Consider the following 72,089-nt stretch of genomic DNA (forward strand, 5'->3'; position numbering starts at 1 on the left):
TTAGTCGGCAAATGCAGTTGGCTCATATTTTGAGTCAATGGGTTGGAATATAACCATACCTCTCCCCCTGCTCCAGGGACATGGCAGGGGTGGCAGCATCTCTCTCTCTCTCTCTCTGTGTGTGTGTGTGTGTGTGAGAGAGAGAGAGAGAGAGAGAGAGAGAGAGAGAGAGAGAGAGAGAGAGAGATTGTGTATGGTGCTAGGATGAAGGAAATGTATAAGAAAATACCTGCTCCTGCTACTCCATGATTTAACTTTTTTCTAGAACTGGACTTCTTTTGCCCTCAGAACAGTATTTCAACGTCCCAGAAGGACATCTGCTTGCTTGCTAGAGGGAAGAGTAGTAGAAAACACATCCTGTTTCACCTTCTATTGATGGCTCTTTATTCTCTTTCAAAACTCAGAAACAGAAACTGAAATACCTTCAGGAATCAGGGCAGTTCTTACTCTGTAAGGCCCAGTGCTCTATGGTGTCTGATTCATTCTTCTCTCTCTGAACTCTGGGTTTTAAAACCTTTTTCACATGCCTGATGGAGAGTAGTTATAGCCTCACCCAGCTTTGCTGCTGAGTAACCTCCCAGCTTTGCCAGCTTCTGTCAGATGCTCATCACTGTTCTGTGTGAAGGAACCCATCTTTGTTGGAGCCAGTTTTTAGAGGAGGATTTGATGTGTAGACATTTAAATAGGAATAAACCACACCATGTCTAAATGTCCTTATGCTTGGAAAATAGAAAGACTAGATTAGATACTAATAATAATTGATGGTAATGAAGTTGTTACTCTGTTTCAGGAAATTGGCAAAGTAATTTACATGGATTATTTTATTAAACCTTGTAACCAGCCTATAAAGCAAGGAAGTTGATTGCCCCAATTTACAGGCAAGATAAATGGGGCATGGAGAGGTTAAGGAATATGCTCAAAATGATCTCTTAAATGCCTTGTAGTTCCTAAATGCAATGGTTTTTAATTAAGTACCACAATATAAATAAATCTAACAGGGACAGATTAAATGAGTGAAAATAATATAAAAGCATATTTTATTTCTTAACCTCAGGTCATTTTTTGAAAGTGAAAGTTCATAGGCAAAAAAAAAAAAAAAAAAAAAAAAAAAGGCCAAAGACATCTCAATGATAATATTTATTAAATTTAAATGCTTATCATTTAAAAAATAGTAACAATGACTGATTAAATAATGTTATATTTAAAATAGTGAGTCAGGCATCCAGAAAACAAAACAAAACACAAAATATCTCCAAGTAGGAAATGTGGAGTTTGTGGTTCAACAAGAAAGAAATACTGAGAGAGAGAGAGAGGAGAGAGAGGAGAGAGAGAGAGAGAGAGAGAGAGAGAGAGAGAGAGAGAGAGAGAGAGGAATTATTAAAGTTGGATTTCTGAAGTTTGGAAGACATAAGTTTTTCCCCATATGTGTGTACTTTAATGTTATCCTACAGTGTTAATCATGTTATGTTGAGAGTAGATTATGATGACCCATTCATGATACTCCATTCATGATATCATTTGAATTTAAGAATATTCAACTCTGGGGAAATGTTCAGTTAAGCAGTCTTTATTTTCATACGGTATAATAAAAAACTCCCCATTACTGGAGGAAAGGATACAGATCAGCAAAGCTTATACATCAGTAGTGAAGCGTCCTTCACAGTTTCACTGCAATGCGCCCCGTTAGTGGATTTGGTGAAAAAAACCCACAAAAACAAATTTCCTTTTGCATGTAATAACCAGAGTAAAAGAGCTTGTTCTCACCATCTAAGGATGAAAATTATTACCATTATAGGAAGGTAACAATCATTAAATAAATTAAAAACATCTTTAAAGTTTTTCCATATACATATATAATATATATTTTTTAAATTGCCACTCACTGTACAAGCATTAAATTCTCAACTAAAACATTTACAGAAACTAAATGGAAAGCTGAGAGGAAGGCTTGGTTTTTAGAAAAGGGAGACCATTTAGTTACTTACAAACTACATTAAAATACAATTCTCAAGGGGAAAAAAGGCTACACAGAGAAGTCAGACCTACCCAAGATTTATTATTTAATCTCATATTTAATCTTACATATCAGGTGTGCATAGCTGTTCTTTAACCCAACAAGATGTCAACATCCAGGCATTAGTTCCTTCTTAGCACAGAGAACAGTGAAAGCAGAAAGACTAAACTGAATAATGTGATTATATAAAACTTTTGTCAAACTGATAATGGTATTATACAAATATGATTGTCAATAAAAATATTAAATGGGCAAGAAGAGGTTGGTTTTTTTCCCCAGAAATATTAAGGTAAAAATCTTATCTTATTGATTAAATGATCACCAGTTAATATGTAGCTAGGTAAATGTAAAAATGCATCTGGAATATTGTAATTCTGTGATCTGGGGAACACAATCTTCCAGTTTAATTCTATTACCCCCAAATCCTGAAATTGTATAATATTATTTACACAGATTATGATTTAAAAAAAATACATTGAAAATACTATATTGACACTGGCAGCTCCTGAATTTGAATTCAAGAGAGTGATTTATGAAAAAAAAAATCATTTTTAAGTGAGTATTTGTGCCTGTGTATCTCACATCTAGAAGTGGGGGTGGTTGGGAGTTGGGAGAGAGAGACAGGCAGGGACCAGACAGAGACAAGCAGAAATTGGGAGTGAGAGGAGGGGTAGAGGGGTAGAGAGAGACAGATGCATGCTTAGGAAATGGCATTATACCTTTAATTTCTCTTTTCACCTCTCCTGCTTTTATATCTGGAAATTTATAAAAAAAAATCTATGTAGTAGTTACACAAACACTAGTACCTAACCAATTGTGAAATAATCACTTAATTTTCAAACTATTTCAAGTAAATTTTTATTAATTAAAGTATCAACTCATTTATTTCAACCCCCACTACTGGAAAGTAATCTTCCTGTATTCTTTGGGATTGAAACGTTTCCCGTTGATACCATAATATGTCCTCAATGTAATAGTAAAATGATGGTTACGTGGTCACCCAAAAATAGCTACTAGTCAAAAACTATTTTGATTGCCAAGAGACTATACAAACTCTTTCACTATGCTGCAATTTGTCATATAAATTGGCCATTTTAGGGCTTCATTAGTAGTAAGTAGGCACTAATTCCAATTAAGAAAGGCAATAAAGAAACATCTGGATAGAAGAAGACCGAGACATAATACTGGGAGTTACTAGAGGTTTGGTTGAAGTACTTCTAGAAAAAAACTAATTAAAAACTTCATCAACTCTACCAATGAAACAGAAGTTTTCTTTATTGAAAAATGGTGTGACAGGGATATGGTGGCCACATGCTGGCTTGCTTCTATATATAATTTTGCGTTCAATTTTTTGATAAAAATTTTTAAATGGGAATTTCATCACCTAAGCTCATTTTAAATCTTTAAATGTTATGCTACCAGAACAAATTAACTGTGAGAAACATATTAACTCAAGCAACAGGACTTAATTTATTATTTAGAACTGGCATGTCTCCCTCACAAAGTTAACACACGTGGGCACCAACCTCTGTGACTTCCCAAAGTATCAGAGAGCTGCTTCTCATGGTACTCTTCTTTAAACGGGTTTCCAGTAAGATAGAAGCATCACTTATGCAGGGAATTCCACCCTCCCAGCATGGAGGCAGAGAATGCTTTGCATCTGGTTTATGAACAGAGATATTTGCAGTGTTTTAAGATCTCATGGTCATTCATTAAATGAAATAGCTAATATTATAAACCTGACTTTTCAGTACCAGAAGGGCTTTGCAGCTCAGCTAGGCAGCCTCTTCATTTTAGACACTAAAGACACATGGCTAACACAGTGTCTTTTACAAAGTAGATGCTTAGTAAACACTGATTAAACGATGAACCACCATAGACAGCTATAGTCAGAGACACAACAAAACTCCTTGTCTTCTAATACTTCACAGCCTCTGAAATAGCTTAGTTGCCTCTCATCAGGTGAGATTGAACTACGATGAGCATTAATTTAGCCACAGATAAAACATCAACAACAATCCATGGTGTGTAACCATTCCTAAATGTTTTCACATTTGTAAATATAGCCAGTGAAAGATTTTTGAGACAATAGACAAGGGCAAAAGTGTAAAGGGGAATGTTTTTGACAAATGGAAATGGGGGGGGGGGAAAGTGTTTATATATTTGACACCCTTTCTTGATGGATAATTTTTAGTGACTTTTGCTAAAGAATAACTTCCACTTCTGAGTCAAAAGCCCCATGTGAAAAAGTGCCTGGACCTGAATAGGGCCAAAGAATGATGATGAATGTGTGATTGCAATTAAGTTGTTCACTTAAGGAAATCTTCAATATCCCATAAGTTTTTGAGCCTCAGTATCTATTGATTCCTTTATAGGAATAAAAGCATAGCAAGAGAACTAAAAAATTTAATGACTTCAGGAAGGATTTTTGAATTCATTTTAAAAGAACAAATGAAAGCACTTGGGAAAAAAGGGTATAGAAGAGGAATTACATCTGGGTTTTGGAAAATTAGGCTGCTGCTTTCCTTTTCTGGGAGGCAATGAAATGAAAACAACTGTATTTCCAATTAAATGGCTGGGCCAATGGGTAACTCTCTGCATATGCTTTTGGATCAGTCTATCCTTTTTTGGTAAAGTTCTCATAATTGAATGGTGCTTGCCAGAACATTAAAAAAAAAAACACACAAAGAATTCTGTATAGACTGAATTAAAAAACCATGTTAGGCGAACCTTCCCACAGAGGGCATAGGCACCTGGCAGCGCGCACGCACACACACACACACACACACACACACACACACACACACACGTATACACTAACACTCAGCACACACACAACTCATCACATAGTGCCATGTGCAGAAAAGCACAGGTAAACAAGAGTCTTAAAAATCCTTACCATAAACATCAAAGATGACTGGATTATTTAGGACTTACTGAGTTGCTCAGGAATGTAAGGCGATAAGCCTACTTCAAAATACGAAATTATTTTATTCTCTATGAGTAGAGATAAATGATAAGCTATCATTGTTTTTCCAATCTAGTTTCAAAGCCCCGTAATAAAAATAAATCACCATTTCCTCTAACATTTCTAAAAACAGTTTGAAATATCAATTTTCTTATGTGATTAAAAAATAAGAAATAGATGTCCATATTTACTAAATTTTTGCTTTTAGTTACACTCAGAAACAAATACAGTCCAGTTCTCCTGGGTGGAAATTGTCGGTCTATTTGCTCATTCTCCTTTGACTATTAATAAATCTTTTAGAATTAAATGAGTTGGCAGTGCAAAAAAAAAAAAAAAGTCCGTGAAAAATAAACTGATTGAATTTAAGCATTTTCAAATGAGTTCTTTGCCAGGTTATCTGCAAGCACAAGACTCCACTGTCATGTTAGGATACACTTTAAGTACCACGTTCTTATTTTCATCAAAGAATAAGATGCTGAGCGAGGACATCTTTTCCGGCACACAACAAGGCTCAGGGATTCCGGGAACGACCCCCACGGCTCGCACTATGCTCTGGATGGTAGCATGGTTTGAAGGCTTCAAAGACTAGAAAATAAACGAGAGAAGAACACACAAGTTAAATAAAACTGTTTTTCCACTCCCCTCTCATCCCTAAAATACATACATTATGAATTTCTTTTTGACAATTTAATATAGCCCTAGCATCATTACTCATTCAGCCAATCTCCGCCACCATGACCAAAGTGCTTATCATTGATTAAGTGCCTGCTGTGTATCAGGCATGTTATATGCAGTATCTCTATTCCCACAACAAAACTAACATTTCTTACATTTTACAGGTAAAGAAATAGACTCAAGAAGCTTAACTGACTTGCCTAAAGTCAAGTAGATAGTAAGTGGTAGAGTGAGGATTTGAATCCAGTTATCTAAGCAAGAATCATTTAATTAAAAAAAAACCACTTAGTCCCCAAATGGAATTAATATATACTAGGATGTTTTCAATAATAGGCTTGCAACAAAAACCACTTGTTCTAAATCTTATGCTAATCTTAAAGATCCCCAAAAGCACCCTATTTAATATTGATGCATTATTGCTACTACTATAGTGATATTTAGACTTTGTTGTTAAAATAAAATAACTGTGTCAGGGGACATTGATTTATTTGCCACCAGGATTAATGAGATGTAAATTACTGCACTATGGACTTGTTCACCTCTCCTTAGAAGCATAAGCTGGGGTTAAGAAGACCACACCATTGGCCACTGGGGGTCACTGTTGCTCCATGGGTTCACACTTCCATGTGGTAGGGTTAATGTTTTAAGAGTGGGTCATATCCTAGGGGAATAATTTAGGGGACCTATGGTTTTTCCCATGGATTTCAGAAGTTTTACCAAAGAAGCCTGGGTAAAATCTATTCCTGAGAAAATGCCAAGTTAGACCATTATCATCCATGTGAAACATGTGGTTTTGTTTAGAGAGTGCCATACAGCTCTGCTTAGTACTGGGAGGCAGTCACTTTTCCAAGCCCTGGGTGTTTAAGTACTGCCAGAGTGGTGGGAACTTCATGAGAAATGCCACGCTTTTCAACGTTAGTTCTCCCCAATGTCTTTTTTTTATGCAGGTGAATCCAGTATGGTGTTAAGCACATTTTGAAACAGAAATTTGGTAACTTGCCAGAGATCACTTGTGAATTCAGGGGTAGGATTTAGGCCAAAACTCTGGCTTCCTAATTTCAGGCTTTTGAACCATGTTTCTCAGGGCTGAGAGGCACCTATGGCCCCAAAGAATTGGTATTTTTCAATTTCATGCTCCTAAAACTCCCAGTATGGGAAACTGGAAAAAGTTAAAAGGTTAAGGAAATATACAGGTCTAGAGAAAAATAAATCATATAGAAAGATGACATACCATATATTTTCTAAAGTAATTCTTTTGTCAAAGAAAGACATCTGATTGGTCTCATGCCATCTTTCAATTTTAATGAAAACAATTACCCATATGTTAGACTTCAACTTTATTGTGAATAGGCATACATTTTTAGAAAAATTAGTCTTGATGGGCAACTGTTTCTTACTCTCTCTTTCTAGATATTTTAAGTATATGTTAAAAAGAAGGCTACCTTTCAATTAATTAGCTTTGCACAGAAAGGTATTTCCTCTTTAAAGAGAGGAAGTTCATGTTGTTCTATTTGGCATGTCATGCGCTCTCCAACATCAATAAAATCTGTGTAACTGACATAAGCTGCAGTGGGTATGGTACAATAGAGGTCAATAGGCCACTGTATTTCACCGGTATTGGTAATTCCCCAAGAAAATGTTTGCAGTCATTTACTTTTCTCTATTGCTCTATTACCCATCAAGTAATCCAAACAGCTTATGATAATGCCTCTGAAGAGTTTTTTAATGGATAGGTTTTCCCAACACTATTCTGTGATTATTAAGTGTTTTAATGGGTTTTATAATATTTACATTTCATAGGAAGTGGATCTACTTAAGTAGATGAGGCCTTGTGGGATGTTATTCCTTGGTGCCTGGGACTGGGCATGCTCAGGCTGAATAAATACTTACCAAGTGAATGAAAAACTTATAAGAAATAGCATACCCTCCATTTTATCTATTTCTATGGAAATAATCCCCAACAACAAAAACAAAAGGTTCAAATGACCCGGAGTAGATATGGAAAATATTCACGGGTGTTCCCTAGGAACATTCCTATCCTTTTAAAAACTAACTCACAAAAGATAGATTCAGAAACAGTGAGCAGTCTTTGGTGGGCTCACAGAATTCAGCACTAACCTATGATCCTAGGCTTATCAGGAACCACTCAATTTTCCTGGGAGTTTACTTTTTTTTTTTTTTCCCCTCTCACTGTGGAATCCTCTTATCAAGCTTCCATTGGAATGATTATGTCACCCCAAAAAGATCTATCAATAATTTGCTCATCTGAAGCATATGGCCATTCTATCATTTTTGTTTTTTAGTTCTGATCATATTTCTCATAATTCCTTATGTAGTTGAGGAAATACATCAATCCCAAATGCAAATCAGTGTTATTTCCCTCCCCAATCTCCCTCCCCCCTCTTTTAACTTGATTTTAGAGAGAGGAAGGGAGAGAGAAAGAGAAGCTTTAATATGAGAGAGAAACATCAACTGGTTGCCTCCAATACAGGATTGAACTGGCAATGTGGGTGTGTGCCCTGACTGGGAACTGATCCTGCCACTTTTTGGTGCACAGGCTGATACTCCAACCAGCTGATACATACCAGCCAGGCTCCAGTCTTCCTATTTAATGAGAATGAAATATGACTTCATCAATTTAGGTGATTCTTTTTTTTTCTTCCTTAGGTAACTCAGTACATCAAAAGTTAGGATTTTTAGAATTCATAATTATGAGCAGTGATTGGAATTGGAAAACTCAGAAAATCAGTTGATGGTGTGTCATTTTGAATTCATTAAATGTGAATTTCTTTCTTTTTTTTTTTATATAGTGTATAGGCTGTTTGGTTCAAAGTAGTTAAATTCCTTGCTGCCTAATTCTGTGTCTTTGCTATTCCTAGCTTTTGTACCATTCCATGCAAAAATAGCTTCATTCCTCTAATCCTTGTTGGTTCTCTGGGATCTCTGTCAGCAACAACAGTTCAATCATTTTCATCTGAGATCTCTGTTTTCCATCTTTGGGAAGGTGGTGAGAAGAGAAGCAAAGGCACACGGCTTGGCTTTAGCTACGCGGGTATTTTTCATCTCATGGCAGAATTCCAGGGGCCTCTCCCTGGAAGAACAGGTTGGCTGTAGGGGCTAGAAATCAGAAAAAATCCAAACTGCCATGCCTGTGAATGAAATCTGCAGCGGTCAGGCCCGCTCGCACCTGCCAAGCTGTGTATGATGTCCTGGAGTTGAATTTGATTATAAATGCATTAGCAGGGAGAGTATGTCATCAGCTACGAGCCTTCATTCCTGACCCGAGCCATGGGGCTTTGCTCCACACTCTTCCAGTCCAGCCCACATGGGTGTGATAGCCCAGAAACTATCTAATTGGAATCAGCGAAAGGGCAAAGCCTGGAATTTGGGAAAGGCAGAGCACAGCTGTTCTGAATTACAGAACAGGTTGTCGACTTTTGCAGACACAGAGCCCCGCTGCAGAGAGCAGGCTTTCGCTCGCTCGGGAGGCCACAGAGAAGGAGGGCCAGCAGAGGAGTCTGGCCTGGGAGGACTTTTCTCTGGGGCAAAATGTATATCTGAAGTCTGAAAGTTTTTTGGCGCTTCAGTCATTCCACATGTGTTTGCACTGATCTGGTCAGAGGCCTCATTTTCCTCTGTTGCTCGGACTATATTTCTATTTAAACAGCTCACTCTGGTGACTGTGTTGGACACTGTGCTGATAACAACGATGCTGATTAATTACCCCTAATGGGGCAGCTTCACATTGCTTTATGTTTCCCATCCTTTCGGTGACTGTACCGCTTGAAAGCCACAAAGCCTTAAAGGGAGCCACCAGAACACATTACAAGTTCAGCAGATCTGCGCTAGGTGATGAGAGACTGAGAACTCCATGTAACAGCCAAACTTCCACTCTCCACTTGGCAGAGGCAGGCTGGAGCTCAAGGAGAAAACTCCACACTTATCCCTGTTATGTCTCCCTGGAGTTCTGATGCCATTCCAAGTTTTGACAAATATTATGATGGGTTCAGTTGCTGCAATCGATGCTCTCCTGATTCTATTATTCTCCAAAGAAACATTACTTGGAAGAGCTCACGGGCTGTTGAACCCACAGAGAGGATCCTATTTTAGGCTTTGTGGTGTTTAAAAAGGGACTAGAAACATTTACAAAACTTTCCCTTGTCTTACATCTTTTACTCTCTTGATCCCTTTCCCTGTGGGGTCTTTCTTCAGCCCCTACAAGTAATTTTCTGTTCCTCTCAGTCTCAGCAGTGGCCATTAATAATAATATCAGTAGCAAATATTCAGAAAGTGCCTACTATGTGCAAGGTGCTCTAGCATTTCTTTTTTTCATGGTGTTTATTATGTAGATACCATTATTATCATTGTTATTATTGTTTATTATTGTATCCATTTCTCAAATGAGAAAACTAACATTCTAACACATCTGGTAAGAGGGGGAAACCAAGGATTTGACTTTCAAATTTACTTCTCACTCAGAGCATGACTTCTGGGCCATCAGCATTAGCAACATCTTACAAGCTTGTTAGAAATGCAGAATCTTGGGCTCTACCCCAGAGCCACTGGCACAGGTCCTGCATGTTAACATGATCCCCAGGTGAGCTTCAGGCACATGAAGGTTAGAAAGCCCAGCAATGACCAAGCATGCACATTTAATCATTCTGCTGTACTAACATACTTCTCTCCTTAAACATGGCCCTGCTGTGCTTAACTTGGCCCTCATAAGTGTTTAAATTATTATCCTTCCATTCACTGAGAACCATGGTAGACTTCTGCTGAAGCAATAGCAAAGTGTTTGAACAGTTAAAAGCAGGCAGAGCCAAGAAGAAATGGGGTAATTTAGGGGGATGGAGACCAGGCCAGGTCTCCAGAGTTAGGGGTTGAAAAGTTAACCGACTCCACATTATCATGGCTCCCTAGGCCCTGAAACCCAGAGTCAGGAGGGCAGAGGAAAACTCCTTCTCCAGGCTACCTGAGAAGTCATATCTATGAGAGTGAGAGCAGTTATTTTGAGGCCCACTTAGAATTAGTCACCCTGGTTTTAGAGACAGATCTTGAATTCATTTCGTCTCTCAACACCACAGAGCAAAGCACTCTGTAGAATATTCAGTGCTGCCTGCTACATTTGGGACTTTCATTGTGTGTTTTAAATACTTTTCCAATTCCAACAACTTTAGTTTGATCAGTGAAATGTCCTTTATGAATATTAGGGAAGATAAGGCTTTTCTATACTTGTAAAGATATATAATATTTACTTTGTGTTTGGGTTTACAAAATATGGAACCTGAAAAAACAATTTCTTTGGGAAAGTCTTAGAAGATGTAGTAAGCTTGTCCTTCTGACACATTCTATCTTAAAAATGGAATTTCAATCAAGTTCCTGACCCTGAGGCTGACATGGCTTCGTTCAGTCTGTGGGCCTTTTTCTTTGAGTGAATGTAGGTTTAGCATCTCAATGATCACAGGACTGGAATATGAACATGCTACTTCAAGAGTCTATAAACAGAAGTTGGTTATTCTTTGAGGTAAAGGATTTTTTTTTTCTGCATTCTTATCCCACAGTGAAAGTTGATTCACTTCAAGTTTTGAAAAACAAACACAACATCTCTATTCTTCTTCTGAATTCTATTCCTGGAACCACTTTCCATTGTAAAACAGAAATTCAAATTGTGATAAGCTGAGAATGGAAGTGCAGCAATAAGCTTACCTGAAGGCCAGAGGGCATCACTGTTTTTTTACTGGCTATAAATTCAAAAAGAACAATCACATGAACTTGTGTGCAAGATGGGGGCCGGGTGGGGCTGGAGAGGCTTCTGAAAATATATTTGTCAGAATACTGAAGACTGATATGAAGAACTATAGTCCCCAATGATTTATAAGCAGACACAGTTAAACTCTAATTGGTTGAAATGAGTCTTGGGAGAAGATCCCAGAGTCACTGTATCTTATTCTTCCTTTCTTTTTGATGTGTATTAGGGAAGCAAATGCAATAACCATCTGGTGGATTTCATGAGGTGAGTTTACCTGGCCCAACCCTGATCCTGACCCCCATGGGGACAATTCATCTCAGAAGAGACTATTTATCAAAAAATATTCTGCATCAGGACATCAACCCAGTTAGTCCTTCCCTATGTTCCCATGACAGCCACTCATTCTCGAATACCCTTTCCAAGATCAGCCTTCTACCATTTGGGATTTGTTAACTGTAGGCAGGTATAGATTCTCATAGCTGAATAGGCCATGTAGCTGAATATACAGTGTTTGGAAGCAACATACACACACACACACAAAAAAATACATACTTTACACATATTTTTTCTCATATTCTTCTTTGTACCAATACTGACTTCTTATTACTTTAACAACCATTAAAGAAAACCAAAGCATAACCAAATTACCTATTATACTTTAGAATGCAATAAATAAGCACCCTGGTGGATATGTAAATGAAAACACACGACTTAGTTGGTGTGTCTTGCTGACTCTATGGAAACAGGAAGAACAGGACAAAGAACAATGGCTACCTTTGGCATGGGGAACTGGCATGCTCCCGAGCAATAATAGGCATCAAAGGACTTGGGGGAGATAATCCATTCACTCCAGCCAATATCCGCAAAGTCCACCTTAAGGTATCGCCTGGCACAATTCCGAGGTTCAATCCATTGCTTTCTTCTTGCCTTCTTCAGCGTCTGTTCATCAAACTGGAGTGTCTGGCTCTTCTGGTGAGGCCCCTTTCTCTGTTTCTTCTTGTTCTTACTCTTCTCAGGGGGCTGAGTCTGAAGGGTCTTGTATGGCTTTCTCTCCTCCCAGACCCCATCCTCCTTATACTGATATTCTGCCCCAGGAAGCTCATTGTTCTGCAGAGGGAGCAGGACCCCAGTAGAACGCTTCTTCCTCCGTTTCAGAGAAAGGGCAGCCCTGATATGGCTATCCAGTTTGGGCACCGCTCTGGCAGAAAAGCTTCGGTGACCTTGTAAGCTTGATACCACACTCTCCGGCTCAGAAATGGCAGCATCATTGGCATACACCAAGATATAAGGGTCAGGAAAGGATAACATCTCCTTTGGAGGCTGGTGACCTTTGGATGTTATGTTAAATCCTAAGAGGAACTCCTCACTCTCCTTAGCCTTCCTCAAGAGTTGAGTGATGTCTTTAGACAGCCAAGACACAAGGTCTCGATGAGGCCTGCCCACATCTGCCGAAAGATGGCCCAGGAGTTGACTTTGGTCTCTGTTGGATTTGAGGATCCATGCAGTGATATCGACCTGAATATGTTTCCTCTGGGCATGATGTGAGCACTCTCTTGATCCTGGACAACTCAGGCTGATGTTAATCAGCTCTCCAATATAGAAATACAGTATGGCAGATAAAATGTTTTCAGACTTGGTTAGAGAAGTTAAGTTAAAAATATGCAGTCCCTTGCTTTCAAGGTTTCCTAGGAAGGAAAAAAGAAAAAGAGAGTAAACAGGAGCAAACAGGACCCTTACCTCACACCAAGTATAAAAATTCAGTCAAAATGAATGAATGACCTAATTATAAGAGCTATAATCATGAAATTCTTAGACGAAGACAAAGGGGTAAAATCTTCATGGATTTGGAGATGGATTCTTAGATATGACACTGAAAGGCCAAGAACCAAAAGGGGGGAAAAATTGATAAAATGATAAAATAAACTAGACTTCATCAAAATTAAACACTTTTGTGTGTCATAGGACATTATCAAGAAAGTCTGTACGATCTAAAGAACAGAGAAAATGTTTTCAAATCATATAACTGATTAAGTCTAGTAAATCTAGTATCAGAATATATAAATTACAACTCAACAACAAAATGTCAAATAAGAAGGAGCCAGGGAAGCAATGAGAAGTGGCAGTTCATCCCAAGTAAACCCTCTGAACCTGTTCCCAAAGCCCCCTTTTCTCTGACTTCTTAGTGATCCAAAGCAGCCCCACCGAATCCCTCTCCTGTTACCTAATTCCCCTTCCTTGTTTCACTGTCCCCAACTTTAATAAATGACCTCTAAAATTCACCTGGACTCCTTTTGTGATTTTTTTTTCCTGCTCAAAGTCAAGAACCCACACAATATTGGTCCATCCTAGAAAGATCTGCTAAGGACCAGGTCCCCTTTCCAGTAACACTGGACCATCCAGAAGGCAAGCACCCTGTCTTACCTATTTTAGACTTCGGACCTCTGCAACTGTGAAAAAATACATTTATGTTGTTTTAAATTTAAAAAAATTCAAACAGAACAATAAAAATGGACAAAGGGATTGGATAGACATTTCTATTCAGAAGATCTACAGGTGGGCCAACAAGCACATGAAAAGATGCTCAACATCAGTAGTAGTTACTAGAAAAATGTAAATCAAACCCACAATGTGGTACCATTTGACACATGCTAGGCTGGTTATAATAATGAAAAACAAAATAACAAGTGTTAGCAAGGATGTGGAGAAGCTGGAATTTGTTTACATTGCTGGTTGGAATGTAAAATGCTTCACCTGCTAGGGAAAATGGTTTGGCAGACCTTCAAAAACTTAATCATACAAATATCATGTACCCTCATGATTCCTCTTCTAGGTATATAGCCAAAATAATTGAAAACAGGTACTTAAACAAATACACGTACATGCATGTTTATAATAGGAGAATGGCAAGGACAGAAACAGCTCAATTGTTTCTGATGAATATATCCATACAATGGAATATTATTTAGCCATATAAAGGAATGATTCTTGCTACCATGTAGATAAACATTGAAAACATTATGCTAAATAAAAGAAGCCAGAAATAAAAGGTGGTATCTGGTTCTATTTATATGAAATATGCAGAATGGGTAAGTCCATAAGACAGAATGCAGATTGGTGTTTGTTAGAGGCTGGAGGTGTGGAAGAATGGGGAGAAATTGCTTAATGGGTGTAGGATTTTGCTTTGGAATAATAGCAACATTTGGAATTTAGATAGACTTGGTAGTTGCACAACTTTGTGAAAGTATCAAATGCCATTGAATTGTGTTTTATCAACTATCTTTTTTTATACTTAATCAACTTGGTTTAATATCATCATTATTATTATAACTAGGGGCCCAGTGCATGAATTTGTACAACTTGAAAGGAACTGTGGGATGCAAGGTTGCAGTGGGCACAGGCATGGGTCTCAGCCCACCCTCTGCACCCCGCCTCGCCCTTCCTGCCACAGCTCCTGGTCCCCTGTCTGCTGGCAGCCCCCCTCCCACTGCTCCCACTGCCGCTGATCCTGCTGCCACTGCTTCCACGTGATGATGGCGCCTACCCCACTGGCACCTGCTGATGTTGCAGATAAATTGGGGCTGGCGCCAGCAGCAGGTGCGAGCAGCAGCTCTGATGCAGGCAGCAAGTGCAAGTACCAGGTGGGACTGCAACATGCGTGAGCAAGTAATTTTGAGTAATTACCAGAGGCTCGCCATGATGACAGCTACCAGTGCCCTGCCTTGGTCTGGTGGCCGCCCCTGCTCACCTGCTTCACCATCTTGCTGCAGCCCATGTGCCCTCTGGTGGTTAGTGTACATCATAGCAACTGGTTGTTTGGTTTGGTTGTTCCACCCTTCAATCTATTTGTATATTAGCCTTTTATTATATAGGATGATATTGCCTCTGCCCTCCCTCAGTGGAGACATTTGCCATGATCATTTCTCCTTTAAAATATTTATTTGTTTATTTATTTATTTATTTATTTATTTATTAAACTCATCACTCACTACCCTCCCCTTTGACAATCACCACCTTATTCTCTATATCAATGGGTCCGTTTCAGATTTGTTTTGGTTTTATAGATTCCATATATATAAGCGAAATCATATGGTATTTATCTTTTTCTGTCTGACTTATTTCATAGCATAATACTGTCCAGGTCCATCCATGTTGTTGTAAATGGCAAGATATCATTCTCTTTTATTGCTAAGTGAGCTTCTATTGTGTCTATTTCACCATTAATTATGAGGCTACCAAAAATTCTTCCTATAAGTTTGGCACAGTATTGTAATAACAAAGTATTGTCATTATCTGAGGCAGTCTCATTACAAGCAGTGGTGGAATGAGACTCACCTTAATTCAAGTGCTGGTGAGACACTTTAGACAAGCTGGCGTGCTCATTTATAAAACGAAGACAGTGCCTACCCCTCCTGTCATTAGAATTAAATGAGATGTGTGTAAAGCAGCTTACAAAAAGTCTAATAAGTGTTTCTTAAATATAATTTATTGTTGTTATTAGTGCTGGTTTAACTGTATTATGGGGATATCTTCTACCTGCCTCAAACAATTTAGTCTGCAGGATATCAGCAGGTAAGCAAGACCATATATATTTCAATATTTAGATAATATATCTGAAAAAATAAGCTAAACATTCAAAAGTGTAATAAAGAATTAATGCTGCTTAGGGTTTGTCTGAAGATTGACATTCCATGATGATTAAACTGGCCAATTGCATTTCCAGTTCTTCAAATCCAAAAATGAGAGCATGTAACAGAATAGGACATTGATTAGTGTGGACAGAAGTTGCTTCCTTCTCTTAAGACAGTCTAGAGGTTAGACTCAAGAATCCAGTCCTGGGATGGGTCACAGAGCCCCTCCTCTGTGCACTTGTTTCATATACATATTTGTTTCAGAAACATACACGCAACCATGAAATTATGTTCTTGATCAAAAACATATTTCAGTAAAAACAAAATATTTTTATAAAGACGTGGGAGCTTAAAATGAGTTCACTGAGTCCCCAAGCACAAGGGAAGTGCAATGAGAAATCTATTTTACTCATTTTTAACCTTGTGTGAAGGAAGAGAGAGGAAACTGCCATCTGTGCACATGTGCACACGCCATGACACGAGGATAATATTTTACAGACCTCCATGGCACCGGGGTTGTTCAGAGACTCTGGTCTTAATTCAGACCAGTCACTATAGCATATAGTTTTATCCAAACTTTGTGTAGCAGATGGGCATTTAAAGTGGAAGGAAGAGAATTCAGGCTAAGAATATTGCAATTGAATGGTTGCCAAACAAACACCAGGACAGGGAAGAAATGAACTCTAGGGGGGTATGGGTGGTAGTGTCTTCATGGGTAAATTAATGGTGATCTTTCCCCCCACATTTTGCTTCAAAATGTTTTCTCCTTTCAAACATGTTTCCAGACACCTCGTGACCGGCTGCTAACCCGCCTCCACCCCTGTGTCTAATCTTCAGTATTTTCCCATAAATGTCTCCAAAATCGGAGACATGGCCTCTTCTGATGGTTTTCATTTTAATGTAGAACATTGCTTTGAAGTTAAAGCCCTATAGCCCGGGCCCAACTCCACCTAGCCCAATATCTGTCATCAGGCAAATAACCTGAGCTCTTGAAGTCTCAGTTTGCTCACCTGTAAAATGAGTAGAGTAGTATCAACTGCAGAGTTGTGAGAAGAAATTGAGAGACTGCAGGTATAGCACATAGCACGTAGAAAAAAATGCAACTAGTGTTAGCTAGCCAGAACTGCACTGCCTAGTATCAGTGATTAGCTACTTAAATTCAAATTGAGAGGTTTGTAAGTATAAAATACAGACTGGATTCAGAAGACTTAGTACAAATTGAATGTAAAATATCACATGAATCTATTTCATATTGATTAGATGTTGAAATGATATTTGGATAGGATATACTGAGTTCAATATTGTGATTATATTCATTTATAATAAGACTAGAGGCCTGGTGCATGACATTCATGCACTTGGCAGGGGGTGAGGGTGGGGGTGGAGTTCCCTCAGCCAGTCCTGCACCCTTTAGCAGTCTGGGAGCCCTTGGAGGATAACCGACTGATGGTTTAGGCTGCACCAGACATCCTTAGTACCGCCGTGGAGTTGGTAGAGGCTCCCACTACTGCTGCTGTGCTCGCCAGCCATCAGCCTGGTTTGTGGCTGAGCAGCACTCCCCTTGTGGGAGCACACTGACCACGAAGGGGCAGCTCCTGCATTGCGCATCTGCCCCCTGGTGGTCAGTGCTCTTCATAGCGACTGGTCTTTCCACTGTTCAGTTGATTTGCCTATTACCCTTTTATTATCTATACTAGAGGCCCTATGCATGAACTTCATGCAATGGGCTCAGCCCCCACCATGGCTGCTTTGGCCCCCACAATTGCAGCTTCATCTAGAAGGACATCTGGTCTAATTTGCATATTATGCTTTTATTATTATCATAATAATAAAGAGCTAATATGTTAATGGTCGGGATGCTGTAATGTGTAACAGAAGAAGGCAGTCACAGGTGGCTGCCTTCACATGCATGGCGGGGTGTGGCTCTGGAGACAGGGCAGAAGCAGGGAGGTGCCCTGAGGAGGCAGGACCATCCTGTGCTGGGAAGGGTGGGCATGAAAGCCCTCCCCTCGCCAGTGCTTCACCACCCATTGCTTGCACTCAGAGCGGCCCATCGCCCATCTGCCAGGGGAAGGAGCACAGCCCAGCAGGTGGAAGGCTTCTATGCTCTCCTCTGGCACCATGATGGGATGGAGCTGTGGTGTTGCTCTGGAGATGGGGCGGAAGTGGGAAGGTGCCCGGAGAAGGCGGGACCAGCCCAAGGCGACTCAAAGGACTGAGCACAGTGCTTAAAGCGGCCAGAGAAGGCCAGAGGGGTTGGGGGCTGGGCCAGGTGTGCTGGAGCTCTGTGTGGAGAGCTTCAGGTGTCAAGGCAGGTGGCAGGTGGGTGGGTAGAGCCACGTGATTTTGTGTGCTGGGCTCCTAGTTGATATATAAAAGCCAAGCAACTGGAACACCGGGGCAACTAGGACAACCAGTTGCTATGATGCACACTGTGGCCAGCCAATAGGCTCAATCAAGGGGAAGCTCCTCCCTTAGGCTGGCCCCAGCTGAATTGGGGGTGGGGCCAGCTGGCCAACTGCCTGTGGCTCCTCCTTCCAGCAAACCTTGCCTGACTGGCCCCCTGATCAGGGGTGGGGCCAGCTGGCTAACCTTTCCTTCCACCCACCAGCCTGGCCCAATTAGCCCCCATGTGGGGGGTGCCGTTGGACCCCAACCCATTCATGAATTTGTGCACTGGACCTCTATCATTTATTTGTGCACTGGGCCTCTAGCATATAAATTATATATATTAATTTAATTTAACTTAATATTTTTTTTTGTCTTCCTCCCTTTTCTGGCACAGAGCTCCTAAAACCCTTAGAATTTCCTCAATGTTGAGAACCATAAGGTATCTTTGGTTATATGAATGAGGTGACTTTAGGAGGTTAGTAAAGCTCTAGTTTGGTTTCCAGGGGAACTAATCCAGTGGTTAAAGGATTAGAACTTCTAGTCCTACTCCCTGACCTATATGGGGAGGAGAAAGTTATCACCAGTGGCTGATGATTTCATTAATCATGCCTATATAATGAAACCTCCATAAACCCTCCCAAAAATAGGGTTTGGAGAGCTTCCAGATTGGTGAACACGTGAATATTTGGAGAGAAGAGGTTATAAAAGCCTACAATTATGTAGCCAGTTGGTCAGAAATATAGGTAACAACCTGGAGTTGCAGTTAGTGTCTGAAGTGGAGGGTGGTCTTGTGGGACAGAGCCCTTTCTGTGGAATCTGATGCTGTCTCCAGGTATACAGCATCAGAACTGAGTTGATTTCTCAGAGGCCCTGCTTATTGGTGTGGGGAACCCTTCCCTCTTCAGAATTGGGTGCAGAACATTTTAAATATATTATTAAAATTAATTTCTCCTGTTGCTTTTCATATTTTTAAATGTGGCCACTACAATTTTAAAATTACATATGTGGCTTGCATTTGTGGCTTAAATTAAATTTCCTCTGGACAGTGGTTGTCTAGAATAACCACCAGTTTTAGTAGTCATGTAGTCAAAGGAAAAAAAAAAAGGTCATATTTTTTCCTCCAAAGGCAGTGAAAAATTGGGATTTTGCCAACCCTAAATATGTAAACCAAAAAGTAAATTGGACAAAAAATTCCCTTCTTGGAATGCAACATACTTTCCTTATCAAAGACTTATTAGATAAAGATAATATTGGTGAATACTTTTTAATTTTTCTTCCAGTAACACCTAATTGGTTCCATCTGCAACCGAAAGTCTAAAGCCAACAAACCGTTCTAAAATGAAGTTAAATGGGTCATTTAGCAATAGTGCTTTCATGGCATAGAGATTATATACCCAGCTTTGTGTTATCTGTGTATTACACACAAACAGACACTACAATCAACAATAGGAACCAAAGCAAAAAAAAAAAAATGTTTTCCTTAAAAATATGAATTTTGTACTACTGGGTGCTGGGACCTGGGCTGGGTCTCAGGGCTGCACAAATGCCAGCTGCTAACCACATTGTGAATTGATAAGCAATATGCAGGTAGCTATGCCATGATGATGTTACTTGCTGTAAAAGGAGTTAACTAAGCTATTAGAGCACAGAGGAAGGATCAATGAACTTTGCCCATTAAGGAGAAGAGGAATTTTGCTCATACCCAGGGAAGAGGTAATTCTGAACCAGACTTTTAAGAATGAAGGAAAAAGGGAGTGTTGGGGCAGGGAATGGGAGAAGCACATTCTAACAGTATGCAATGCTGGACATCTGGGAGCTCATGCATAAGCAATATTTCCAATGTTTTGAATAGGAACTTATAAAAATATTCTGTATTACCTAGTTACCAGAAGTCATAACAGATATCTAAGCTGCCTACATTCAGAAAAGGAATGGTCAGTAAACATTTAGCTCCTAAAAGAAGGTGTCCTATGTCCAGCACTTGAAGCCTTTGCTCCCACCATTTCCACCCAAGATAGGGGGCTCACTATCTCTGCCTGTTCTATCCCCTCCTATCCCCTCCTCCCCACTTTTAAAACAAGAAGCTTGAAATCTCAACCATTCCACAAAACAGTCCTTGATTTTTTCTAACCCACATTTTATTTTTGCTTTCTCTAACTTTTAAGCACTTAAGTTCTGTGCAAGTCAATGTTCTTTCCCTCAAAACAACCCAACAAATACTTAGTATTTACAATGGACAAAAACATTACCGTGAGAGTTGTATAGATTTGAGCACGTGAGTATGAAGGTATAAATAAGAGTGAGATCATACATCCCTGCCAGGAAAAAATAGCAATTATATCTATTCAATTATTCTCATTCTTTTTTTATTTTTTAGATATAATGTCATTTTAACTTTTCAAATTAGTATTTTCCAATGCTCAGTAAGTACAGTTTTGCCATAGGCTCCTCTCTTCCCCATGAGTTATTGCATAGATATCTATGTTCAAACAGTGAATTAAAAATGCTTCAGTGTTCACTTTTTCTATTTTTCTGATTATATCTATTTGGAATTACTGAATCTAAAACCTGAGGAATAATTTTTGATTAGTAAGAACAAAGTGACATGTTAATAATATAAACAAATTTTTTTAAATCAGGTTATAAAATAATAGCTTGTGCATTTTTAAGCTGTTTATAGTCTTTGGATACTAGGAAACATTAACTGTACACCACACCAATCCAATGATATCTAGAGTTACATACTTAATTCTGGGTGCTTTCATTTTAACTAGGTTATTATAGAAGAGACTAACTAGGCAAGTTATCAAGATATTGAAGAGTCTAGAAATGTCTGTACAAGTTTGAGTTGCCAAAATAGAAAACCATGAACTAGAGGAAAGAAAGATTTCACAATGACATGAGAATAGTTTGCAATACTTGAGGAGTTTCCTGCCAAGAGATCAGGGTTCCCCTTTCTAGTGTCAATGATGAGATGAGATATAATGGTGATAGTTGAATGGAGGAAAAATCTAAACCAATACAAGTCATGGTTTTCTAAGTGTCTAGCCTGATATTGAGACCTTTCTGTGGGACTCGGAGATAGAAGGTCATAATTCAGGACTATTACAGGAAGATCTTATGGTAAGGAGGGTGTGAGAGGTGAACCCCACAGATTCCTTGCAAGGAACTACAACAGGCTTGATTTCCAGTTCCTCCCAAATAAATATTTTTTACGCCAAAATATAACTAACTACCAATAGGTGGTGCTGTTTTCTCAGTTTGCTGGCATGGACACAAGCTTGGATTTTCCGTGTTGGGGATACATCTACTGCAATCTATTTAGCCATTTACCATGGCATTACAATCCTATTTTGAATGTTCTATAGTTGTAATATCTTTGAATTGAAAGGGGGTTTAAAAGTCAGGCGAGTTTTTGGACAAGCCCTACTCCCTTTTGCACCTTCATCCACCTTTGCTCTCCTTGAATTCCAGATTTGTCTTGTAAGACAAAGCACAGGCTCTACCTCTTAAAGCAAGCTTGTCATGAGAACCCAAGCCTTCCATTCAGACCCTGCCTCATTACCATTTTCATCATAGTGTTGCTCCTTCCCCAAACCATAAACTCCTTAAAGACAAGGCCCTGTAGTAATTAATACCAGACTCTTCAGCCCCCAGCACAGGGCTTAACTCTTAAACTGTGCTCTCAGTAAGTGCTTCTTTCATAAATAAACAACTTCTCATTATAGAGAGGCAAAATAAAAGGAACATAGAAGTTAGCCAGTTAGCTAGCAATGGATTTTGTAGAGGAACCCAGGTCTTCTGGATTTTTTTTTTTTTTTTTTTTAGGAGTTTGACTTATTGAATAAAAACAGAAGATTTATTTTTCATCTGAAAACAGAACACCTGCAGCAAATGACATAGGCCTCATCGGAGAAACTGACTTAGGACCAGCCAGTCATACTCTTGCAATAGTTTGGCTCCTCTGGGGAGCGGGGTGGGGTTGGGGAGGCAGCTTAGGCGGAGCCCAGGGAGTGGCAAGTGGAAGTCCACCTTCATGCTGGCCCACACAGGACGTTTTCAAAAGGAATTAGGACATACAATGGAAAGCTTGCTATGTAAAGTTTGATTTTAAAACAAATAGACTACATGAAATCTTGATGATTACTTAAATCCCCAGGGAGCAGGGAAAACATTTCAGTCATTCAGAAAATATGTTATGAAGAACAACTTTCCCCCCACTTCTTTCTCTAAACTAAGTATAGATGCCAGAAAGGCCAGGGGTGCCTAGGACAGGGCCATATGCAACCACCTTCATGGGCAAAACATTTGCTGCAGGTTACTGGGTCAAGACTACAGTTTCTTTCTGCCACCCTCAGCTTCTGGGCAAAGGCAAGGTAGAGTGTTTCTAAATAGAACACCAAGTCATAGATTTCTGTTTCTCCTGCAGACTCCCAGTCAAATGACTGAGTTTTATGGGACCTCAAAACAACCATTCTCTATGCCCTAAGTCAATCATGGCCAAAGATGATATAATGTATGTTTTTTCTAAAATGGCAAAATACTCATCAATCAGTTTATCTTCTCTTAGCCTCCATCCAAGGCCATTCCTAGACTGTGAGCTCTCAGAGGGCAGACTTATGTCCTATAAATCTTTGAACTTCTATTATTTTTTTTTTGGCACAGAACAGAGCATTTATATCCTGAAAAATAGTTGTTAAACTTGTTGAATGAACAAATGTGTAAACTTACTTGATTCAAAAGTGTTTCCTACTTATCCAAAGTGAAAACACTTTCAAGTAGCTTCAAGTTCCAAAAGTCAGCCAAAGCCCTTCTTGGGGATAAGTACAGTGTGCAGTTTCCTTTCCGACCATTAAAGAAGAAGGATTATTAGAACGGTGTATACAAAGTAGAATAGTATTTACATTCAATATACACCTGGTAAAATGCCTCATAAGAAATTCTCTGATGGCAAATTTTATTAAACACACACACACACACACACACACACACACACACACAAAAAAAAAAAAAAAAAAAAACACACACACACACACACAAAAAAAACCACCTTTGCCTGGCTGATAGCTTTTCTATGGTCTCTTCTTATCTAGTCCATTCAACAGCTAACTCAGCTCAACTGCAATGTTTACGGAGAACCTGTTATGTAGCAAACAATGCCAGGTCCTCAGAATACAAGAACGAGTCTTGCTTTATAGTAGGGGTGTCGAACTCAATCAGAGAAGGGGCCAAAATCTAAAATCCAGCCTAAATCGCGGGCCGAATGGTTTACTGAACAGTCATAAACTGACAATGTCATAAACTGACAGCGGAGTGCAGTGATGACAGAGCGGTGCGGGCCACATTGCAAGGCCTGGCGGGCTGGATTTGGCCCCCGGGCCTTGTGTTTGACACATGTGCTTTATAGGCCCCATTCCCCTCATCCTTTCTCTAGCAAATTGATTAGACTCCAAACTCTCCGCAGCTGTGAAAGCAGGGCAAAAAAAATGCTGATTGACTTACTCTAACCTAGCCTCTGCAGGGTCCAAACTGTCATAAGTACAGTAATATACCTTCCAAAGTGAAGATGCTTACCATTATGTAAATCCATAAACCTTTTGTTCATGGGAAGACCCACTAAAGGGGCCAGGACTCACATTTTCACCAATCTTAATGTTCAGATGCTAGTTATGATAGGATACTCAAAACTCTAGGAACATGAACATATAGCAGTGTATCTTTTTTAAAAAATACATATTTTATTGATTTTTCACAGAGAGGAAGAGAGAGGGATAGAGAGCTAGAAACATAGAGAGCTAAACCGGTTTCGGCAGAGAGCAGTGTATCTTAAACATGCATCAGAATCACCTTGATCGCTTCTTCAAACAGAGACTTCTGTGCCCCACCTCCCAAGTTTCATCTGTTGGTCCTGGGTGGGCTGGGAAATTTCTACCAAGTTCCCAGGTGATGCTGATGTTGCTAGTCTAGAGACCATACTTTTAGAGCAAGCTAACTTCAAGAAGTCACCATAGAAAAGTGCAACCCTGCTCCACTCTGCCACCAAGATCAAGACAGAAAGAATAACGTATTGAATGTAGGTTTGGGATGGCATAAATTGCATTACAGGAGTACTGCCATCTCTTCCTATTTACATTGCCACTCGGGTATATCTTTTGGGCTTCAAACAATTGCACATTAGCAATATTTTAGGCATGTTTAAGGTTTTTGTGAGAAGCAACAATCTCTCAAAATATTAAGACTACCTCACTTAGGCTTCTAAACTTTTAGTTCATTTTCACATTCATTTTTTCAATTGAGTTTCACCATCCCAATTGAGTGGCACAGTAGGTATGGCTTAGCCCTAGAAATATTAGATGACTTTATTAATTAGCAGGTCAGCCAAAATTAGCATTGAGATCTCTTAACTCTTAGACTAAGGCAATTGAAAAATTGCAACTCTAGGAATCTCTTCTCTACTTGAAAACCATTTTTCTTAACCCATGCCTAAGAGTAGCAATTACACTCAATTAAAAAATTTTAGATTAATTCCATGCAATGAAATGAAAATATTCTTTGAAGGAAAAGCAAATAAGATCATGTTGGTCCTCAGTTGTTTTAACTATAAAAGCAGAGGACTGGACAAAGAACTTTGCATGTCTAAAACTATTGGGTGCAATTATTTTGTAAGATAATTACTTAACAGAACCTCACTCAGTAAAGTAAGAACTTCCTTTACTTCCTTTACTTAACAGGTCATACAGTAGGATCAGTTTGTCCAAACACGTTTGTTTCAGAGTGTACCCAAATAAAAATAAGGCACTGCATTTACTGTGGCTTGCCAAAAAAAGATGGATCTTCTTCTTTTTTTTTTTTTTTAGTATATTTTATTGATTTTTTTTACAGAGAGGAAGAGAGAGGGATAGAGAGTTAGAAACATCAATGAGAATCATCCATCAGCTGCCTCTTGCATACCCCCTACTGGGGATATGCCCGCAACCAAGGTACATGCCCTTGACCGGAATCGAACCCAGTACCTTTCAGTCCGCAGACCAACGCTCTATCTATTGAGCCAAACCGGTTTCGGCAAGAAAAGATGGATCTTAAAGGGAGGTAGAACATTGAAGGAGTCAATGAACCCACTATGATCACCTGATTCTGTGACGTACATGTGGATGTTTTAGATGAAGATGCATCCACACTTTAAAAAATATTATCACCGAAACTGTTACCGAGAGTACTGCTTTATGTGGAAGTACACTAGGACACAATCACTCCTAACATGTGCATAGCCTAGAAATTGTATTGATTTCTAAATGTATTCCACATATGAGGGCTCTTCAGTTCCATTGTCATCATTTACAGCTGTCCAAAACAGACATGATCCTGGTGTACTTGTGACACTTGATTAGTATTAGGTCAATGTTTCCATTACAAAATTCTATTTTCATGGGTTCATAACATAATCTTACAAATTCACTCTGAATTGAAACTTGGCATGGGGAAGTTCAAGCTGAGACTATTTTGTGATGCCAAACTTCTTTCCACTACTAGCACCAAAATAAAGTTATTAAGATACTGATTACTAGGATATGCAAACTGAATAGATGGGGAAACCATCAAAATTTGAGGTGAAAAGTTCTGATGTTGCAGTCCCCAAATCCTGAAAAGAGAATAGAAAATATATGTAAAGTTGCTCATTAATTGTGACTCGGCTTTTTTGGATAGGTGTGATTTTATAATACCTAATAAATACAACAAACAATAGAAATTATATAAAAAATTTAATTGGTGTCTTTAACAAATGTGTATTTAAACAAAGGATTAATGGTTATAAAACCAAGTGACATGTATGATCTCTAGTAAATGATCTCCACAAATAGAGGAGCTTTTCTTTCAAAAGAATAATACTAGTTGCAAAATAATAAATATCAATCCTATAGAGAACAATGAAGAAGAATTTATAGAGAAGCAAGGAAAATGAAGTTTAAAAATGACATTCACAACATTTAAAACATGAGAGCAGGAAGATGATACCATGCAAGCTGGACCCAAGTCCAAAAGTAACAATGTCCAAAAGTAACAATATAAGTACACATCCTAAGGTAGGTGCTGATGGGAAATCCTGAGGTAGGTACTGATGGGACATTAGACAGCTTTTTCTTGAATTTTGCATATGTTCATTCTTGAGAAATTAGAAAGGCTCTGACCCAGTGTTTTCCTTACTAGATATTTTAGAGCCACAATTCTTGAAAATGCTCTCTCAGAGAGAAAGTGATCCAATCTTAAGGGAACCCTTTAGCATTTAAAGGCCCAGAAAGGTCCTAATAGGAATGAAAACATCATATTTTTAGAAATTTATTTGAACCTGGGACCTAATTTTATGTCACCTGTTAATATCACCCGTTAATATTTTCTACAGATCCTTTTTTTACAAAAATTTTTTCCTAGAAAATTAGATCAGATTATTAGAAATCATATGTTTGGAGACAAGCTCAGTTAAGTTTGCCAGTTCTCTGGCAAATACATCATGACACCCATTTCTTCTTCCATATCAGGAGTTGGACTTGCTTTCTTCAAACCTCTTTCAAATACAAAATTATATAATTTCAAAGTGGTTAAGAGCATATATGACATTCATGTCCCTAATTTATTTTTAGAAAAATCTGAACTGGGTCAATAAAGTGCTTATGAACTTTTACTGCTTAGATAAAATGTTTGTAACCCTCTTAATATATTCTTAATTATGTATATATTTTTAATGTACAAATATTCCCTGAGTGAATTATCTGCTTAGGGATTTTTTTAATTGACTTCCCCATGGTCTTTTGATCTCTTTGAGTGTGTCTAATTATACTAAAAAAGCTCGATTTAAATTATTTTATATGTGACCCATTCTCCTCCTTTCCATTAGCATGGATAATCAAGAATTCATGGCATTATGGATTTTTAAATGTCAGAGATTGTAAAGCTGTCTTGCCTATTACAGTAAAAACTTCATTAAGGGCTATCATGTATTCCAAGTGATGTGTAATTCAAAGCAGCTGCACATCCACCTCCCCCTCTCCAGATGTACTATTGTCTTTTGAATAAAAACGTCAGATAATCTAAGTACTCTTTAATTTGGAGCTTAGTTTCTAGGTGCCAGGAATTTAAAGGTAACTATGTTTTAATAAAGTTAGTATGTCTCCTTGCCATGAAACTCATAAAACATGGTGCTTTCCCCTGGGCCCATGTGCTTTACAGGAATGGCTCTTATTGGAATGATTGTTCAGCCCGTAATTATGTCTTTCCTAAAGCTTTATATTTTAGCCTGGCACTTCAGAAACACATCAAATTATATTTTTTATTTTTAAATATTTTTGGTCATAGTAAGAAAGACTCCCCTTTCTCATTTTTGGGTCTGGAATACCTCAATTTTCTATGGAAGTCATTGTGATTTTTTTTTTTAAAGGTGACACATATCCCTGAAATACAAGTTTTTTTTGTACTTACATGTCATAAATTAAAATAACGACAGTTTCCTAATAATAATGCACATGCTTTCCTTGCTATTCCCAAAGCGATTAAATTTATGATGGAGAGAAAATAAGATTAAGTGACTGTGGGAATGATGAGAAACTAATGGACACAGAGTATGTATCTTTAAAGATCAAGCCAGGAGCAAATCCAGTGTAAACTGTTCTTCTTTTATTCTATAGTAGCCAAGGACAACTTAAGCTAAGATGAAAATAAGAGCTGATTTTAGATCCCTCTTGTCTTCCTTGAGACAGCGTGTTGTTGTTTTTTTTTTTAAGCTGGACTTCTCTGTCATCAATAATTTTGTGAATTACCTCTTACAAAGGAAAGATAAAAACCCATCCTTCTGTAAACCCTTACACATCACAAAAAGACGTATGTGTGCTTCAAACTTAACGGTTTTTGGCACACTAGCTGCATAGCACTGAGGCAGGAGAAAGGGGTTGGTGGCAAGTGTATTTAGGATGAATGCCACCCACCATCCAGTAATGGTTTAAGTAGAAAGTAATCAGAGGGAGACCACAGCAGCTACATTTCAACCAAAGATATTCTAGGCTTAGAACAATAAATAATTGTAATCAGGTATGTTCCAAGTAGCAAATAGGGCTCTAATACTATAACTCAGCCTGAATAAGCACTTGGAAAGTCTGCCGGATCAGCAGCTATTCCATATAAACAGCATACCACCTGACCCTCCATTAAAATCTGGACCACGATTGGTACAGAGAAGCCCATGTGTTGTGAAATCTAAACACCATGGTCTAGAAAACATATCTAATTTATTAACGCAGAGAGCGTTTTTTCACTTACATCAGAATGTATGATGAAGGGTTACAAGTTGAAGGGTGTTATGGAAACGCTGATGTGGATAAAGGAGAGAGACGCACGTGAAAACCTTAGCACCTTTCTGGAGTCTTGCCTTATTAGAGCCAGAACTGCCTTATAACAAGGTCCTTTTACTGTGTTAGTAACTAAACACTCTTGGAAGGGGTCCAACATGAACCACCTCTCCAGGAGTTCCCAATGTGGTAATATGACACTTGAATGTCCACAAAAACCAGTGTCCACATTTGATGAATAAAGTCATTAGGACAGTCTCTAGGATGCTAAAGGAATTGCTTTTCTTATCAGGGCACACAGCCTTGTATATATGCTCCACGCTGCCATTCATCATTTCAAGAGTACCTGTGGCCTCCGTATCAGAGTTTATCATTTGATGGTGTAAGACTACAGTGAGGCTGATAAGGGACACTTTGAAATTAGGATGCACGAAAAGAGTTGAAGCCAAAAAGCACAGGGAGCCTGAGTTGTTCAAATCCTTATCCATCTCCCACTCAAGGTTCACTCAGCCTGAAACGAGCATACAAAAAGTATGCAATATGTGTGAATGATACAAACTCACATTCTACCTCCAAATCTTGTGATTCATACTAAAAATCAAACTTGATACAAAAAAAAAAAAAAATGCTATTCGTCTCTTGGGAGCTTCAGCTACACACCCTGGGAATGTTACCAAAGAAAATGATTATTAAGGTAAGAGTGATCTGTGTATCTTCGCGAATCCACCTGCTTTGCCCACTTAATATCCTTTTAATTCTTATTGCTCCCACAGAGCTCCTTCCCTGAGCTCTGCCCTCAGACCTGCACTAAAATTAAACAGCTTTCACTGGTGTGGTCAGCTGTCCCGTGGTGGGCGTACTGTGGATAACCCAGAGCGGGTTTCTGTTTCCTTAGCAGAGGCCAGCTCCTTACGGATTATGCTCGTGGCTTGAAGAAGAAAGCGAAAATCTGGTTCAGCTCAGCCTCTAGCTAAAGACTTCTGCATTAGAAAGCATAACTCACATTTATTGTAAATGTCATCATGCCTACGAGCTCCAGAGTCTATTTACAGTGTCAGCTGAGGGCTTCCCTTGATAGATGCTTTGGTTTTCCTTTTTTTCCAGGAGTCCTCCATATCAAAGCTTTGGGAGATTTCTTTCTAGTGATTCTGACCTGATAGAGCATGAGGCATGGCCTCCTGACTTGGAGATTCTTGGCTGTTTTTCAAGGTTCATGGAAGACTGGCTTTGCAGCTATGTCTCCCTGCATCGTGAACGCGGTGAACAAAAAAAGTCTGGTGCATCCTCAAAGCCTGCACACCCAGTTAACGTCCAGGAAACTTTCCCTCAAGCTGTTAGCACAGGAGAGGCAGGCTGTTAGCATAAGTTATTCCCTTCACCGCGGGGGCCAGGAGAAACCCTGGTAAGCCACGAATTTCAGTCCACAGCGATCTGTGTGCTGAAAAATGGGATGAGCAGACTTTCATCAGCAGATTCCAAGAGGTGTTTACATCCATCCAAGGCTGCTTCTCCCACCCCCACGGCTCCCTGGGTGGATGGTACAGCCCTGTTTGCCCAGATGGGATTTAAGTTATAGAAACACCCCAGCACCTGGCTTAGTTTGTGTGTTTGACGCCAAGGGACTATCAAGTAAGAAGTGTCAACTATAGTAATACTGGAGCAAAGCGGGGGCCGGGTCTGGAGAGGCAGGCGGCTGTCTAAAAGACTTAGGAAGGAGGCGTCTAGTTCAAGTGTGACTTTTCTCTCCGGTGCCTCGCGGTTGGCATAAAATGACCTCTGCCTCTAGGTAAACATGGCTAGAGCCCAGTCCAAGGGAATTTCCGCTGATCAACTTAGGAAACATCAACATAAGTACCCCCAGAGGTGATCCAGCCAACTAGGGCAAGAGGGCTCCCCTGGGCACGGGGTAGCCCCCCTTCTATCCCCAAGCAGTTCCTCCAGCCCACCCCCTCCGCTGCCCCCAGCCCCTCTTCTCTCCACTTCTCCCTCCCAACAGAGACTCTAAACCTGGGGTCCCCCCCCCCCCCCCCGCTGGCCAAAGGAGGGGTGTGGTGGGCAGGAGGGCTGGGAGGGCAATTGCGGAGGGTGAGGGAAGGTCCCTAGGGCACAGCAGGGGCTGCGATGGGTCCGGGGAGACCAGGGAAGGGGCAGCAGAACGTGGGGGTCGAGGGGGCACTCACCTGCTGCTCCAGCGGCTCGAAAGCTGCGCACCGTGTTGCCTTCGCGCAGGGCCCGGGGGCGCAGGGGCTGCGCGCTCCGCTCGGGGGAGCCCGGTGCCCGCGCCGCGCGGGTCCTGCCGCCGCTGTACCTGTCATAGAGCCGCAGCATGTGCTCCGACACCTTGTCGTGCGGCCGCAGCACGGGGCTCGGGCCCCCACCTGCGGAGCGGTCTCCGGGCAGGGTCTTGCTGAGCTCGGGCGGATGCTGCCTCAGCCTCCCTCCCCGCGCCAGGCTCACGCAGAGGCAGCCCAGCCACAGGCACAGCAGCCCGCGCGCCCCGGCCATCGCGGGGTCCCGGCCGCGCGTCCGCTCCTCGCGTCGCGTCGGTCGCGGGGGGACACTGCACACTCCGGACGCGCGAGGGGCCGGGCCGAGGGAGATTTGGATGCCCAACGAGGTGGGGTGACAGCGCCCGGAGCCCGAACGGCGCGGGATGGCGGCGAGTCCCACTTGGTGCGCAGGCGGCAGGTGGGCGCTTCGCCGGCGGCGGCGCGGTTCTCACGGGCGCTGGGCGCTGCGGGCGCCCTCTTCTTCCCTCTGGCGCGGAGGAGAGAGCTCGAGTCGCGGCGTGTGTGGCCCAAGGTGATCTTGGGATCTGGATCTGCCGCTACCCTCACTCCCCGCTTTATGTTCGGGCACACCCGTCGGAAGCGCCGCGCTCGCTGGGGACCCGGACTAGCGCTGCGTGGGGCGCGGAGCGGGGCGCGCGCGGCCGGCCTGGGGGCGCTCTCTCGCCGGTTCCACGGATTGGATTGGAACAGAAAGCGGGGCGGCAGGCGAATTTTGAGTGTGTGTGTGTGTGTGTGTGAGAGAGAGAGAGAGAGAGAGAGAGAGAGAGAGAGAGAGAGAGAGAGAGAGAGAGAGAGAGAGAGGAGGCGGACTGGCTTCTTCCTCTGGCTGCTCTCTCTGCACAGCCCGCACCCAGTCTCGCCCTCGCCCTCCTGGCTGTGGGGACCGGACTGCAGCGGGGACAGAAGGGTCGGGAAGTAACCAGCCACCAGCAGAGGGAGGGAAGGAAAAGGAAGTAGGAGTGGTGCTGTTTGGAGAGAGGAGGGGGAAGGAGAAGACCTAGGAAGTAAGGGAGGGGTAGGAGAGACCTTTGTTTGTTTGTCTCTTTGTTTGTTTTTCAGTGCCCTCCCAGAATATTGGCTGCTGCGCCCTGGCCAGGGAGAGGGCAGAGGAAAAAGAAACTTGTTGGCTTCTCTCTCCGGATTCCAAATGAGAGATCAAGATGTGAACACCAGCCAGGCCTCCTGCCGGCCTCTGCCTGTGCGGGTTTCAGCCTGCACCTGTGCCTGTGCTGTGTAGCCTTCCTCTCCGGTTTCCCCAGAAGTGACCATCACGGCTCAGCTCCTTCTCTTCGCCTTTCCCCTGGCACTGCCCACAGGAGTAAAAGCTGAGGGTCCATCCCAACTTAGGAACACATAAGTAAACAAGCAAGCAAGCACCAATGCCCGCCCCACTCCCTGGCCCCCTCAAGGGGATTTCTGAAAGATGGTGTCTGCTGGTGGCATAAGGGCTCTGGCAGATCCCAAATCCAGAGCAGGCTCTTACAGCTTCCCAGTCTGAGCTCCCTCCTCCTTCGCCTCTTTTCTTGGCAGTAAAGGGGCGATTAAGCTACTTGCTAACCTTTCACCTGACACTTCCCATGCCCCAGGCACTTGTTTGTTTCATGTGTATTATCTTTTTTATTTTTAAAATATATTTCTTTATTGATTTCAGAGAGGGAGAGTGATAGAGAGATAGAAACATCAATGATGAGAGAGAATCATTGATTAGCTGCCTCCTGCATGCTCCCTATTGGGGATGTAGCCCACAACCCAGGCATGTGCTCTTGACTGAAATCAAATCTGGGACCCTTCAGTCCGCAGGCCGATGCTCTATCCACTGAGCCAAACTGGCTAGGGCTCATGTGTATTTTCTTTAAATAATGTTCACAAGGAATCCCATTTTACAGATGAGGAAACAGACACAAGGACACTCAGAGCTGAGTTTGAAACTTAGAAAGCCTGACTCCTGGGCTTAGGGGCTTCATTGTCACTTTATTACTAATTAGAAACATGACAGTTGCGGCAAGTGCTCTTTTCACAGTGCCCATCCTGGTGCACGAAAGCTCTCCGTAGATGTCTGTTGGAGCTATCTGGTCCCTTTATGGAAGCAGAATAGGGTTTATTGGAAAGAAGATAGGACACGGGACCACACTGAGCTTCCAAATCTCAGTTTTTTCTTTGAAGGTGAATAAAACCACATCCCTTTTAGAGTTCTGTTTGGATGGCATTAGAAAACAGTGCTAAAGTGACTGCCTACTGCTCAGCTTTTGGTTGGGGCCAGTTCCTTATTGTCCAGAACTTATCCCAAATGCAGACTATGTTCTGCCTGCTCAGTCGCTACTCAACCCATTGCAGTTTGGTTTGCCTTTATGGCCCCCCTTGGAACGGTTCTGCAGACAATAACACATCCTTCCAGCGTGGTTGTGAGGGTTAAATGAGGTCATGAGTGATCTTCGCTTGGCATAAAAAACATAAGAGCTTTTGTGATTAATAATGAAAATGGGATTGCAAAATTCCATAGGCCCTGGGGATCTCTTCCTCTTTGTGTTTCCCCTGTGAGTCTTTGGTTCTTTCCCTCTCCTTGCTGTGCTCTGTCAGTTCTGTGAGCTGTCTCCTTCTCCTGGGCCTGTCTCCCGCGTTCCTCAAAGCTTTCTACTCTGCCCTGGGAGGATGCCAAATTGAGAAGAAAGATCTTCTGCTTTGGTGGTCACCTCTGACCTTTAAATGTGTAGTTGTGGGTCTTCCCCAGCCCATCTGCATTGCCAAAACTTTATCTTCCTCCTCTTTGAAATCATTCCTGAGACTTCTCTTCCTTTAGCTCTGATGCAAATCTTTGCCCCTCTGCACTCAGCATGATCCTTCATTTGTAGAAACTGTACTGTGGGCATATGTCTTCAATGCCTACTTTCATTTCTTCCTAGGTATATCTACTTCCCCTTCTTCGCACTTCCATTTTCTTTTTTTATTTGAGCCATGAGTAGAAAATAGCTCCTGTCTCACAGGGTTGTTGTAAAAGATGGTCCGTGTCAAGATACCAGTATAGTGCCTAGCACATAACGAGTGCTAAAGGAGAATCAATTATAAGCTAAGAGAGACACTTACATGTTTTTGGTCTAAAGCAGTGGTCAAGCCATATCCATCTTTATATTTTAGTGATATGCCATTGCAATCAGAATAAACAGAGTAACAGGAGGTGTTAAGCAGGCAGCATGCTCCCTAGCTGGGACTCTCAGCTCTAATTGCAGGACTGAAAAAGAATGTGTGGATAGAAGCCAGCAAATCCTGGACAGAAAGTGTCTCATTTGCAACTAACTTACACCCAAAAAGATGGAGCAAGGGCTGAAACAGATGAAGCCAGTGGCATCATTTCTAGAACGGACAAATAAATGGCACCCATGCCATACCATCTGAGTGACCTCCTGGGGAATGGAATTGAAAGCACATTGAATTGGAAGTAATAGTTCCGTCATCAGAACACCTGCAGATACCATCTTGGGATACTTCACAACCACTGCACAGTGTTTCTTTTATCAAAGGCCACAGAGTCTCAGATCTGGATAGATTAAATTGTCTCAGAATGCTGGCATCTTTACATGCCTTCCCCCACAAGGAATAAATTATTAGAATCATAATTCTGGCTGAACATCTGGCCTACTTGATGTATGGAGGATTTGCAGCTATTCAGAAAAAGGAATTCCAGAATTCAATAAGATGTTAGTACAAGTGCCTTGTGTCTACTTTCTTATTGGTATGCTTAATTAAAGTTTGCTTTACTTTTTAATAATAGCAATTTCTTATTTTATGATAGACAGTGAGTGTTATTATTACAGCAAACTACTGAATCAGAGGACAATCTCTTTTCCTAAACACAGGAGAGTTAAAGGAAGACATTTTCCCTCTCCACCTCCCCAAATGTGAGTACTGAGGGTAGTTCTAGGGATCTGATTCCAGATGTTTTTCTCTGCATTTACACAGACATGCACACACACACACACTCAGATGCACCAAGTGCCACTGTAAACATCTCCCACCTGCATTTCCCCACTAACAGTGTGTCCCCCTCCTTCTGTGTCCTATTCAGCAGGTGTTTCATGCTGCAAATCCCCATTATTCATTTGTCCTGTATAAGCCATTGCCAGTTACTAAACAAAAGGTTCATAAAATCAATTTGGGATATTAGTGCATTCTGTTGAGTTGCTCTTCTTTTGACTACCAAAATCATGTGTATGTTTGGTGTGTGTTATGCATGTCTTTATTAGCTCCCTTAAGCACTATATACAATTCTTTTTTAAAAATCTTCCCATCAGAAATTATTATTAAATATATTTGTAAACCTGCATTAGCAGTTATGGTAAAAATATATAAGGAGAGTGTGCCTCAGGTTTGGAGGAGTTTACCTTCTAGAAGGTGAACCATAGAAACCCACACAGGACAATTAACAAATAAAGGGATAAGTATTAATAGGATGGTCAACCATGTTTTGTAGACTATGTCATAGTGTGCTGTATCAGTGGAAAGGTGATCAGTGAGAGAAGGAGTAGCCATGAAAATTTATTGGAAAAGGTGTGGCTTTCAGTAGCCTTGAAAATGGGTAGAACTTTAAACGAGTCAAACTTAAAGGACTGGTCGTTTGGGAAAGAATAACAGTAAGCAATAAGTTGCAGACATAAGAATGAGCTTTCCATGTGAATAAGGCAGTGTGTGTTGAGACAAAGACTAACCTGATTTGAATAGAGTGTGTGTTTTGGAAGTCACAGGAAAATAGAAATGAAATATAGGGTAGAGTGAGTTTATGGGGGATCTTGAATGCTAGATCAGTGGAACATAGGGAATCATAGAAAGTTTTTGATAAGAGAAGGCTTTCTAATGATCTTAAACTCTCTAAATGGTCTGGATAGTCTTAATAGCTAATCAATTTCCTGCCTTGGGAAGTATATTTTATGTTAGAGAGGAATTTTAGAGCTGATTCAAATATAAGAAAGTTGATTGAAGATATTTAAAACCTTATTAATTGCAAATTTATTTGGCTGCAAATAAAAACTACATATGTATACTCTATATATCTGACTCATAGCAGGTTAAACATATAGGGGATTATTTATCTTCCTGTTGTAAGAAGTCTGCAGTTAAGGGACTGTTGGTATTTGTTCCGAGGCTTGACAATGTCATTACTAGTGTTTATGTGACTCACATATCATTTCCTTCTGTCTTGTTGCCTCAGAGTCACCAGATGGTTCCTGAAACTCCAGCTGTTAAGTTTTTGCTCAAGGTAGAAAGAAGGAGGAAAGGGCAGGCACCAGCTCTATCTTCTTTTCATCAGGAAAAGCACAAGCTCTCTCAGAGCCCTGGCAAGTATCTTTTATATCTCATTGTTCAAAAATTTATGACATGGTCACCTCTACCTGCATGGGGGTCTGAGAGTTCAAATATCTTGTCTGGGCCCAGCAACACTGCCACTGCAAACAGAATCCAAGATCAGCTGTCAAGAAAGAAGGGGCAATAGAAAATGTGAAGTAACTAATAGGGTATTATATGAGGATCCTTCCAAGAAGAGACAATGAATCCTCAATTCATTTCACTCAACAGATATTCAGTATCTTTTTATGTTCTTGACCCTTAATTTGGTGTTGAGACTATAAGTTGACAAGGTTCCTGTTCTCTGATAACTTAGTCAACTAGGGAGATAGGAATATTGCCACTTAAAAAAGCTTAAGATAATTTGGAGTGGTTAAGTAAGGCAGAAAGTGCTGCATGGAGATGACTTATACTGAGATTTGAAGCATAACTATGGGGTTTTCCAGGGCTATTTCAGGTAGGATATTCCAGGCAGAGGATGTGTTAAGAACACAGAGGTGGTAGAGTATTTTCTTCTGGGGTCTTGGAATTTCATACCAATCTTTCTTTTCAATTATTTCCTCAGCAAATTCACTTTAGCTACATACTTTTATTTATTTATAAGGAAGTCCAAAAATCACATTTCTAACCTAACCTTCTCTACAGCATTTCAGATTCCCATTTTTTTTAAAATAAACTTGTGGATATCTTGTTGGCATTATAAACTGTGTGTATCTGAAATGAAACTGACACTCTCCCCTATATTATTTTTGGTTCTCATTCTTCTATGAATGAAACCATGCTTCTTTCAGCCATCCAGGTTCTTAGTCTTAAAACTCACATTCCCCTTCTCCCTCTCTCTGACTACCATATCTAATCCAGTGCTTCTAAGTCATGTTCAGCCTGTCTCTTTAACATCTTTTATTTTTATTGCAATCTCTTTCATTTAGTTATAAATATATTCTAATCTACACTAGTTTTATGGTTTTCCAAATGGCTTCCAGTTCTTTCTCACTCACTCCAACTGATTTGATTTCTATTGCTGCATAAAAATTAGCATGAATTTAGAGGCTTAAAACAGTATCACTTATTATCTCACAATTCTGTAGATCAGAAGTCCAGTTGGGATCATCTGGGTCTTACGCTCAAGGTGTTGGTAGGTGATGCTTCTATCTGAACACTCTGAGTAAGAATCTTCTTTTAAGCTAATTCATGTGTAGGCTTATACAACACTTAAATACTGTGGTCTTACTTTCTTTTCTGGATATTACCAAGTCTTGTTATCAGAGTCCAGAAGCCACCTGATAATTCTGCCAGGTGGTCTCCTCCATTTCAATGTAGCATTGGAGAACTTCTTTCATGTTAAATTTGGTACTTCTAATCTCTTTCTCCAGAAATGGTTCACATCTCTTTAAGGGGCTTACTTAAGGTCAAGCCCAACAAGGATAACCTCCCTTTTTTAAACTCAATTTTGTTATATAACAGAAGCTAATCACCAAAGTGATATCTCATCTTATCCATAGCTCTCTCTTACACTGAAGATGTAGGGGATTATACACTTTAGAATCCTGCCTACCATAGTAATCATATAAATACTGTCAGTAGATGTGTCCTCCTAAAAATTAATTCAGTAATGTTATAAACTTTCTCAAAAAATAGTATGTTGTTGCTCATTACTGATTAAATTTAAACAAAACATAGCAAAACCTCAGTGTTGTATTCATGGCCTTCCATCATTTGTCCCCAAGAATTTCCCATTGTATCTCTATTCTTTCCCATATATATCTTCTGCTGTAGCCATAGTAGATGGTTCTTTTCTATTTCTCTCACTTGCTATTTGCCTTTGCTTGGTTTGTGCTACTCAAGACCCATCTGAAAAATGCTGTGTTTTCCATGAAGTGATTTCTAATCATCTTGTGAGCTCTTAATCCTCTAAATCCTCATAGCATTTAGTCTTTCTCATAGCACTTAAGTGATTCTGTCATATGCTGCTTTTGTTTGCTTTTATAAAGAAGTGGCTGCTTCTCTAATAAAACCCAGCTCCTTGGGGTTGGCAGTAATGGGAAATCATCCACCTGGGGAAGAAGTGGCTGGACTCTTGTCTGACTCTTCCTCCCCAGAGATTTGCCATCTGCTGGATCTTTCTCTGGTTGGTTCCCGCTTTTACTACTGCAGAGCACTAAGGGATTCCACTACTCCTCATTCATTCTGTCTAGGCTCGAAAACACAGTTCATTCCTAATATTTGTTACCTAGTTGAGGCAAGCCTGGAATTTTGAAATAATAATTGACTAAAGGCTCATGGAAATAACCACACAGAGATCAACAGACAATTCTATAATTACACAATATTTTTGCTTTTGATTTTCTGCCTTTTGGGGCTTTCTCTTTCTCACTCCAGTACTGCTATCATTTTTGTTAACTATTTTTACTGAACCTCTACTATTTAAATTCTCATGGAGCTACAACTAAAAACAGGGTATTTGACTTTATTTTTAAAATCTAGGGTCAAGACAGTAAGACCCAGAGAAGCTGATCTTAACCACTGAGTGTATATTATGAGCCATATGTTATTCTAGAAGTTGGGAATATTGCCATATAAAATATCTTTGAAATCCCTACTCTCATGAAGTTCATATTCTACAAGAAATGAATAATAAACTCAAACAACAACAACAACAACAACACAAAATAGGAGTTGTGCAGAAGTACCATCTAACAAAGTAAGAAGATCAACAATAGTGTGTTGTATGTGAAGGGATGTTGATTGGGGGAGGGGGCAATATTTCAGGATGGTGATGTATAGTTGAGAAAGGCTTCTCTGAGGACCCAGCATTTGAACTAAGACCTTAGAGATGGGGAAGACAGCAAGAGAAAGTCTGTAAGGAAAATATTCCAGACAATAGGGGACAAATGGAAAGGATAACCTGCTGAGCACTGTCCAGTGACTGAGGATTTACCACTTTTTTAAGGATTACATTGACAACAATCAGTCACTAAGAGGATTTCACCCAAAGGCTTGGTGCTGTTCTTTGTCCTAAATAGGAAAGTCAGTCATAAAAATCCAAGGCATACAGTTAGGGATAGGGAGAGGAGGAAGTGATGTTACACTTATCTTACTTTTTATTAGATGTATGAACCTGGAAGGCAGAAAGTTATTCATCTTTTACCCTACTGGCTTCCCCTAATTGCCTTACAGATGGTTACATGCTCAACAAATATTTTCAAGCTAAATCTAATTGAATAATGACAAACTGAAAGGGTGTTACATCAGCTATCTCCAACCAAACACATTTCTTTCCTATCTTATATAGTAAAGAGGTAATGTGCAAATTGATTACCACTCCAAAACACAAGATGGCCACCCCCATGTGGACATAAGATAGCCAACACAAGATGGCCAGCAGGGGAGGGCAGTTGGGGGCAACCAGGCTGGCAAGGGAGGGCAGTTAGGGGCAATTGGGTCAACAGTGAAGCAGTTATGCATCAATTAGGCTGGCAGGGGAGTAGTTAGGGGAGTGAGTAGGCTAGCAGGCAAAAGCAGTTAGGGGCAATCAGGCAGGCAGGCAGATGAACAGTTTGAAGTCAGCAGTCTTAGATTGTGAAAGGGATCCCAGATTGGAGAGAGTGTAGGCTGGGCTGAGAGACACCCTCCCTTCCGACACTCTCCCCCCTCCACCCCCACCACATGAATTTCATGCACTGGGCCTCTAGTATAAATATAAAGGATAAAAAAGTGTATATCTTCTAATAACACAAAATAATTTTATTTTAGTCTTTGCTTAGTTCCTTCTTTTTTAAAAATCATTTCAACTAAGACATTACTTAAATTTTGAATAATATAGAAATTAAAGATGACTAAACAAATATAATAAGTTATAAGAATTAGTCAGCTCCTTGAGGGCAGAAACTGTATTTTATATATTTTTTCATCACCCGTAGTCATATGACCCAAACAAAACTAAAATTAACATCTTGGGATATATCTTCTGAGTCTCTTTTTTCCTATGCCTAAGGACTATGATATTTTTTTTGTATTAATTAAACCTTTATAATCACAGAGTATTTTGACTTTTTTCCTGTTTAATTAAAAAATAAAGAAATTATAATGTGAGAGGACTGGATCCTTTGTGCTATTTTATATTATGTTTCACAGTTAACACATCAGAACCACATGCACACTAATGTTTTATAACTGACATGCCTGGTCATATTTTCTCTTATATTATTCAATTCCACTTTTACTGTAAATTTGTGTTGATAATGATGCTATGAGAACTATACCACATCATCCCCAAAAAATGAAAGAATTTTACTTCTCACAACTGATGCTTTTCTCCTTGGTAGAATGTTTAGCGTCCTGCTTGAATCACAGCATGAGCAACTTGCAAGCCCACCTGTGATTTGATCACTGGAGTATCTCCTGGGTGCTTTTCTATTGTTTTCCGTGTTGTCTGTAGGATCTGTGGGTGGAACTCTACCCACCAGCTTAATCAGTTTCTTCCTGCAGGCAGTTCAGGTGGTGTCCTTCCTCTGCAATTTGTGTTTCAATTCCTATGGCCTTCTAAAACCTTTTACCAGCAAATGTCTCTCTCTGGGTCCTAGCCATTTATGTGCACGACAGTTTATTGAGTCCAATTCTTATCCTTTGGGAAAAGTTGTTACTTTAAAAAACCTTCTTAGAAGTTGCCTCTCTTTTGCTCCTTCTCTCTTTTGTACTTGTTTCTTGAGTTGAATTTCTAAAAGCACAACACTTAAATTGTGTTGTGCCCTAATAATTGTGCCATACACAATTCCATGAACTCTTCCATTATTATTGCATAGTATTGTCCCAGGGAGTCAAGCCATCAAAGCCTCCATAACAAGGATTAGCAGCAAAGCTGAAATACACCTGGATCCCTTTCCTCTTTCTTCCTTCTGCTTTCAGGCTCAGAACCCACTCTCTGCTTCCCCCATTTTTAAAATCTTATCTAATGTTGTGCCTCTAACTGCTCACCAACCCTACTCCTAATGCAGTCTAAGAGATGGTTGGCAATAGGATTGTGGACTGAAGAGGTTACTGACCTTTCAGTGTCAGGAGTGGAAAGGCACTGGAGGATGGTGATCTCATTTGTCACCTGGGCAACCCAGGGATTCAGTCATTGGCCTGTTTGCAAGCATCTGCCTTTTCACCCTGCAAATTTCCAGGTGTAGCTGCTCAGATGACCCACGTAAAACCTTAATAGGATCAATTAAAGTTACTTAGGTATTTGATGAATGCTTCAAAAATATGGACAGATGGGGGTATAGAAATGGTAAATATCACCACTGGGAACCAATTTAATTCTTTACTTCTGCTTCAGGATTTCTAGGTGCTTTTCTTGTCGTTTCTTCCTTGAGGGAAGTCATTTTAAACTGCTCCTGGATATCTGCCCACAGAAAAGCAAACAGCTTTCTTTGACCACAAGTGATCACCAACAAACAACTCCTCCACCCTCTTTTTCAATTTTTGAACTCTGGGTTAAATTCTTGCCTTATAAAATTAAGATCTAGATAACTCTGGCAAGGAGCCAGGCCCTGCAAATAATTTTTTTTTTTTTTTAAACTGGGCAGTGAAGAGCGATTGCATAAATGCTACATAAATATTTCAAGTATCCATGTTGTCAATCCTAGTAACTACTGCTAAGCTATAAACAGAGCAGGAGTGTCTGGATAGTGCTGGGTGAGCTGCATGAAATTTGGCTGGATGGGAATTAAAACGGAATGGAAGCTGACAGACCCTAATCTCCCCAAAACCAGAGGTTGCTGCTTTTTCATTTTCATAATCCCCATATCTATACTAACTATGCAACACACTTTTATTAAATGACATACTTTGTTTGCAGGAAATATAAATAATTTAAAAGAGATTTGTGATTGTCTTTGTAGCTAGTTCACTTACTTAGTTGATAAGGTATAGCCTCAAAGAATCTGGCGCTGTTCTGTGGCAGTTCCTGCTTTAAAACACTTGGTGCAAGTTTCCTCCTGGTGATACAAGACCCAGACCAAAATGTTAATCCTCCCCAGATCAGCAAATTCCAGATATTGTTTTTTTCAGAAAGTCTTCCTGGATGACTCAAGGCCATTTTTGTTTGATGCATAAACATACGAGAAGTTAACTGACCATATAAAATGGGCATTTGGTTGCATCTGCCTCTATTTAGAATGCAGCTTTGTAAGACAGGGATCATGCACAATGCCTGGGAGCTCGATTTCCCGACAGTCAGTATTCATAAGAACCTTTTAGAAGAGAAGCTAAAAGAACACTGAGGCAGAATCAGCAATATCCTAAATATGTCACCTAGATAGCAGAGAAATAAGGGATGGTTAATTAAAAAACACACACACAAAAAAACCCTGGGCCTTGTTTATTATGTCTCTGCAGCCTCCATGGAGCTGTGCAGAGGAACTTCATGCTGATAGCAGAAATGTGTTTCTTTTTCAGGTAAAGGTAATACTATTTTTCTTCCAGTGATGAAAAGATTTTGATTAAAAACAAATATTTTCAATATTTTTCTTTGTGCATTCAGCACTTGCACAGAAAGTAAGTGTGACTGTCTTCTCCAAATCTTTTAAATTACACACGTCATCAAGATATGCAAGGGATTGTGCAGCACACCTCAGCCCCTAAGTTCCTAGTTCCTACTCTCCTCTTGAATCATGTGTAATAGACTGGTGATACAGAATTAGTCCAGGAAATCAGGTATAAATTCCCACAAAGGGCAACCAGATATTTTTCCCGTGGTTTCAAATTGTTTATTCTCCATCCCCCTCCAGGTAGCAAGAGATCTTAAATGTTGCTCATTTTGGAGATGCTATAAAAACAGTAGCACCTGCTAGGTGAGCCCCAGCTGGTCTGGCTAAGTGGGTAGAGTGGACTGAAGGGTTCCAGGTTTGATTCCGGTCTAGGGCATGTGACTGGGTTGTGGGCTTGATCCACAGTGGGGGTGTGTGTGTGCAGGAGGCAGCCCATCAATGATTCTCTCTCATTATTGATGTTTCTATCTCTCTCTCCCCTTCCCTTTCTCTCTCTGAAATCAATGAAAATATATTTTAAAATAAAAATATCTGACCTGCTAGGTGAGAGAAATCCCACCTGGTGGCAGTGTTTGGAATGTATTCCCAGCAAATGTCAAGAAGCAAGTCACTATCAAAACCTGGGTACAAAGAATGGAGTTACAACATGTTTTTAGGGATCCTGCTGCCTAAGACAGAGATGGCTCAGACAGAGCTAGGCAAGTCCCGATGTGAGCTGGTTTTGGGCACAGAAATGACTCTTTGGTCTCCACTTCTGTCCTGAAGACAAAGGGAAACCTCAGTGTATTGGTCAATATATTGTAGTAGCAGAGGAGGTTTCTCCCTGGAGATGGACTTCAGGGTGTCAGAGTGCAGGGGTGAATGGCCCCTAGTTAGTACATCTGTGAGCCATAAGGAGGGGGCACACTCTCTATTAGGGAGTCAAAGAGCTCCTTTCTTTGGTTCTTGAAATTCAGCCAGCCTTCAAGAGTCCCCTAATAAAAGGTAGATATCCCTGAGAAAGCTAACACCTTGAGCATTATCAACTGGTATCACTAACACCTTAAGGGAAACACGAGAGTTGCCAGAAGTTGATAGAGAAAAGAAAGGGGAAGCTGAAAGTTTCTGGGATAAAGCAGTGCCTACCTTACATTTGGTCCAGTTTCAGTTCTGCTTAAGTCTCCAAGACAAGTGAACTTCTGTCTTGCCTCAGTGGCCTTGGGTAAGTCATTCAGCTAAGCTAGTTTCTAGTTTACCTGTTAATTGGGGAGAGTAATTATTCTTTATCTTATGGAGGGTGTTGGGAGAATTTATGGCCAATAAAACATTTGAGATTGTCAGTGTGAGGTAGTTCCTAAGTACAAAGTGTTATTACTGGTTTTATTATAGGATTGTAAATGTGGTCTAAGTAGCATCATAATAGTGATATTCTGTGGAAGTACTTATCTCCAGCTCTGCAAAGAGGTGGACCTATCTGTATCTATTTACCAGGCCTTGGCAGAAGTCCTACTAAATATTGATGAATACAGATTGAGTCCTGATATAAAGGAGATGTTGTTGGTATTTATTACCTAACACAGGTGTTTTATATTATTCCTTATCACAGAGTAATAGCCAAATGCGTAAGCCTTGCTCAAAGTCAGTCTGAGTAGAATTTTTATTTTTTTAATCCTGTGAAAAATCAGAAAGGCTATCTTATTTATTTCCAAAATCATTGCTATTATTTTACTTTTCAATGGCAGGCCACACTCATACTCATTCCACTTTAGGATATTTGCATCTTTATCTCCTTCCACAATCAGTAATAGTACAGGAATGGCCAAGGACAGCTTGGTCACTGAAGGCTTAAGAAATCTATAGTGACTCTCCAGGACCTAACTTACTTAGCATTTGAACTCCTCACTTCAGAATTCAAGGGCTTCTATTTTTCATTTTAAGTTCATGTATCCTTCACTTATGACTGGTTCTTTTTTATGTTTTCTATTTCTGTTTATGTTTTTTATCTCTTTTCATGTCCATGTTTCCATAAATTCAATGCATCTAATTATTTTACCACTAATGGCCTACTCCATGACTCTCAGAACAGTTATAGTCTCAGTACTATGAAAAGCATTTGGTTTATAGTAGCTCTTCAATAAAGAATGGGTGAACAAATGATTTAAAACCTAGAACACTTTTCCTCATTCTCTCTCATAATCTGTTCCTTGAGTGGTCAAAAGGGCTTAAAACTCAATTCCCTTAGACAACCTTTTGTTCAATCTGCTACATCATTGGGCATACACTATATGCTTACTGCTATGATCTTTATTTTTTATTTTTCAATTAGAGATGACATACATTATTATATTAGTTTCAGGTGTACATCCCAGCAATTGGATATTATATAATTTACTAAGTGATCATCCCAATAAATCTCGCACCCATCTGATACCATTTGTAGTTCTTAGAATATTATTGACTACTAGAGGCCTGGGGCACTTTTTGTGCATGGGTGGGTGGGGGGTGTCTCTCAGCTAGGCCTGCACCCTCTCTCAATCTGGGACCTTTCGGGGGATGTCCGACTGCCGGGCGGATCAGGCCTAAACAGGCAGTTGGACATCCTTCTCTCGCAATCCAGGACCACTGGCCTCTAACTGCACTCTTGCCTGTTTGATTGTTCCTAATTGCCTCTGTCTGCTTGCCTAATTGCTCCTAACCATCACCTGCTTGCCTGATCTCTCCTAACCACTCGCCTGCCTGTCTGATCTTCCCTAACCACTCACCTGCCTGCCTAATCGCCCCTAATCTCCTCTGCCTGCCTGTCTGATCACCCCTAACTGCTTGCCTGATCACCCCTAACCTCTCCCTGGGGGCCTAGGCCAGTGGGGGGAAGGGCTATAGTCGTTTTGGTCTCTGGCTTTTCTGGTCATTCTGCTGTTTTGGTGGCTGGGTTTTTATTATATGGGAAAGGATATTCCCTATGTTCTACTTTACATCTCCATGAGTATTCTATAACAACCCATTTATACTTCATAATCTTCACGTCTTTCATTGACACCCCAACCCACTAACTCCTCTCCCATCTGGCAACTATCAAAATGTTCTCTTTATCTCTGAATCTCTTTCTGTTCTGCTTTTTAATTTTGTTTTCTAAATTCAGCTGTTAATACATATGTATTTATTACCATTTTACATACTTTTAATCTATTTTTTATTCTTCTTAAAGAAGACCCTTTAACATTTCATATAATACTGAGTTTGGTAGTGATGAATTCTTTTAGCTTTTTCTTATCTGGGAAGCTCTTTATCTTTCCTTCAATTATAAATGATAGCATTGCTGGATAGCATGATCTTGGTTATAGGTTCTTGTTTTTTATCACTGAATATTTCTTGCTAATTCTTTCTGGCCTTCAAGGATTATGTTGAGAAAGCAGCAGTAGGTGAACTAACTGCTATTCTCTTTCTGCTTTTAAATTCACTCTTTTTCTTTAGACTTTTGCATTTTAATTATGACGTGTCTTGGTGTGGGCCTCTTTGAGTGCATCTTGTTTGGGGCTTTCTGTGCTTCCTGGACTTTGTATGTTTATTTCCTTGACCAAGTCAGGGAAGTTTTCTTTTATTATTTTTTAAAATAAGTTTTCAATTTCTTGATCTCTCTCTTCTCAATACACCCCATGATTCAGATGTTGATATGCTTGAAGTTGTCCCAGAGTCTCCTTACACTATCCTCTTTTGTTTGTTATATTTTTTCTTTCCACTGTTCTGATTGGCTGTTTTTTGCTTCCAAATCTCTAATTTAATCATTAGCTTTATCTACTCCATTGTTAACTCCTTATAATGTATTTTTCATTTCAGTTCATGTATTCTTTATTTATAACTGGTTCTTTTTTTATGTTTTTTTATTTTTATTTTTTTTTACCTCCATTTTATATTTCCTATCTCTTTATTGAAGTTCTCAGTAAGTTAATCTACTCTTCTCTTAAGTGTATTGAGCATCCTTATAACAAGTGTTTTGAACTCTACATATAGTAAATTGCTTATCTCCATTTTGTTTAGTTCTTTTTCTGGAGTTTTGTCCCGTTCTTTCATTTGGAACATGTTTCTTTTTGTCCTCATTTTGGAAGCCTCCCTGTGTTTGTTTCTATGTACTAGGTAGAGCTGCTGTGTCTCCAAGGTTTGGTAGAGTGAACTATAGGGTCCAATGGCTCTGCCTCTCTATATACCAGAGTTGGGCAGGCCAGGTGCAACCCCCTCACTTCCCCTCATGTGTGAACTGTGTACACCTTCCTATTGTAGTAGTTGAGCCTTGATTGCTTTGGCACATCAATGGGAGGAATTTACCCCCAGGCCAATCAGCAGCAAGGGCTGGCTGCAGCCATTGTGGAAGATCAGCTGTGCAGGGGCCCACCCCTGTAGCAGGACTTACTTCAGTGGGTCTCTGGTATCTGCTGAGGCCACCCCTTGAGTGTATCACTTATGGAGGTGATTGGGTGGTGCTTAAATGTGATCTCAAGCTGTCCACTGGGTACACTGGCTTTAGTGCCTCCAGGGAAGTTCAGGCCAATGTCAGTTGTCACCTGTGTTCTTACTAGAGCCACTCTGCATGAGCCATAAATCAATTTGCTGCTTTTTAAAATCTATTTCATTGATTTTTTTACAGAGAAGAAGGGAGAGGGATAGAGAGTTAGAAACATTAATGAGAGAGAATCATCGATCAGCTGCCTCTTACACATCCCCTACTGGGAATGTGCCAGCAACCAAGGTACATGCCCTTGACCCGAATCAAAACCAGGATCCTTCAGCCCACAAGCTGATGCTCTATCCACTGAGCCAAACCAGTTTTGGCAATTTGCTGCTTCTTGTGCTGGGCTTGGAAGTACCCAGGAGAGGTAAACCTGCTGCTAGTGCCAGGTCTGGGGCCACTTAGTGAGAATATGAAAATCACTGAGTGTAGATGCTGCTTATTTGAGAGATTTTAGGGAAATCTGAGGCATGAGCCACAACAAATCATTTGTACAAAAACAAACAAACAAAAACAAAAACAAAAAAGAACATTGGAAGCAGCTTGATTGGGCATGGACATTTGGTGAAGTGGGCCAGCAGGGCAAGCAGCATTGAGCCAGGTTGATGGAATCACAGATATGGTGTCTGCAGGATATCTGGGAGGAGGGTTCAAAGGAACAATGGCCCTTGGCAGCACTTCTGTTTCGGAGAAAGCTTTCCCCTAGCACTCACCTTGATGTTGGACCATTTAGTTCCTCCACATATGTCTCAGTGCTTTTCAAGCTGCTGCACCAGTGCTGGAGCTCAGATGGAGTGAGTCTGAGTAAGTCTCACTCCATCTGTGTATAGCTCTTTAAGAGGAATTTTCTGGGGCTCCAGCAGCCCTTCATCTCCCTTAGCCTCAATCCAAACTGGCTTCTGTAGCCAGACATTATGGGGACTTGTCTTCCTGGCACTGGAACTCTTATTGCTTCAATTCTCCCAATCATAAGAACGAAACATTAATAAAAAAAAAAAAAAATCAAGAAGCTACTCATACAATTGAACAGAATCTTTAAAAAAAAAAAAGTGGGGGGTGCATTTATAAGTCTTTTCAGTAGAATGAAAAAGAAGAAAACACATTGAAAAAAACCTGTAAGAACTCATGTGTTTTATGAAAATACTAGAGGCCTGGTGCACAAAAATTCCTGCACTGAGGCAGGAGGGTCCCTCAGCCCGGCCTGCCCCCTTTCACAGTTCGGGAGCCCTCAAGGGATGCCCTACTGATGGCTTAGGCCTGCTCCTCATAGAGGCAGTGTGGCTCCCTCTGTGGGAGGCAACCGGGTTGATCAGGGGAAGACATTGCCCCCATCACCCCGTTGTTGCTGCCATTGCTGGCCACCGTGGCTGTGGACTCACGGCCCACACTTCTTAGCACTGCCCTTTTCTCTCCCCCTCCCTCCCCTACCCCAAGATCCAGGGCCAGGCCGACTGGGGGAGGAGCTGTGGGAGGCTGAGGCACAGCAGGTTGCACCCAGTCCAGCCTCTGCAGAGGTATGGTGCCAAAACCTGTGCTACTGCCTCTGTGGCTGCTTCCACAGAAGGGGCAGCACTGGGACTGGGATCATGAAGTCCTCTCATCCGGTGCCTCTGCTGAAGGGGCCAGGGCACTGGACTGGCTCTTGATGCTGCCTCTCCCATGTTGCCACCTCTCCTGTGTCCCTGGTCCTCGGCCCTCAGAGCTGCCTTAGCTTTGTAGAAGAATGTCCTGAAGATGTCCAGTCTATCCAGTCTAATTAGCATACTACCCTTTTATTAGTATAGATTGACTTAATAAATCACTATTTTAAAACTTTCCTTTATCTGTTACTCAGATAATATGGAAATGTAACTCTTCTCAGCTCTGTTTGAGGCTTTCATAAAATTCTTAATAATTTCTCCCAAAGAGGTTAATTTCTTCACACTTTTATTCTTTTAGTAGTAACTTATTCTCAAAAGAACATGTATTATTCCCTGGAAAGAAATACATATTTAACATTTACAAGATTGGTTTAAAAATATAACATTTAAATGTCAACCCAGTAGGTTTTAGTGTGCTGATGACTAGTTAATTCTTTCTATCAGGAACGTCATCCTCAGCAGATACATGTAGTAAACTCCTGCTCACTCTTGAGAGAGTTCAGATATACTTCTTTTGGGAACTTTCCTGTCTTCTTTGGTAATACATCCATCACACTGTGTTCTCTTGTGTTTCACTATTAGCACCTTAGGTTTTCTTCCCTGTCATCCCCACAGGGTTGCGAACAGTACCCAGCACAAAGAGGATGCTCAATAAAGCTTGTTGAATAAATGAATGAATGAATTCCACTAAAATTTCCAGGTTTATGGATATGTGTGTGTATTTAACTATAGCATATTGCCTTTCTTATTACAGTCACATATCTAGAAAGTGGCAGATTAGGATTTAAAAAAAAGATTTTTTTTTGATCCAATGTTCTGTGACACTTCATATCCATGTATATGGTGTCACATACAAAGACACTTTGAGTCTATAGGAGACATGAAGATATAAATTTTATTCTTAATCTTTATCCCCTAACCTTAAATTTTGGACCCTTGAGACCTAGCATATTCTGAGGTCTGTGAAAAAAAAGTAGGTGGGCAAGTCCACTTGCTTAAGAGTAAATAAAGGGTCATTCTCAAATGTGTTTTTCTTCCTCCAACACTTACCCTTTTTTGGCAGAATGAAGGATATCTCCACCAATTGTAAAACAAACTGTTAGCTCTAATGTAGCATGTGTTAACATTAAGGATCTTACTGATGAATTTAAGATAAGTAACCTGGAAGTCTAAGAACCACTCTTGACCCCAGTGCCTGGAGAACTGTGAGCATTCTGACATGACTTATCAGTTACCACAGTTTGAAGAAAGCTTATTGATTTCTTGGTTTTCTGTGGTTCTTAGAATGACTTAGGTCATTTATATTTTGAAATTATTCTCTGTCATGTATACTTTTTTAACTAAAAACTTCTCATTAATTTGTAATCTTTCATTCCTTTCCTATTATTCACTTGTTCCCATTTTGCCAGTTCTTCTTAGCAAATATCTGATTCATTTTTAAATATTTGGATGGACACCACTCTAATTCACTTTCCATGTCCTTTGAACTATGTTAATCCAGCAACCTCATAAAACAGTTCCCTAACCTTCCAATTTTTTTTTATTCTCCTTTCCATGCATTCACTTTTTATAGAACAAATGCATCATTTTTCTGCAATATAAATTGATTCCACCTTTCCCCTGATAGCATACATTTTATAGTTTTTTTATTGTCCATATAATTAAGAATAAAAGGTCTGGCTAAGTTAGGATGAGAACTTTAGGGAAGTCTCATCAACACTCTCACATATCTATGATCCGGCCATAAAGTTTATATTGTATGCGCATCTTTGCTTATTGTTCTGTCCCAGAACCCAGTAGGGTGTATGGCATAGAGGAAGCACTCATATATATTTTTTTGATTGAACAAATCAAATAAGAAAACTGATTTTTAAATTCCATTTGATTTGGATATAATAGTTCTGTGACACTTCATATCCATGTACATGGTGTCACATACAAAGACTTTGAGTCTATAGGAGACATGAAGATATAAATTTAATTCTGCCTCTGCTTGCCAGGCAACCTATACAAACTCAAGTTTTCTTAGCATTAGTCTTTACATGTTAAATTATCCAGAAATAGCAATGATTCATGGATGATTAAGTTTGTCTAAGTCCATGAGCATATCTAATTATTGTTTTTATTCATTCAATATTCCAGTGTGACTTAAAGTGGGGAAGTGACAAAACAATGAGAGTTTATTAATAGTTTTTTTTTTTTTTTCCCCCCCCTATTTCTTTGAGATCCATTCCTATTAAGTCTTCAGTTTTTTCTTCTACTGCCATTCAGTGGATAGAAAAGGTTAGTGGGAAATCTCTCCAATTCATATTACATAAATTCAGCTTTTTCTGTCTCTTCTCTATTGTATCTAGTAATACTGATATTCTGCTCTGTACTTAGGTTCTTTAAAGCTGTTTTATGTCTGAGCCAACTTTTACTATAAACAGAAGGAATATCTACCTGTCATTATCCCACCAGGTGTAGTATCATTTCATATTATTAGGCCTTATAGTTCATCTTTGCTATATTTGCTTTCAATCCCCACTAGTTGCCCATTCCATGCATTAAATCTTACCAATCTTTTCTTGAATTATGACAAAAGCTGGGTTCCACTGCGACTTTTAAATCAGCTCTTGAAGGATGTCCATGTTGGCCTTTTCTACATCTTTCTTTACCCTTCCCTCCTCCCTCCTTCTAGTCTTCTTTGCAAATTGTATTCTTGCCCAACATCTGCCCTTGGCCCAGGGGACAATTTCCAGCTCTGGGTATTGTCTACTTTTTTTTTTTTTTTTTTTTACAACTTCTCTCCAGGGCAATAAACACACATTTGCATCTCAATAGCAACTCCTGGCTATGTTTAAAAAATGCCATCCACAAATAATAAATATTTTAACTGGGAAACTCTGGTTCTCCTTTCTGACCTGTCTTCCCGCTGCTTTCAGAAGGGAGACTACATTTCTCACATATTACTTGCTAAGAGTGTAAGTGAAGCTTAAAATAGCCATGCTTGACTAATTATGCATTTCACACTTTGAACCTGTGATGAATGTTCTTCAACTTATGGTTGTAACTGCTATCTCTTACCTTTTCCTCAGAGACTTACCACACCTTGTTCCAGTAAAACATCCAGTCTTTACCTACAAAGTGAATCAATGAGGACTCCCTTCTCTAAGTCACACCTTAGGCAGATAATCCCTCTAAGGATCACAGAAAAAGATGATCGAAGACTTCAATTTTCTTTTGTACAGATGCTCACTATTCTTTTCTTTTTTTAAAAATCAATCTTTATTGTTCATATTATTACAAAGGTTCCTCATTTCTTCCCCCTTCTACCAGGTTCCTACCCCACCCTGCGCCCCCTCCCCACCCCCCATTGTCCTCATCCATAGGTGCACAGTTTATGTTCAGTCTCTTCCCGCATCCACCACTCCCCCTTTCCCCGAGAACTGTCAGTCCACTCCCCTCCCGTATCTCCGACTCTACTACAATCAACAGCTAATATTGTTCATCAGGTTTTTCAATCTCCTTTTTGTTGTTGTTGTTGTTGTTTTTTGTGTTTTTTTTTAATTTATAAACTTTTACATTTCTATGAATAAATTTTAAAATCTAATAATTTTAAACCTTGTTTTTTCTGCCCTGGGAACTGAGAAGCAAACTTCTTTACATGTAAACTTGCCCTTAGGCTATCAAAAGGTGTAGCCATTCAAATGTAAATGAAGACTTTGTTTAAAGATAGCAGCTGACAGAAGCCCCAGTGGCCTAATGGATAAGGCATTGGCCCCCTAAAGATAGCAGCTGGCTGGAATTGGATTATCTGTTCTGGGTGGGAAGGGCTTGTCCTACCCTCTCTCCATTAAAATTAAGGTGTTAGCTTTAAAACCTCTTTTTGGCAAGAGACCTTAAACTTTCAGAACTTTAAATTTTTCAGGTAGTAAATCAGTTACTTAGCATTTTCTCAAGTCAATAATACCTCCACATGCCCAAGGATACACTTCACACAAAAGACACTTCCAAATAGAGCAACCAACCTCATCCAGACCCCACACAAGGCACTTACAGATCAAAACCCCAGCGCTGTAATAACTCAATATATCCAGCTCTAAGCCTTCATCACTTGATTCAGCAGACCTTCAAGTTCCCCCCAAAGTTTCCAGCCACGTCTGAGAGGCAGCTCTGGGGCATGGGCAGGTGAGGAGCGAGCTGTTCCGGGCCTGGATGCTTCGGGCCTGGCCTCTGTTGCTCTGGTCCGCTCCACAACCAGCTGCTCCGGATCTGGCCCCTGCCGCTCCCGGCCTGGCTGCTGCTGCTCCGGGCCTGGCCGCTCCCGACCTGGCTGCTCCGGGCTTGGTTGCTGATGCTCCGGGCCTGGCTGCTCCCGACCCGGCTGCTCCCTACCCGGCTGCTCCGGGCCCAGCCGCTCCAGGCCTGGCCGCTCCCGGCCTCAGATGCTCACTATTCTTTTTCCATCCTACACTTAACCTCATCCCCTCACCTGCACATATGCAAAGGTAGATTAAGAGGGAAGAGGAAGTGAAATAAAAATCACTTATTTGTGTTTAGCATTTGTAAATTCCAAAGTACTTTCATTTGAAAGTCTCAGAAGCACTTTAGGATAGGAAGGGTTATCTATATTCTATCTAATAAATGGATAATATGCATATTGACTATCACTCCAAACACACAAGATGGCCACCCCCATGTGGTCAAAGATTGCCATCCCCATGTGGATACAAGATGGCTACCACAAGATGGCCAGCAGGGGAGGGGGACAACCATGCTTGCAGGGGAAAGCAGTTGAGAGGGACCAGGGCAGCAGGGGAGAGCAGTTGGAGGGAGCCAGGCCTTCAAGGGAGGGCAGTTAGGGGTGACCAGGCCTGCAGGGGAGGGCGGTTGGGGGTGAACAGGCCAGCATGGGAGAGCAGTTAGTGGTGACAAGGGCAGCAGGGGAGGGCAGTTAGGGATGACTGGGCTATTAGGGGAGGGCAGTTAGGGGCAATCGGGCCAGCAGGTGATCAGTTAAGCATTGATCAGGTTGGCAGGGGAGTGGTAGGGGGTGACCAGCCTGGGAGGCAGAAACTGTTAGGGACAATCAGGTAGGCAGGTGAGTGGTTGGGAGCCAGCAGTCCTAGATTGTGAGAGGGATGTCTGACTGCCCATTTAGGATATTGGAGAGGGTGCTGGCTGGGTTGATGGGAACCTTTCCCCATGAATTTTGTGCACTGTGTCTCTAGTTAAATTATAATCTTACTATATCCATTTTCTTAAAGAACAAGCAGAGGGTCAGAGAGGCAAGCTAATTGTCATTCTGCCTAATAATAATAATAATAATAATAATAATAATAAACCCCACACATATTATTCTGCATTTTTTATCCTCTAATAGTCCAGGATAAAACTCATTAATTTTTTTCATTTTTCCAGCTAACATTTCCTGAATGTCTACTATGAGTGGGGCATAGTGTTAACTGCATGACTGAGCTGTAAATGCTCTAAATGATGTGTGGTTTAAAGTTGTTCTACAGATATTTTAATGGCCCTCCCCACCTCTAATGCTTTGACTCTACTTCAGCATGGCACAAAATTGATTCATGCACCTTGTGACATATGTTCCTCCCATACAGGACCTATGAGAACTGGTTTACTGCAACCATCACTAGGACCTTCCTAACTATTTATTATAACATTTATTTTTCAAGAATTAATGCACTTTTATTTCTTGGACTCAGATTTTCTTACTTACATACTTTTCCAGATTATTTCTTGTATTTAGGTTGCCTTTGAGGGTCAAAAGGTGTTATACTAGCATATAAATATTTCCTATCATTAGTAAAAAAAAGACACCTAGACATTTCATTTGCCAACCTCTTATTAGACATTAAAATATGTATCAATAATTAATTATAGACAAACCAAAAGAGAGAATAGCAAACAAAAATTTCCTTGATGCAATACTTGAAATAATTTTTCCTGGTGTAACAGGCAGTTCCATTCATTTGAAAATATGTGAAGACAGAAAATGAGGATGATTGAATATTGCCATCCTGAAGGGCTTTCCATAGTGAGCAATTAAAGTAATATTTTTGTACTAACTTAGAAATTAACAAGAATATTTTCTCACATTGTAAAAGTACTTATACGACAATATAGTAGTTATGTATTATAAATGAAGAGTAAGGAATGGGTAAAATTATATCAACACGTTCATAGCTCCATGAATTTGTATATCCTTTTTATTTTACAGATCAATGTTTAAAAATTTAAATTCTTTATTGTTTAAAGTATTACATAAGTATCTTTTTTCCCCATTGACCTCTCCCCATTTGCCCCCATCCCCCAGCACATGCCTTTACCCACCCCCACCCTCACCCCTGTCTGTATCCATTGGTTATGCTCATATGCATGCATACCTGTCCTTTGGTTTATCTCTTACCCCCTCACCCCCATTTTCCCTCATAGATTAGACAGTCTGTTCGATGCTTCTATGACTCTGGTTCTATTTTTGTTCATTAGTATATGCTATTCATTATATTCCACAAATGAGTGAGATCATGTGATATTTATCTTTCTCTGACTGTCTTATTTCACTTAGCATAATGCTACAGAGCCATTTTTTTTTTTTTCCTGAGGTAAAATGGCAATATCTCTGTATTGGCCTTATCCAATGGTCAATTATATTGATTAAGATTTAGCTTAGATAAAATTCTTAGTTACTTTATTGAGAAGCTACTATGTGCTAAGGACTATTCTAAGAACTTTATATTTACTATCTTACTAAGTTATTTTAACAACCCAATGGAATATATATTATTATAATTCATTTTGTAGATAAGAAAACTAAGGTACCATGGGGCTGAATTACATTCCCTAGGTCACACAGTTGGGACTACATTAAGAACCCAGTCTACCGAAAGCCGGTTTGGCTCAGTGGATAGAGCATCGGTCTGTGGACTGAAAGGTCCCAGGTTCGATTCCGGTCAAGGGCATGTACATTGGTTGCGGGCACATCCCTGGTAGGGGGTGTGCAAGAGGCAGCTGGTCGATGTTTCTCTCTCATCGACGTTTCTAGCTCTCTATCTCTCTCCCTTCCTCTCTGTAAAAAATCAATAAAATATATTTTAAAAAAAAAGAACCCAGTCTGCTTTCAGAAATATTAACTCCTGAAATTTATTCTTTCAAGCCCAAGTTCTATCAGACACATTTGAAAGGTCATTCTCATAAAGCCCATTGATGGTAGAGGAAGTAAAAGTCTATTCTGACCATATTTTCTAAACAAAAAACTAAGACACATAATTTCGCAAACAGTAATAGACACATAGCAGCCACCCAGTAATTGGGCTTAAGAGGACAAATGTTTGAAATAAAGGTTGTTTTGTAAACCCCTGAGCGGTTTTGTATTGAATGCATGCTCTGTAAGGTGCTAACCATAAATCTTTTGCATAAGATCCATTTTTTTTATATTCTTCTTCTACAATGAAAGGCTATTTGATATTGCTTTTCAAGGGCTCTTATTTCCATCTAATCATTCATCTAGAACTGAATCATTTAATCTTTTGTTGACTTGGTTGTAATATTTAATCTCTTGGTAAAGCATGGACTGCTTGAATGCTTGACTTTTCTGGTAGAGCAGGAAGTCTACAATGATCTTTGTATTATTTGTCTTTTCACTTTAATTTTGGCTTGATACAGCAGTATAGTATATTTTGCCTGTTCAATCAGGATAAGTTTGCTGAGTTTTTTTTTAAAATGAAATATTGTGGACTGGTTGCTATTTAGCAACCCAACATAAGATCAAAGCAATGGGAAGGAGAAAGAAGAGAGAAAAATTCTTGCTCTTTTGTTTATAAAAATAAAACAAACATTTCAAGAAGAAACACTGTCCAGTTCTAAACTCCCATGGAGGTTACAGCTTCCTAAATCACTTCTTTGGAAAATTCAAATTATTCTGTCTCTACATGACATAGGCCCAGAAGCAAAATTGGTGAGTATAGAGCGGAAGTTTTAGGATGTTGTGTATAAGTCAGGCCCTCACACAAAAAAGAAGAAACAGTAGAAACATGTATCTGGCCTGCTATCTTTCTTACAAACCCCTATCTCCTGATGTCATTGATCTTCAACGAAATATTTCAAAAGTAGATGCAAAATGTATAAATTAGTTCAGCTTACTTGGAAGCCATCTTCAGCACCAGTAATGATTATAAAATAAGAAGTCTAAAAGGACTTGAGTTCTGGTGATCTGGAAATGATTTATTCGTAAAGACATCCAAATACACACAGGAGAGATGACATTGGAGGAGAGAAGTGAAAATATATATACACACTTTGAATAATTATAAAGGAAGTGTTTTTTAAAATTCATTTAATTTTTAAAATTGAGCTATCAGCTGTTACAGTGTGCATGCATTTTTTGGGGAGACACCTGAATTTAAATCAAACTATTTTATCTAGTTGATTTTATATTCCCAGTGACAATTTATATGTAGAATTTATGTTTTGAAAATAATCACTGAATCGAGGACAGTGCTATCCTTATGGAAATATGACAAGAAAACAAGAAAACTTGTTTATTTCAGGTTAGTCTCCTATATGTGAAATACCTATATACCGAGTCACTCGTACCTTTAATTGTTACATTCACAATCTCTTCTTTAAAACATCACCTGAATGTAGAGATGTTTGTCATCATCAAAATAATAAAATTGGCAAAAATAGCACATGATGAAATAGTCTTATACACAATAGAGCAGAGTAGCTAAGAATGTAAACATTCAAGTCCCAGCTCAGCTGTTTACCGCTGTGTAACCTTCAGAAATTTACCTAACCCCTTCACACCTCAGTTTCTGCATCTGTGAAATAAGGACAATCAGCAGCACTTCCTGCGCAGGGCTGCTGTGAAGATGAATGAAAATAACACAAGTCAAGTTCTTAGGACAGAATATATATATATATATATATATATATATATATATATATATATATGTGTGTGTGTGTGTGTGTGTGTGTGTGTGTGCGTGTGTGTGTGTATGTATATATACGTATACACACACACACACACACACACACACACACACACACACACACATATATATATATATATATATACACACACACATATGAGTGCTAGCTATTCAAATTATCTGCAAAACTACTCAGAGGAGCTTATTCTGTCAGAGGTATCGAAGCTGTTTCTTCAGAAGCTGTAAACATGAAGCGCAGCATAGTTGATACTATTGAATCCTGATTGGTGAAAAGTGTTCTCAATAGGATATTGGAGTCAGCCAAGGGAGACAACGAATGAGAATTCATCAGTGCAAAATTAGAACAGGCCGACACAGAGGGTGCTGTGTTCACTGGCCCTCCTGTTCAGGCCTATCGTGGAGACAGTCATGAGGATGTTACTCTTGAGTTCATTCAAACCCCTTTGCACTTACTCCAAGCTAGCTCACCAGGCCCTTTCCGAGAGGAGTTTAGTTTTTCCTGTGCTGGAGACTGGCCAGACAGCCTGAGTATTACAATGTTCTTGGCATCTGTATTTCTTGGTAAATTAATTCTTTCTATAATTGCACTTTGAGTGATATCAGAGTCATTTTTGTGAGTTTTACTCAGAAAGGCTATGTATAGTACTGTGCAGAAAATCTCAAATTGGACTATGTAAAACAATCACTTGAGAAGCATATATTTTTTTAAAAAAACTCTAGATTCCTGGATATTTTTGTCCCACAGCGTGTGCGTGCACACACGTTGATTTGGAAAGTCTGGCATGGGTTCCAGGAACCTAAGTTATTAATAGACATCACAAGGGATTCTGATGCAGGTAGTCTTTAGACCACACTTTGTCCAGAAATGTTGGAGAAAAGTAACTTTATAGTTAGAGGGACCAGGGTTTAAAACTAAGCTCTACCTTCTTCTAAAATTTGTGTGATTTGCGCCGAAACCGGTTTGGCTCAGTGGTAGAGCGTCGGTCTGCGGACTGAAAGGTCCCAGGTTTGATTCCGGCCAAGGGCATGTACATTGGTTGTGGGCACATCCCCGGTAGGGGGGTGTGCAAGAGGCAGCTGATTGATGTTTCTCTCTCATTGACGTTTCTAGCTCTCTATCTCTCTCTCTCTTCCTCTCTGTAAAAATAAAAAAATCAATAAAATATATAAAAAAATAAAATCTGTGTGATTTGGGGCAAGTTGTGATTTGGGGCAAGTTACTCAACATTTCTGAACTTCTGTTTATTCATCTTGTGGATGGGACTGATGAGGCTCTAGAGCACATACTGAAATACTCGAGCACATACTGAAATACTCAATGTAGGGAAAGCGCCTGACAGGTCCTTGTGAGGCAGTTATGATCTCATCAGTGTGTCAGTGGAAGGCAGGGCCATGGTACCTAGTCATCTCAGAGAGAAGTGAGGCATTTATGAATATGCTCCAAACCATGAATGCTCACAATGAGTCCACAGAAGATAGTCACTCCACCAAGATGCAGCCACCTTTGAAGGGCCTGCTTTGTCTGTGTACTTATTTTAAGCATCGAATCCCCAGTGGGTACTTAAGGGAAATCAAGTCTCTCCTCTCCGACATAGGCAGGTAGCATCCTTTCTGGGACATTCTACTTATGTATCCATTGTTTCCGAATTTCCAAGATGATAAAGCAAAGTTCCAAACACACATATTTTTTGCTATTTAGGACAAACAGACTAAAAGTTAAAATTACCCCTCCCCCCCCTTTTTTTTCTAAACCTTTTAGAATCCCTGAATTTTATCTATGCAGTGAAAAAAAAAAAAAAAAAAAAAGTGAATCACAGAGCCTGGGGAAGCTTTTATTTATGTTCCAGTGATTCTTAAGCTGGAAATGACCTTGCAACCATCTGGCCCAGATCCTGTCTGATGTCAAGATGAAGAAACTGAGGCTTGTAGACACTCAGAGCCAGATCTCAGTTCCTGTTTCTTGTCCCTCTGTTATTCCATTTTCTTAATGGTCCTCTAGATAAATGTGTCACAGCTCTTCAGAGCGCTTTGCACCATGAACATGGTTCGGGAGTGGCGAGTGTCATGTAGGCTGGGTTCTGTTCATTGTAAGGAGGTGGCTGTGTGAGTGACTTTAGACAGCTTTGCTTCACTTCCCAGATGAGAATCTGACAAAGTCCAGGCACTTCGGATACTGCTGTGTGCTGACAAGCGGCTTGACAAATGGGAGATGCGAAGAGGGTGCGGGTGGGTGGGTGAGGGGGCTATTTCTCTCTGAGAATAGCTTAGACAAGAAGCTAAGGATTACAGAGAGATTCCCGAGTATGTGACTTTCTAAGAGCTTCATTTGATTTAATTAGAATGTTTCTTTTTGTCATGAGGTGTTTTTTTGTTTTTTTAATTTTACTTTATGTGCAATGTCAATGATCAGAAAATTGGTCCTTTTTTATTTTAAAGGCTAAGTTGAAAATTCATTTTAGTGTTAAACAGTACATCAGACAAGTTCATTATAGGAGTAGGAGGAAGTGTACTTTGTTCATTCCTTATAGTACTATAATCTTTTTTTCTCAGCAAGATATTGGAATCTGAGTATTATATGCATAAATATTTAGGTCTTACTTTTGGTTTATACATTTTGAGAAGGAACAAAATTCAGTTCAATATCCCAGAAATTAATTTTTAACTCCAAAATTTTAATGGGAGTGATTTATATGTTTTCAGGAAGTCTATTTGGCCCTTACAACACTTTCCCCCCCACTCCATTAACAGATCCTGATGCTGTGACTTCTTTCTTTCTTCCTTTCTTTCCTTCTTTCTTTCTTCCTTTCTTTCTTTCTTTCTTTCTTTCTTTCTTTCTTTCTTTCTTTCTTTCTTTCTTTTTTGTTGTTGTTGTTTTAAACACTTTTTACTAATTTCTGAGAAGGGAGAGGGAGAGAGAAAGAAACATCAGTGAGAGAATCAGTTTTGACCAAATTACTTTCCTGACAATGCAGGATAAATTACATGTGATGTACAACATTGGGAAACAGTGCCATGTATTATTTTAGATGCTTGATAATTAAAAAACAATGATAAAATAGTTTTGGAGAAATAAATAGAAAGAAGGGAAAGAAGGAGGAAGAAAGGAAGAAAGCAAGGGAGGGGTAAGAAGAGGGAGAAAAATTACAAACTATAAGGAGAAATTCATTTTGTGGCTATGTTAAGGACCAAAGCATAGTTGCCTTCTATGAAAGTAAGGGTCTTTCCTAAAAAGAGGTAAGATTATGTGCAAAATCAAAAGCTCTATTCTGGCTCATCTGCTCATCTTTCTGAGAATAATCACTAGATGTTGCCAGACATCTCTCCCCAGTTGCAGTACTTTACTGAGGACCTACCCACCATGTGAATCTTAAGTGCTTGCTTCTCTACACCTGATAGAAGCATCAGGGGGCTGAAAAGTGTCTATGTTCAATTGATTAATTCAGTCATTGACACTGTCCAGATAGTGTGCTCCAACAAAAGGAGTGGAATTTGTAACCTTTCAAATCAGACTAAAAGCACATCATCTCTGTACATCTACAACACAATCTTGTACAAATCACGGAACCGCTCTGATTCTCAGTTTCCTCTTCTGCTAAACAAGGATAACATTTGACTTCCAGAGAGGTGTGCTGGACAGGGCTGTGTCAGCTTCTAGGAGCCCAGTGTGCACTTCTCTTCTAATTCCATGACCAGAGATGTCCCATTAGTAGGTTGAAATTGAAATATTATTAGTAAATCGGTTAAAACTACAAGCAAGGCCCCCCTTTTTATAGAGAGCCCATTGTTAAACGTTTATTAGTACATCTCTGCTTATGTATAAAATGAGATAATAAATAGGTTCATAGCAATTATAGGGATATAATGTTAGTTTCCCTCCATCTTCCTGTAGAATATTCGTGTCAGAAAACTTTTGATTGCAGCACATTTAGATAAAACAGTATAACAATAGATTTCTACTGGGAATATCCATTTCATATTATTATCTCCAGACTTAGTTTATAAATCTTCTATGTAATTCAGTTCTTTCTGTTTCTCTCTCCCTCTCTTTCAACACAGCTCAGTAGGTACCAGAAATTTGGCCTCTTTTGTCCAATTTTCCTTACATGATAATAGTGTCCCACGAAGGCCACTGTAATATTTTATTTTGGGGATGATTTTAAATGTGAGCATAGAAACTTCAACAGCATCTTTAATGGATTGTGATAAGAGTTACATTTATGGAAAGGCTTGGAGTGGCACCTTCCCACTCAAGGCCCCACTTTCCTTCCCTCCACCCAGTATTGGGGATCAAAGAAGGGGAATGAGGGAACATCTGTAATACTGTCAACAATACGTTTTAAAAAAAGAGTTACAAGTTTAACATGATAAGAGTTGTAATGATTTAACACATGGCAAAGGCAGGAACAAGTTTCATGAAGGAGATAACCTTCATGCTGATGTGCAAAATATGTTAGGATTTCCTTGGGAAAAGGGCAAGAATAAAAGGTAAGACAGATGGGTCAGAGCAGACTTAATGAACTGCAGGAGGAGGGGCAGAAACCTGGGGTGGAGCTGGAGAGATGGGTGTCAGTAAGGAGTTGAGATATAGTTGGAAGGTCAGGCTGTGACTCTATCTTAAAAGAGGAGTTTGTGTTTTATTGACTGGACAAGGGAAGAGCACTGGAATAGGAAATAATCAGGATTCCGTTTTAAGAAGATTAATTAGGCATGCAAAAGATGAAATGGAGAGAGGGAGATTGGAGAGCAGTAGAGAGTATCAGCCTCCTCCCCTTGTCTGCCAAGAGCAAACAACAATGTTCTCTTCTAGGGGACATTGTGGTGATCAGATGAAGCCATGTCTTACAAATGATGGCCGTGAACCTGGCCGAAGGTCCATATCCAGAGGACACTCCTCTCCTTCCAAATTCCTCTTCCTATAGTTGGCTTTCAATTCCTAAAACGGAAGCCTATTTCAGACATGACTGCAAGCTCATAACCTACAACTGGATGGAAAAGATGCCAGTAACCTGTACAGAAACATATGGAAATTGTTTTCCTTCAAAAGACAAGAACAAGATATGTGGGAGGCAGACAGGCTATAGAAATACTGTTCTAGTGTGTAGGCTCTGATTCTCAGCCTTCAAGTAATTAGCACATCTTGACAGGGAGAAGGTGGCCACCCAGCCTCTCCCTGTGAAGGGGCAGAGGTCATTGACAGCTGTGCTGGGGCCTTTGGGGGGGTATTCTTCTTGAGACCAGCTGGGGGAAATAGATCTCCAGGAAGAGTGGTCCCTCTGATCAGAGCTCCATTCCTTTTCTTGTAAACAGTGAACACCCTGGAAGGCCCATCTGCACTGTTCCAATACATTCTGCACCTGGGTTTTTGTTTTCTTTGCTGAAGAGCAGTGGCCTGGTATGCATCAGGCCTTCCCATCTGCCTCACAGACAGTCAGGAAACCCTTGACTGTGTGTTTTATCTGAGAAATGAGTGCCTTAATTCATTCCCGCTCCAAAACAAAATCTTTCCCTGGCCCCAAGCCTCAATATTATGAATGTTTCTGTGGCAGAATTTTGTTGTAACAAAAATAAATAAATAAATAAATAAATAAATAAAATTATATGCCTCCACAAGATGTAGAAATGGTACTATTTCTTGCCTGGTCATTAAATTGAAGTCTCATACTTCAGATTTCAACTTCAGAATTTTTGGCAAATTCTATGTATTAGCAAAGACGCTGTTCCTCTGAGAGTTCCAAACATTTTACATTTGTGGCTTGGGAATACTGAAATTTGTATTTTATAAGTTAAAAAAGCAGGAAACTAAGGAGTAAAACAGTTGCTAACACCTTGTTAGAAATCCAGAAAAACAAAAGGGCAGATAATTTATGAATCTGTAAGCACCCATATGTTAATTCAGTCTACTGGATGTAGTTCAGTCTTTGCAATGTCTTTTTGCAGATTGTGCCTGCATGATTTGCATTGCACACAGAGCCTTATGCTTTTCTCCAAAGGCAGCAGCATTTGATTGAGGGGAGCACTTTTGTTCTTTCCTCAAAGAAGGGAGAGCCAACAGGGTTTCTTGTTACCCCTAGAAATTCTGCCTAGTAGCTTATTATCAGGAAAACGGGTCTGCCCTTTGTGCAGGTGGCTGCACAAAGATGGGACCCCCTACCTAGAGCTAAGAAAAATGCCATTTAAAGAACTTTGTTGTCTTTAGAGACAACAAAATTTTTTTCCTAAACTTTACCACTAGGTGGCAAATCCTCTAGAAATAAGCAAGGTGATTACTGTTCTGTCTTCTGGGTTCTAACATAATGCTGGCTGGTAGTGTGACTGGAAATCTAATTGGGCATCCTCAGCCAAGACATAGTGATTATAAAGAACCTTTCCACTGAGAAGGGAACACCACTTACAGACAGTCTCAAACAGGTGTTGATGTTTACTGCCCAGTGTGCTTAGGTGTGCACACTAATTCCACGAAGACATGGCTGACACAGTCTGTGTTATGTACACATGCTTTTGAGTTTTACCTGGTTTGTCTCTATCTCCCAAGTATCTTTACCCTTGTAATGTGGGATAATATGTACATCACAGTGTTGTTCTGAGAGTTAAATAAAATATACCTGGCACACACTAGTTCCTAAATAAATATTTGTTCAAAGAGTGACTGAATCATTCAACAACCGAAATAGAACTAGACAGTTTCCCTGAAATGCCTTGAATTGAACACAGCTTTTCCCAAGGAAAGGGAAATTAAAAAATATATATATATCTTATAAGGAAATAAAGTAGACAAATCCTTATATAGAATACAAATATATACATACTTTAAAATACACTCTTCCCAAAGTTTCTCTAAAAGGCAGCTCGCTGTCTGGAAATCCTATGGGAAGAGTGAATTATCACTCTAGGTCCTGGATGAAGGTCTTTGATAAATGCAAGGGACCATGGTAAATTCACTTTTATATTCCTTTTTCTTTTGTGCTAACATTAAGATTTTTTTGAGGACCCTGTAGTGTCCTAAAAAAAAAAAAAAAAAAAAAAAAAAAAAAAAGATGTTTAAAAATAAAGTATAGAGTGCTCAGTATTCTTTAGATGTTGAAAAAAAAAATGTGAGCCGAAACCGGTTTGGCTCAGTGGATAGAATGTGGGTCTGTGGACTGGACTGAAAGGTCCCAGGTTCGATTCCGGTCAAGGGCATGTACATTGGTTGCGGGCACATCTCTGGTAGGGGGTGTGCAGGAGGCAGCTGGTTGATGTTTCTCTCTCATCAACATTTCTAGCTCTCTATCCCTCTTCCTTCCTCTCTGTGGAAAATCAATAAAATATATTTTTTTTAAAATGTGAGTAATAATGCAAATCCATGTCTGAGAATGTTGAATGATCAACTAAGTCTCTTCTATATTTAAGATAGCTTCCAGGATTCCCAGGGTAGGACACTTTCTTTTTTTATAATTTATTTATTGATTAAGTTATTACATATTAATTACATATTCTCCCATTATTCCCCCCCCCCCACGAAAGCCCTCCCCCCCACCCCCCACCCCCATTGTCTGTGTCCATTGGTTAGGCTTATATGCATGCATACAAGTCCTTTGATTGATCTGTCCCCCTTACCCTCACCCTCCCCTACCTTCCCTCTGAGGTTTGATGGTCTGATCGATGCTTCTCTGTCTCTGGATCTGTTTTTGTTCATCAATTTATGTTGTTCATTATATTCCATAAATGGGTGAGATCATGTGGTATTTATTTTTCTGTGACTGGCTTATTTCACTTATCATAATGATCTCCCGCTGTTGCAAATGGTAAGAACTCCTTTTTTATTGCAGCATAGCATTCCATTGTTTAGATATACCACAGTTTTTTAATCCACTTATTTACTGATGGACACTTAGGCTATTTCCAAATCTTAGCTATGGTGAATTGTCCTGCTATGAACATAGGGGTGCATATATCTTTTCTGATAGGTGTTTCTAGTTTCTTGGGATATAATCCTAGAAGTGGGATTACTGGGTCAAATGGGAGCTCCATTTTTAGTGTTTTTTTTTTTTTTTTTTTAGGAAACTTCCTACTGTTCTCCACAGTGGCTGCACCAGTCTGCATTCCCACCAGCAGTGCACCAGGATTCATTTTTCTCTGCATCCTCGCCAGCACTTGTCGTTTGTTGATTTGTTGATGATAGCCATTCTGACAGGTGAGAGATGGAACCTCATTGTCATTTTGATTTGCATCTCTCAGATAATTAGTGACTTTGAGCATGTTTTCATACATCTTTTGGCCTTCCTTCTGTCTTCTTTCAAAAAGTATCTATTTTGGTCCATTGCCCATTTTTTTTTTTTTTTTTTTTTTTTTGGTTGGGTTGTTTATCTTCCTTTTGTTAAGTTGTATGAGTTCCTGTAAATGTTGGAGATTAAACCCTTATTGATGATAAAATTGGCAAATATGTTCTCTCATACAGTGGGCTTTCTTGTTGTTTTGTTGATGGTTTCTTTTGCTGTGCAAAAGCTTTTTATTTTTATGTAGTCCCATTTGTTTATTTTCTCTTTAGTTTCCATTGCCCTAGGAGCAGTATCAGTGAAGAAATTGCTTCAGCATATGTCTGAGATTTTGCTGCCTGTAGATTCCTCTAATATTTTTATGGTTTCCTGTCCTATGTTTAAGACCTTTATCCATTTTGAGTTTACTTTCATTGTATAGCAAAAAAAAGCTCCATCAATGGGATGAGTAGGATATATGATGAATACATAGTATTTTTCATAAATTCTCCAAACTATCAGTCATGTTCAGATACTTGCATTTTACTAAAAAAAATCATTAAAAACAAGATAAACTTCTGCACAAAGTAGCCCCAACTATCTCAACTCTAAGTTATTTTGTAGATCATGCAATTGCAGTATAACTTTCCATGTATTTCAAAACAGTCTCCTAAAACATCTCAAATTAAAAAAAATATTTATTTATATGTAGCTTTGATGAGAATATTCCCTTTGGTTTGACTGAGTCTGCATTTTATACCCCATTTTCACTAAGTTTATTTTCTCAACATCCCTGTAAGGGAGGTCCATTTCGAAGATGAAGACTGAGACTCCAAGATGCCATTTGTCCTCAGCCCCACAGCTGCTATTATGCAGTAAAATCTGGATTAGAAACCAGCACTTCTGACTACAAGTCCACTGCTCACTAACTGCACAAGGCTGTGGACTTCTGTGTGGTTGTCGATCATTGAATATGGATGTGACTTGCAGTTATAAAGAGGACTGTTGCTCAAGTTCTGTATCAATCTCAACTGCAGAAAGAGTAAAGGAAGTAATATAGGCAGGTTGAGGCAAGAAAAAGAAAGACATTTGGAATGATATGAGAAAGGGGAAGAGGAGAGAAATAGAGGAGGCAGGGGGAAGAAAGAGCCCATATCAGCTTTCAGAACACTTCCTTAGAGTCTACTCCCTTCCACACCCACAGATCCCATGACACCTTAAGTGCTTCTGCCACGTACTTCCCTAGAATACTGTCTCTCTCTCATTATGGCTCTTACCACATTATATTACCTGTTGAACTATAATATTTCCTTATTTAGTAAGTTCCGCAATGGCAGGCAATATGATTCACACCACTGAGACTGGCATGTAATCTGTACTTACCAGATATATTTTGAATGCATTAATACATGGAGAGGGCATAAAATAATACCATGGACTGCTTAGATGTCATTACACTTTCCCCCATGTCTATGCTGCAGGCAAGGGGTCTTGATGCTGGAATGCTGCTTGAATGTGAATCAGAAATGGTTGGATCTTTAGGAGTTGCCATTTGGACTGATTAAATGTTATTCAAAAAATGTAATGTACATTGAACACTCTAAATGAATTGAGAGGACAAGTTCCTCTCTATGGAGGTTATTTTTTTCTTCTGTTGTTGTTCTTCCTGAGTGATCACTGAGTGTACTCTGCTTCTTTGTGGCAGAGTTTTCACAATTACATAATTGACCATGATTCATGTTAAACTCATGTTAGAAAATGAATTTGTTTCCTAATAGTGAATCTGTCTGACAGTGGAAAGTTTATTTCTTTTTCTCTGTTAATTTGATTAGAAAGCCAGTGTTTTATTCTCCTATAATAACAATGGCTCTCATGTTTTTGATCTGCCTGAGGTCATTTATACCTCAAGAAGCTTTATGTGTCTTTTCCTTTTGCTTTACTTCCTGGGTTATAAGAATATATCTATTAAAGCAATGGGTAATTACATTAAAAATCGGTGAGAAAAAAAAAGTCTCCTTGGGGACAAAAGCAATTTATTTAATTGAGTTTATGTTACAACTTATAAGAAAATTTTGAACTTTATGGTACTCTAGAAAAATCCTTTAAGGGCTTTTTTCTTTTCCTATTTAAGCGTTACTTAAGCTGGAAAATAGGCACATGTTTTTAGACCACAGAAAATCATAAAATACAACTCTTCAGCTTACTTTGGTGTTAATTTCTTTGACTGAATTTTACAATATAAATCCTGCTATTAACATCAACTCAAACAAGTAGATGTTTTGTTTTTCTGAAGCTTAGTGCCCCTTTAAAATTCTAAGTTTCTGAGACACAAATCCTAGTCCACTTGGTAAATAGTCCAAAAATGTTCCTAGTTACTGAATAAGTCATTTCATTTTATTAAACTTGAATTAAAAGACAGTTGTGTGTGTGTGTGTGTGTGTGTGTGTGTGTGTGTTTATGTGTGTGTGTGTGTGTGTGTGTGTGTTTATATGTGTGTTCTTTTCTTTGGGAATGCATCTTAAATGGTAAAAATGTCATCTAATGGGAACCTTCGGATTGTGTGTGCTGATATGGCACCCTCTACATGAAGGCAGGACAGTTGCTAGGCTGGGATAAGGTCTGGGACTTCTCAAGAAAAGGCAACATTTTATAAGATTATTTGATCAAGTCTATCTCTCTTGTTTAGTATTTTAGATCAGTATTTGGTTTAGTGTTTTTTTTATCCCTCCTCTTTCTTTTTTTTCTTCTTCTCTTCTCCCTCGTCTCTATCCCCACTTATTTAGTGACGTCTATTTAATGTGCTGGCTTATCTGTAGCAAGGCCAAGATCAGGCAAGGGAAGTCCTGGATGTCACATTGGTGAAGAGAAAGCAGTGTCCCAGGATGATGCGGAGCCCACTGCAGCCATAATTAACAGCCATTTTTCCCAGATGGAGGATGAATTTCAATGGAACAAAAGGCAAGGCTACAATGCCTCATCACTTTTCCTGAGTGATCAACTGAGTGTACTCTGTTTCTTTGTGGTAGAGTTTTCACAATTACATAATTGGCCATGATTCATGTTAAACCCATGTTAGAAAATGAATTTGTTTCCTAATTTATTTTTTGTGGAGAATATTTGTCTTTGCTAACTTTGAAAAAAACAAACACACTCCGTTTATATTCAAGAAATGAAGATAACAGTCCCATAATCAGGTACTGAGCCAAAACATGATGAATCTATAAAGAATAAGAAAGTATGGTTGGTCCTCCAACTTAAGGAATTTTAAATGAGAAAAAATGTTAATATTTGTATCATCTGTTACAATTTACAAGGCACTTCAGCACACATGACTTCATTTACTTTGTAAAATGAAGAAGATAGTAATCACATAAAGTCCAAAGTCCCCGGTGACGCAGGCTGATGACAGGTAAGACAGGACAGATTTGCTGTTGTTGTTCAGACTTCACAGCAAATGTGATCTTAACTGTGAGATAATGTAGTGTTTTAATTTTAATATTTTCCTTAATAGTTACAAATTCTGAAATACTTAAACATACAAAGAGTTTGGAAAATAACACACACACATATGTACCACTACTAAGTTGAGTGAAGATATTAATATTTTCTCTGTATTTGTTTCAACTCCTCCCTCCCCCAAACACCCTCTTGTTTTTTGAACAATGTACTACACTTGACAAAATAAACAAAAATGCACTGAAAAGTGTTGCTCTAATTCCTAGCTATCTCCTACTAAAACTCTACAGGTAGTAACCACTTCTATCAACTCTTGTTTTCCTGTCTCTCCCTTTTGTTTCAACAAAGAGCATTTACTGACTGCTTAGTTCCAGGGATACACGAGTAACAAATAATAAACATCCCTTGGCCATTAGATTCTAGAGAGTGAGGGATACAGTGAAAGTACACAAGAGTAGCAGGATAATTATAAAAGGCAATACGTTCTTTAAACAAAGTAAAGAGTACTGACAGGTCAGTGGGTCTCAGACATGAGTGGCCACTAGAGTCATTCTGTTGTTTTGTGTTATTTTAATACTGTGTCAATACATCCACACTGTAAATATAAACATACTACAGAAAACTATATAATAAAGAGAGCATATATCTTTCAATTGCTTTTCCTCAGAAGTTACATTGTAATATGTATTTGCATTGCTTAAGATAGTTTATATAGAAATTCAAACATGAATATAGATAAACTAGTGATCCAGGGCATGAAATTCATGCACATTAAAAGGGAATTAATTAGAGGAAATAAATTAATATTGCTATTTGCCCTTTCTCTATAACAGAAGTGTCAGAGATGAAAGAAAATTAGTAAAATATACATGAAAACCTTCCTCCTGTCAGAGTCTGGAGCACACCACGGGACCCAAAGTCAAGTTCCTGCCCACCCTCATGCATCTCAAAATATAGACCTGCTCCCCCTCCCCCATTTGGCTAGATCCAAACCTGGCCAGTCCCACCCTTGTCAAGCCCTTCCAGGAAGGGGGCATAACCTCAGGTCCCCTGGCCTGGAGCCAGAACAGGGGGCATGGCCTGAGGTCCTCCAACACAGACCAGGGCAGGGGGCATGCATTGAGGGCCTCTATCAAGCTCCTCCAGGTGGGGGACACTGCCTAGATCCCCTGTCAAGCCCCACTGGGTGGGGAGCATGGCCTGAAGTCCCCCAGCCCAGCACCGGGAAGGGGACACAGCCTCAGGTTCTTCATCAAGCCCCGCTAGGTTGGGGGCATGGCCTAGCCCAGTACCAGACGGAAAGCACACCTTGAGGTCCCCTGTCAAGCCCCACCGGTGAAACAATCTCTTAAGTATAGACAAATTTAAAATATAACTGAGATGGTTTAAGCTAGTTTGAGTAAGTAGAGAATAGAAAAGCTATGGAAGGAGTTTCTCCATGTGGAGACTTGGGTAGGGGTTCACGTGAGGGATAGAACAGGCTCATAGAATCAATTCAGTTTAGGGTGGTGAGAAAGAACTACATATCTGAATCAAGGTTCTTCAGAGAAACATAATCAACAGGAGATACCATCTATCTATCTTTATATATTTCTATTTATCATCTATCCATATCTATCTATCTATCTATCTATCTATCTATCTATCTATCTATCTATCTATCATCTATCTATCCATCTATCTAACATCTATTTATATATCTAGCTACCCACCTACAACATATCTATCATAAGAAATTGGCCTATGCAATTATGGAGGTTGAGAAGTCTTAAGATCAGCATTGGGCAAGCTGGGGACCCAGGAAAGCCCCTGATATAGTTCTAATCTGAGTCTGAAAGTCTGAGAATCAGAAAGAGCCAATGATGTAAGTTTCAATCTAAGTCCAAGTCCAGAAAAGGGAGAAGACCCATGTCCCAGCTCAAAGACAGTCAGGTGGATAGTGAGATAGTTTTTTCTCACTCAACCTATTTGTTCTTTTCAGGCCTTCAGTGGGTTGGGGAATGACAATCTGCTTTCCTCCACCTACTGATTCAAATGCCAGTCTCATCCAGAAACACTGTCATGGACACACTAGAAATAATGTTTAACCAAATATCTGGCATCCTTTGGCCCAGTTAATACCCCAAAATAACCATCATAATATTTTTATTATTGAACTCAACTAACTGAGTTTAAATATCCAGGAACATTATGTTAAAAGGGACTTTTCCTGAATGTTGGCTAAAGGTGAAAGCTGAAAACAACAACGTAAGTATTTCCATATTCTAAAGCGAATTATAAATGTATCTCTTCCTTTCACATGATGAAAAAGCTAGTCTCTCCACTAGGAGGACTAATTTCTAGAACATATTGAAGAGAAAATCACAGTTTAGAAAGATTATTTTTTCAAAAGCAATTTATAGGAA

At 39.7% G+C, this 72,089-nt stretch overlaps 1 protein-coding gene across 1 annotated transcript; it reads right to left on the reverse strand.

Moving 5' to 3' along the window:
- Positions 1 to 1,551: 1,551 nt before the first annotated feature.
- On the reverse strand, positions 1,552 to 31,916 carry BMP3 (bone morphogenetic protein 3). The gene is made up of 3 exons (XM_084890827.1): positions 30,940 to 31,916; positions 12,181 to 13,091; positions 1,552 to 5,567 (listed from the first exon to the last, which is right to left on the reverse strand). The coding sequence occupies exons 1-3, from the start codon at positions 31,262 to 31,264 to the stop codon at positions 5,376 to 5,378; spliced, it is 1,428 nt and encodes a 475-aa protein (XP_084746953.1). The 5' UTR covers positions 31,265 to 31,916; the 3' UTR covers positions 1,552 to 5,375.
- Between the last annotated feature and the right edge of the window lie 40,173 nt (positions 31,917 to 72,089).

This window comes from Pipistrellus hanaki (genome assembly GCF_964339955.1).
Source record: "Pipistrellus hanaki genome assembly, chromosome: 1".
NCBI classification, from domain to species: Eukaryota; Metazoa; Chordata; class Mammalia; order Chiroptera; family Vespertilionidae; genus Pipistrellus; species Pipistrellus hanaki.

Coding starts and splice junctions, on each gene's coding strand:
- BMP3 (XM_084890827.1), bottom strand. CDS start 31,264: ATGGCCGGGGCGCGCGGGCTGCTGTGCCTGTGGCTGGGCTGCCTCTGC. Junction 13,092..30,939: donor TCGAGCCGCTGGAGCAGCAG/GTGAGTGCCCCC, acceptor TTTCCTTCCTAG/GAAACCTTGAAAGCAAGGGA. Junction 5,568..12,180: donor GCCAGTTCCCCATGCCAAAG/GTAGCCATTGTT, acceptor TTTATTTTCTAG/TCTTTGAAGCCTTCAAACCA.